The 70,880-nt window shown below is 47.2% G+C and overlaps 4 protein-coding genes and 2 pseudogenes across 4 annotated transcripts; 4 read left to right on the top strand and 2 right to left on the bottom strand.

The window, feature by feature from the left end:
• Nucleotides 1-1,174: 1,174 nt before the first annotated feature.
• LOC117847986 (cytochrome P450 71A1-like) lies at nucleotides 1,175-3,286 on the top strand. Its single transcript, XM_072292296.1, has 2 exons — nucleotides 1,175-2,178; nucleotides 2,267-3,286. Exons 1-2 carry the CDS (start codon nucleotides 1,744-1,746, stop codon nucleotides 2,873-2,875), a joined length of 1,044 nt encoding a protein of 347 aa, XP_072148397.1. The 5' UTR covers nucleotides 1,175-1,743; the 3' UTR covers nucleotides 2,876-3,286.
• Nucleotides 3,287-12,109: 8,823 nt separating this feature from the next.
• On the top strand, nucleotides 12,110-14,054 carry LOC117846992 (cytochrome P450 71A1). The gene is made up of 2 exons (XM_034728126.2): nucleotides 12,110-13,129; nucleotides 13,215-14,054. The coding sequence occupies exons 1-2, from the start codon at nucleotides 12,209-12,211 to the stop codon at nucleotides 13,821-13,823; spliced, it is 1,530 nt and encodes a 509-aa protein (XP_034584017.1). The 5' UTR covers nucleotides 12,110-12,208; the 3' UTR covers nucleotides 13,824-14,054.
• A 12,214-nt stretch (nucleotides 14,055-26,268) lies between these two features.
• LOC117850893 (cytochrome P450 71A1-like) lies at nucleotides 26,269-36,952 on the top strand (annotated as a pseudogene).
• Nucleotides 36,953-41,377: 4,425 nt separating this feature from the next.
• Nucleotides 41,378-47,123, top strand: LOC117849553 (auxin response factor 14). Its single transcript, XM_034731133.2, has 10 exons — nucleotides 41,378-41,975; nucleotides 42,071-42,127; nucleotides 43,290-43,472; nucleotides 43,569-43,653; nucleotides 44,247-44,337; nucleotides 44,419-44,583; nucleotides 45,028-45,144; nucleotides 45,218-45,293; nucleotides 45,815-45,977; nucleotides 46,067-47,123. Exons 1-10 carry the CDS (start codon nucleotides 41,739-41,741, stop codon nucleotides 46,924-46,926), a joined length of 2,034 nt encoding a protein of 677 aa, XP_034587024.1. The 5' UTR covers nucleotides 41,378-41,738; the 3' UTR covers nucleotides 46,927-47,123.
• Nucleotides 47,124-47,955: 832 nt separating this feature from the next.
• Nucleotides 47,956-53,235, bottom strand: LOC117849554 (O-methyltransferase ZRP4). Its single transcript, XM_034731134.2, has 2 exons — nucleotides 52,424-53,235; nucleotides 47,956-48,434 (listed from the first exon to the last, which is right to left on the bottom strand). The coding sequence occupies exons 1-2, from the start codon at nucleotides 53,198-53,200 to the stop codon at nucleotides 48,132-48,134; spliced, it is 1,080 nt and encodes a 359-aa protein (XP_034587025.1). The 5' UTR covers nucleotides 53,201-53,235; the 3' UTR covers nucleotides 47,956-48,131.
• A 10,916-nt stretch (nucleotides 53,236-64,151) lies between these two features.
• LOC117850546 (O-methyltransferase ZRP4-like) lies at nucleotides 64,152-65,363 on the bottom strand (annotated as a pseudogene).
• Between the last annotated feature and the right edge of the window lie 5,517 nt (nucleotides 65,364-70,880).

The raw sequence follows: 70,880 nt of genomic DNA, 5'->3' as shown, positions 1-70,880 counted from the left end.
ATGTGGCCACGCCGCCTCCTCTTTCTTGTTCACAATGTCTGGAACCATCCTTCCTCCGTGCGTCGCAGTCTGTGCTGCCATGCTGTCGCCATCCTTTGGATTAGGTCTTAGCGTCCATTGGCGAGTCCTGCCTCTGCATTTGTGGCCATGAATCGATAGCAGCGAGATTCACGTGCCTTTAACGGTTCAGTTGCGTAGTTCCATGGTGTGACTAGTGAGTCAGTGAGTGTACGGCTGTACGCTGGAAAAGTTATGCGAGTCGTCTCATGGCTCCCTCAGCTCCACTCGAACCTAGCCCTCTTCCTCCTCTTCGTGGCTTCATGTTTCCTCGTTGCTAGACGCCTTCGGCCCGGCCGCAACAATGGTGGCCGAGCGTTGCCGCGAAGACTACGGGAAGCAGGTGGTTTGCCGTGTGCCCAGGGCACACGGCAAAGCCAAAAAAACTCACGGCAAAGAAAGCTACAACAAAATTTCTTTGCCGAGTGTTTTATGTCGAACACTCGGCAAAGCTTTTTAAAAAAAAATAAAAAAACACTGCAACCACCGCCACCACGCTGCCGCCGCCACCACCATTCACATGCCCGCCGCCGCAGAGCCTCCTCCCCTCGACCCGCTGCCGCCGAGCCCCCTCCTCGAGCACACGCCGCCGAGCCCGAATCTGGCTGTCGCCGGAGCACCCTCCCCTCGAGCCGCCGCCGTCGGAGCCCCCTCCCTCGAGGCGCCTCGCCTGGCCACCGGATCTCGCCCGCCGGTGGGGAGAGGGAGGGGTTGGCAGGAGGAGGGGAGGGAGGAGGAAGAAGGAGGCCGCCAAGCTCCGGCCGGATCTGGCCGCCGCCGACCCCCCTCCTCGAGCCACCGCCGCCGGAGCCTCCTCCCTCAAGGCGCCTTGCCCGGCCACCGGATCTCGCCCGCCGGTAGGGAGAGGGAGGGGGAGGGACCTCGCCCGGCCGTCAGATCTCGCTCGCCGGTGGGGAGAGAGAGGCGCGGTGGGAGAAGGAGGGGAGGGAGGAGGGAGGAGGAGGCCGCCTAGCTCCGGTCGGATCTGGCCGCTGAGGAGGGGAGGGGGCGGCATCCCGCGTGAGGAGGGGAGGGGGTGCGAGAGGGAGCTTAGGAGGGGAGGGGCCGGGAGGAGGGAGGGGCGTGTGGGTGGGTGGGGGGTTGGGCCGCGTGCGTTTATGGCCGGGTGGGGCGCGTGCGTGAGTAAAAAAAGAGGTTTGCCGAGTGCAACAAGAAAACACTCGTCAAACTCCCCCTTTGCCGAGTATTTTTTTTGCCGAGTGTTTTTGGATCGGCACTTGGCAAAGAGATTGTTTACCGAGTGTTAAAAAAAACACTCAGCAAAAAAAACACTCGGCAAATTTGAGGTTTTCGGCAGTGTTCGCCTCCAGGGTTGCCCATCATCGGCAACATGCACCAGCTCGGCCAGGGACACCACCACCGGAAACTGCAGGCGCTCGCACAACGGCACGGTGATATCTTCCTCCTCCAGCTAGGTGCCGTGCCCACCCTTGTGGTTTCCTCGGCCTCCATGCCGAGGAGGTGCTCAAGAACCATGACCACATCTTCTGTGGCCGTCCGCAGCAGCACACGGCCCGAGGCATCCTTTATGACTGCAGGGATGTCGCCTTCAGCCCCTACGGTGAGCGGTGGCGCCAGCTTCGCCGCATCGCCGTCGTGCACCTTCTCAGCGTGAAGCGGGTGGACTCCTTGCGTGTGCTCAGGAAGGAGGAGGTCACATCGTTGATGGCCCGGATCCTCACGGCGAGTTCCCAAGAGGACGACCGGGGCAAACTCCAAGTGATCAACCTGAGCGGGCTCATCGTGAGCTTAACCTATACTGTCATCTCAAAGGCGGTAATCGGGAACAAGCTTGGTGGCATGGATCCTGAGATTTTCCGTGCGATGATGAAGGAGGTCACTGATCTGCTCGAAACCATTGCAGTGAGTGACGTGTTCCCGCGACTCTGGTGGGTGGACTGGGTGATGGGGCTCGAGGCAAGAATAAAGAGGACGGCGGGGAAGCTTGACAACATTCTTGAGAGAGCACTCCAGGAGCATGAGAAGGGGTCCAGAAATGAAGGTGAGGCTGGTGACCTTCTAGACGATTTACTTTCAGTGGTCAAGGAGGGCGGTGAGGGAATTAACCTGGACATAATTGATGTCAAGGGACTCATCTTGGTAAGTCATAAAGATTAAGGCCCAATTTGTACGAACACGCTAGCGTTGTTGTGTATACAGTCTACTTATATAGGTTTCTTCTTTGCAGGATCTTTTTATAGCAGGAATCGATACTACTTCCAAGGCGATAGAGTGGGCAATGGCCTATCTAATCAAGTACCCAAGAGAAATGGCCAAAGTGCAAGCCGAGGTGAGGCAAATTGCAGGGGCACAAGGAGTCCTAGAGGAGCAGCTGTTGAGAATGAGCAGACTGCAGGCAGCCCTGAAAGAAGCCATGCGGTTACATCCACCAGCGCCGCTGCTTGTCCCACATGAAACCATCCAGGACACCAAACTCCACGGGTACGACATCCCTGCCAAGACTCGGATTTTCATCAACGCATGGGCAATTGGCAGGGACAAGGAATCTTGGGAAAACGCCGAGGAGTTCCAGCCAGAGAGGTTCTTGCACACTGCCATCGACTACAATGGCAGAGACTTTCGGTTCATGCCATTCAGCGCTGGGAGGAGGGGATGCCCCGGCATTGAATTTGCAACGCGCCTCGCGGAGCTTGCACTGGCCAATCAGCTATATCATTTTGATTGGGAGCTGCCGGAGGGCCAGGATGTCGAGTTGTTTAAGGTCGTGGAGTCTAGTGGCCTGTCTCCTGCTCTGAAGTATGCCTTGACCCTTGTCGCAAAACCCCTGCAAGCATGAACCTTGCAGACTTACATATGTTAGTGGAGTGCTTGTGTTGATAATACTTCGTCGAAATTATAGGTCGTTTTAGCTTTTCTAGGTTCATAGGTATTATTATGATAGTTTTTCTAGGTTCATAGGTATTATTATGCATCATAATAATACCTATGAACCTAGAAAAACCAAAACGATCTATAATTTGGAACGGATGGAGAATTATACGGTGATGCATAATAATACCTATGAATCTAAAAAAGTCAAAACGACCTATAATTTGAAACGGAGGGAGTATTATACAATGATGCTTTCAACATGGCGAACCAATTCTGTCATTCTGTTGGCAGGCCCCAGCCGTCTGTTCGTCTGCTGACCTGTCGTATGTCTTGTGACATTATGCACCTCCTGTTTATCCATGTTTCATTTTACTTTTGAACGGTTCAGATGTGTATTGTGCGAATGAGCTGGTGTTTCAGTGTTCTTGGTCAGTTGTGGTCCATTTTCTATCAGCTAGAGAATAGACGGCTCGTAGACTACTAGAGAACTCGGTATCAATACCGGTTCGTAGACTGCATATCTTCCGAAACTGCATCCAGGATTAATCCGTCGAGATAAAAGGAGGGATTTTTTATCACGGGTTCCTCAACCAGGATATAAAATCCTCCTTTAGTCCCGGTTTGTAAAACCAACCGGCACTAACGGGGCTGCCACGTCAGGCGGAGGACAGACTCCTTTAGTCCCGGTTGGTGTTACAAACCGGGACTAAAGTTCGCCTCTTTAGTCACGGTTTGTAAAACAAACCGGGACTAAATTGCATGCGTACAGCGCCATGCAGGCGCCTGCATGGCGCCTATAATTTCGTGCATATCTCACGTACCCCTTTAGTTTACCTTTAGTAGTTGAGAACTTTTTTTTAATAATGAAATCAATCAAACTAGTATTTAAATGAATCAAACAAATATTTATACAAATACTATACAATTCTTAGGGTACTATATATAATTAGCGTACGTATTATATATATATACAAACTAAATCAAACTATATATATATATCTACGATGATCTTCTCGTCGAGGTGCTGGGAGCGTCTAATTTTCATCCATCGTAATGAAAGTCTCCTTGTGGATTTACCACCTCGTCGACCAGGAATCCAATGAGACCTTCACATATTGCCGCTACTCTTTCCTTCTTCAAGAGTCCTAATTGAATATTCCACATCTGTAATTTGGATACATATATATGAATTTTACACGAACAATTGTAGAAAATAAATAACTATTAATAGTTTTATTTTACATACTTTAAATTCATGCTCCGTGTTCTTGATGATCTTGGGTCCCAATAAATTATGCATGTGCTCACAGACATAGTAGCCACATAGATTATCATTCCCAGGTTCCTGTCTTAAGCACTGTAGTGGGAAAAATAATTAAGTTATTAAATATTCGTGCTATAGAATGTACAAAATGTGCAGACTTCATACATACCGGGAAGTCTGTTCTCCATGTAAGTTTTTCTTTGAATTGACCTGATCTGTCTGCCCTGATGAATTCTCTCCATGCTCTGCGAATTAAAATATTGAATGATATAGTGTTATGTGAAAATTTAGGAAATAAAATTTTGTATAGAAATAGAGGTCCAGAATTATTACATGTCTAGCGTGTGTTGCACGTCTTGGTACTTCTTCGGATCTCTCCTCAACGAATCGAAGACAGTGACATGACTTCGATCAATGTTAATAATAATGAGGATCCAGTGGGAGCTGCATACGTAAATGTTCTTATATATTAGAGGTAACTAACATTAATCAGGTAAGGAAAAAGGAAACGAATATAGATGGTATAGACACACTTACTTACTTGAAGTTATATGGAAGTAGTATGTGATTCTTTAATTTTTATCTGTATAAGGAATTGTATACTGCCAGCAACGTTTTGTCTGGAAAATCTCATATCTGGGCTTGGTTCACTATGGATGGATCCATGAAGCCAATATGGAGGTACGCTTCATGTCGGCACGTCCAAATTAGCATCCTACATAAAAATGAAAAACGAAGTTAATTAGTACGGCGACGCATGCACAAAAAAATGATATGAGCCAAAATTTACATGTACATATAAACGGACACTTATAGAGTCCAGGCGCTCATCAGGGAGACGTCTAGGGCAGCATCATGGTACACTTCGTATATATCCTTGAATCGTAGCTACAGGACTGCCTCGCCTTTGCCGTGGAAATCTATCGATTTTATCTTAAGGTCCAACATCTCCCTCTCGTCGGTAGACAACTTCATGTACCATTGATGGAATTCGTACATTTTTGTTGATAGCTTCTTTAGCGAATCAGGGCTAACCATAGGCTTGCCTAGCTCAAAGGTCCATTTTGGTTCACTTGGCGCTGTAGCTGGCAGCTCGACTTTTTTCCTTTTTTTTCTTCTCATCAACCTTTACTAATGCCCGTTCATAGTTCGATAGTAGTGGTTGACTCTTCTTGGCTTGTTCTTGCATCTCAATGAATTTATATAATTCTCTTCGATCTACTGGAGATGGCTCCATCTCCCTTGCTTTTCTTAATTCCCTCTGTTCCCTCAACCACTCACTAGCTTGCACTTGGATTTCAATCCAGCGTTCCTCATGAGTCATTGCCTCCCAGCGTTCCTCAGGAGTCACCTCAGGCTCCTTTGTTTTCTTCTTACGCTGTCTTGGCTTGGGAGGTGGTAGTCGTGACTTCTTAAATGGTGCTCTTAGTCCCGGCGAAGGTGATCGTGGAGGGGTGTTGTTGTCGTCGTCGTCGCTCCAACCACCAGGATGTGGTGGAGATGGAGACCTTGATTGTGGAGCAGGTTGTGGTGGACATGATGGTCTAGATGTTTGAGGAGATGGTCGCTGCTGTGGATTTGCGGAGAGTGGTCTTGAGCTCTGAGGAGGTGCCTCCACGCTGGGGATGATGATGTAGCGTTTGCGCCATAGAATGACCCTGTGAACCACTTCTCCTAGTGTTGTTGACCCGTCGCCTGCTAGGAAGTCGAGCTCTAGACCTTCAAATTGGCTACCAGGGATTCTCTCTACGCCAGCACTAGCATAGCTAGGTGGAATCTCCATGCCATGGCATGTATGATTTGGCAGGATTGGCAAGGCACTCACGTACACCACCTAAATATATAAAAGAAATGAAGTTCTTAAACTTCAAATTGCCAAAGCACTCTCGAGGCTCCGGTGCATAAATATTATGTATATATACATACCTTAATGCTAAGGTTGCCGATCAGTGTATGCAGCTCACATGTGGTGCGTTGTGTGATGGCATCCACAAGGAATAGTTGCTCTTCCACGGGTAATCCTGGCATATGTGGCTCAGGGAGCCCTGTGGACGCACAGCTGCTCCCGAGGTGTTGAGAAGGGCTGGCAACTATGTCAGCCATTCGACTATCGCCTCCCTCCTGCATTCTTACTTCTACAGATTGCAGTTTGGATTCTATCGTGCGCCACCACCTCTCATTCTCTTGCTCCTTTATTCAGTTCTAGCTTGTGTACAAGTCCAAGTCACCTCAGAATGCGAACTTCCACGGAACAAGCCCGAACCCTTGGGTACGTCCTGGGTGTTCGGGATTCCCGAGGGCCATTGTGAGCTCATCATTCTCTCGGCACACCGTCAATGTCCCATCCTTAACATCTTTAATAATCTTGTCAAGCTTTGTGGCCGCTTCACGTAATAGGTCATCGAAGACCAGCGTCCCATCATCTGGGTTTATCTCACCTCCATGAGCATAACACCAATTTTTCGATCGTTCAGGCCAATCAATTGTTCCTGGTACCATAACCCGCTCAATCAGGTCTTTTTCCATCTGATTCCATTTGGAAATTGCTTTGGCGTAGCCACCTCGCCCTAGCTTATGATGGTACTCCTTCCCCCCAGCATTGCCTGTGTTCTGAGCGACCTTGTTCTTACTATCTTCGGTGCTCTTGTATTGTACAAATGCCTCCCAGTGGTCCTTACACTGTGGATACACAGTAAAATTTGGAGTTCGACCCTTCTTAATGTAGGTGGTATCCAACATCTTCTTAAATGTCTGGAATTGTGTGGCCATCTTCTTTAGTGTCCACGCTTTCACATCATTTTCAATATATCCGTTGGGAAATGTGAAATGTTTCTTAACTTATGTTCGTTTCTGTATCCTGGAGCGTGTATGGATTAGTCATTTTGCCCTTCCATTCCCTTATGCTGATGGGCATGTTCTCCCTTACGATTGCCCCGATCTGACTCACGTACTGTGTTGCCATTTTTTCGGGAGCAACCAGCTTGCCCTCTTCTGTGACTTCTGTGATGATAGCCTTTTTTGTTCCAGTCTTCACCTTGGAAGGACCTCGAGGCTTCGGACGACGGTTCGTCAATCCAGAGGGCTAACAGTTCAAGATTCATTAATTAATTAGTACATAGTAATAATGAATAAGATCATATATTATATAGAGAGAGGGTTAAAATATGATCTATACCTCGTAGGAACCTTCTGCCACGGTAATGTTTTGCTGGGGCTCGGGCTCTTCATTGCCATCGGTAGACAGGTTGAGAATGTCTGCCTGGCTACCCTCTTCATCAGTGTAAGCTACGGGAAGGTTGGAACTACTATCACCAGCAATAATCCGCTCCATCAGATACCTTCTGGCCTCGTCGTCTGCCATCGATCTCAACTACTTTGTACATGAAATCATATATAGAACAACCATGAAAAAAAATTCATTTCAACATTTTTTTTGAAATATACAAAATGCACTACATTTTTGAAATATACAAAATGTAATATACAAAATATACTATACAAAATGTAATATACAAAATGTAATAATGTACTATGCAAAATGTAATATACAAAATGTACTAAATTTCAACTAATTTCTAAGCATTTCAACAAAAATTTGTAAACATTTGTACCAAAGTTATATTAATTTCTAAGCATTAATTAGAAGTATACAACTATATTCCACAAACAATTGCAATGATCCAAACGGGGCCTAAATGTATACAAATTTTATTTTGTATGTAATCTACCAAATTTCACAAATTAATTCGAGGGACGGCCGGAGTTGGAGGGGGGCGCGACGGCGATGAGGACGCACGGCGACAACTGGGGAGGCGGCCGGCCGGCTGGCGATGGGGACGGCGGTCATGGCAACGGGGACGGCTATGACGACGGGGAGGAGGTGGCGCCATCACGCGATGAGGGGCACGAGCGGAGGTCGCCGCGATGGGGATGGACGTGCCGGCGGTGGCGACGGGAACGGAGGAGGAGGCCGGCGATGATTGCGGGCAAAGATGATGGCAGCGGCGACGGACACGGAGGAGGCCGGCGAATAGGATGGGCCGGCGGCAGCGACGGGGAGCGGTGATGGCGGAGGCCGGCGACGGGCGGCACGAGGACGAAGAGTGAAAATTTCGCTAAGTGTTGGGCGCAAGGGGGTGTAGAAGACGCTAAAACTTTCATACAGAACCCCCTTTTTATCCCGATTTGTAATTAAAACTGGGATTAAAGAACATTTAACCCCGGTTTCTAATACAAACCAAGATAAAAAAAAGGGGGGGCCTTTTATCTCGGTTTATGATCACCTGTGATAAAAGGCTCCCCCTTTATCTCGGTTTATTATCAATCGGGATAAATGGGTACTTCTAGGCAGTAACCGAAAAGTTCCCTTTTATACTGGTTCTACTTTATAACCGGGATAAATGGGGGCCTTCTCCTATTTTTCATCTCCCGACTGGTTTTTAAAAATTTATTCGATTTATGTTTTCAAATCCGAGAAGCAAAAAATAAGAAATTTACATATTTCAAACATGCAAAAATATATTAAATTAGCAAGTTTATGTACAATAAGTTTTAACTAGTCATAAATTCTATACTATTTCTTTTTGCTTCTATTTGGAAATTTATTCTATTTATGTTTTCACTGGATTTCAGGAGGCGAAAAATAAGAAATCTACATATTTCAAACATGCAAAAATATATTAAATTAGCAAGTTTATGTACAATAAGTTTTAACTAGTCATAAATTCTATACTATTTCTTTTTGCTTCTATTTGGAAATTTATTCTATTTATGTTTTCACTAGATTTCAGGAGGCGAAAAATAAGAAATCTACATATTTCAAACATGCAATAATATATTAAATTAGCAAGTTTGTGTACAATAAGTTTTAACTAGTCATAAATTCTATACTATTTCTTTTTGCTTCTATTTGGAAATTTGTTCTATTTATGTTATCACTGGATTTCAGGAAGCGAAAAATAAGAAATCTACATATTTCAAACATGCAATAATATATTAAATTAGCAAGTTTGTGTACAATAAGTTTTAACTAGTCATAAATTCTATACTATTTCTTTTTGCTTCTATTTGGAAATTTATTCTCGCCGGTTCGAACTTGTAGGCATCCGATCTCGCCGGGTTTCGCTGGATTTCATGAAGAAAAAATTAAAACTTTACATATTTCAAACATGCAAAAATATATTTAATTAGCAATTATATTTGCAATAAGTTTGAATGACTCATTAATTCTACACTAGTTATATTACCTTCTTAAATAATTATTTTACTGCATCACTATCATCTATCATTAATCCCAGAGGGCAAACAATCATTAGTGCCTTATCGAACACACCATTTTTGGCCTTCCATTACATAAATTCTAGTGTGGTACCTAATTTTTTATGGCCTCCTTGGCAATCTGGGTATAGCAATTTCCTGTAATCATCTATCATGCGTTGCGACTTTGATGCTTCCTTCTGAGTTTCGCAATCTCTGTGTGCATCCCTAAGCATCTGACCGTGGTCATGAGTATGGCCATCTTCTACAAACTCATCTTCATCAGCCTCACCCATTATAGTATCTGCAAAAGCTTGGCCTATAGCGCAGTGCGGAATGTTATCATCATCATCCTGCTCTTCACCGTCTTCCATTACTACCCCTCTTTCGCCGTGACGGGTCCAAACCAAATAGTTAGGCGTGAAACCGTATCTAAACAAGTGGCTGTGAATGGTCCCCCAGGAAGCCTTTGAATAGCACTTCTGGTTACTGCATTGGGCGCACGGATTACAATAAAACTATCCATCACAATGCTAAAATTTTAGATAGAAATACACAAATTAAAATTTCGGAAGCAAACAACATGATACACTACGACAAACTCAAATATTGCTGAAAGTTTACATAGAAATATACAAATTTAAACTTGAGAGCAACAACAACATGATACACTACGCAAACCATCCACTAAGTACTATTTAGAAGGACTTCAAGCATCCTTGGGAAGCGAAGATGAAGGTTTCGCTGACGCAGCCTAATCATGTGGTTTATTTGTACCTCCTGCAATGGTAGTACTAATAAGTGGACCTAAAACACCCGGGATTGGTGGTGGAGCATAACGACCACTAAAAGGAGGTTCCTGACCCGCTGCAACAGCATCTTCATGACATCTTTACAAATAACGAAGCATTGCTTTCTCCCACGCATTCATTTTCTTCGGTTTATCGTGAGCGCCAACTATGGTTTTCCCCTTACCGCGAGAGGAACGATGATCTCCCCCACCATCGCCACTACATCAAGCATCAGAGGCCATCTCTATGTACCACAAATTATTTAGCTCATATTTAATTTACAAATAACTAAACTATTAAAAAAATTAATATTTCCCACATAATTTACTTATTCTAAAAATGGCTAATTCCATACCTCTATCTGAAAAGTACTAAAGTATGAAATTACACCTACAATTTATATGGCTAATTTATAAATATTAAAAACACATTTACTCTAATTTTTTCCTAATACATAAAATTGAAATAATCTCAATTCTACCTCACATTTACTGTCCATTCTCCCTCACATTCAAACTATCCATCACATTGTAGCTCAGAAACATGTATAAATACAAATCCTCTACATGCTTAACAACAAAACAAACTTATTTTTCTCCCTCTCTAAAGTATAAAACAAAGCTTAACAACAATAAATGAATGGAGCATGAAGTGGCTAACCTTCACAACACTTTGGATGGGTGAAATCCCCACAGAAATGAGGAACAAAAATTCCAGCAGCACCTCCCCTAGGCTTGCTTCGGCGCCATGAGAGGATGAGCTTCTCTGTCTTTGTGGAGTGGAGTGGCTCGGGCTAGAGGAGTGAAGGAGGAATAAAGGGTAGTTGTAGATAAGATTTTATCCCGGTTGCTAAATCCAACTGGGACAAAAGATTAGATCTTTCATCCCGATTGGTGGTTACCCCCGGTTGGTAACTCCAACCGGGATAAAATCTCCAACCTTTTATCCCGGTTGGAATTACCAACCGGGAGTAAACCAGTTATCCCGGTTGGTAACTCCAACCGGAACAAAAGGTTGGATCTTTTGTCCCAGTTGGTGGCTCCAACCGGGGGTAAAGGGTGGCGCCGTCGGTGCCCGAAAACTAGCCGTTTTAACCGAGACTAAAGGGTGGCCTATAGTCCCGGTTGCAAAAAAAGAACCGAGAGTAAAGGTGCGCCCCATTCCAGCCTACCGTGGCGCACCCCCTTTTCTCCCGAGCCAAAATTAAACCGAGACTAAAGGGGGTGGGATCTAAAGTCAGTTCTCTAGTAGTGGTATTATAGGGGCTGTTTCATCCATCAACTCAAAACACTCTAGATGGTATGCAACTCTTAGGAACAACAAAATGAAATTGTCTATCGTGATTGGCCTAGTTAACTTTATGTTTCCGATCAGAGGAAGTAGCTAACTTCTCTCACGAGAATTATCCGCATTACTAATAGCTAACATAATAGATTACATAACATCTTCACTGAGCATATCGTGCTCTGAAAAATTAATTAGGATCCATAAGCTGTAGGGTATCATATATGGGCTGCGTCTATGCATATTGGGAGACTATCAGTAGCCGGCTTATATTATTAGTCGTCACGTTCTGCCAACCACATAACTTCGGCACTGATGGAGATATATCAGGCATCCGATCACAAGGAATTCCCTCACCGACAACGCAACCCAACCAAGATGACCAAACTATATCTTACGCCACATATGGGCCAACCATTTTGGCTGCCAACACGTCCCGACCTGCGCAAGGCCATACGAATCGTGACTCAGATGTGAGATGAACAAAGAAGGCCGGGAGCATGTGGCCTGCACTTACCAAGTTATCATGACCCCGTGGCTCACGGTGCCTCGCGCTGTCGCCATCGTCCTTGGATTCAATATTATCTCGAGCATTGGCATTACTCGATAGCAGCATGCCATTCGTTCCACACTCACCATAGCTGCTCAGTATAAGCCCCGTTCCCTGGTTGCGACCGTACGCTAGAAAAGTTCTGCTACTCTCATGGCTCTGCCTCAGCTCGACTCCAGCCTAGCCCTCTTCCTGCTTTTCGTGGCTTCATGTTACATCATTGTTAGACGCCTTCGATCAGGCCGCAGCAATGGCGACCCAGTACTGCCGCCTTCGCCTCCGGGGCTGCCAATCATCGGCAACATGCACCAGCTTGGTCGGGGACACCACCACCGGAAGCTGCAGGCGCTTGCGCAGCAGCACGGCGAGATCTTTCTCCTCTGGCTAGGCTCCGTGCCTGCTCTCGTGGTCTCCTCGGCCTCCATGGCCGAGGAGGTGCTCAAGAACCAGGACCACGTCTTCTGCGGCCGTCCGCAGCAGCACACGGCCCGAGGCATCCTTTATGACTGCAGGGATGTCGGCTTCAGCCCCTACGGCGAGCGGTGGCGCCAGCTTCGCCGCATCGCCGTCGTGCACCTCCTCAGCGTGAAGCGGGTGGACTCCATGCGTGTGCTCCGGGAGGAGGAGGTCGCATCGTTGGTGGCTCGGATCAGCGCGGCAGGGGCCTTGGAGGGTGACAGGGGCAAACTCCGAGCGGTCAACATGAGCGAGCTCATCGTAAGCTTAACCTATACTGTCATCTCAAAGGCAGCCTTCGGGAACAAGCTCGGTGGCATGGATCCCGGGAGTTTCCGTGCAATGATGAAGGAGGTCACTGGTCTGCTTGAAATGATCGCGGTGAGCGACATGTTCCCTCGACTACGGTGGGTGGACTGGGCGATGGGGCTCGACGCAAGGATAAAGAGAACGGCAAGCAAGCTTGATGACGTTCTCGAGAGAACACTCCAGGAGCATGAGAAGAAGCCCAAAAATGATGATGAGGCTGCTGACCTCCTTGACGACTTGCTCTCCGTGGTCAAGGAGGGCGGTGAGAGGCTTAACCTGGATAGGATTGATGTAAAGGGGCTCATCTTGGTAAGATCTCAGGATCAAGGCCTAAATTGTAAACACACGCTAGTGTTGTTCTGTGTACTGATATAAGCTAAGTTTCTTGTTGCAGGACCTTTTTATAGGAGGTATCGATACAACATCCAAGGCGATAGAGTGGGCAATGGTCTATCTAATCAAGAACCCAAGAGAAATGGCCAAAGTGCAAGCCGAGGTGAGGCAAATTGCAGGGGCACAAGGAGTGCTAGAGGAGCAGCTGTTGAGAATGAGCAGACTGCAGGCAGCCCTGAAAGAAGCCATGCGGTTACATCCACCAGTGCCACTGCTTATCCCCCGTGAAACAATCCAGGACACTAAGCTCCACGGGTACGACATCCCTGCCAAGACTCGGGTCATCATCAACGCATGGGCAATTGGAAGGGACAAGGAATCTTGGGAGAACCCTGAGCAGTTCCTGCCAGACAGGTTCATGCACACGTCCATCGACTATAATGGCAAGGACTTTCGGTTCGTACCATTCAGCGCTGGGAGGAGGGGATGCCCTGGCATTGCATTCGCAACGCGCCTTGCAGAGCTTGCACTGGCTAATTTGCTGTACCATTTTGATTGGGAGCTACCGGAGGGCCAGAATGTCGAGTCATTCGAGGTCATGGAGTCTAGTGGCATATCTCCTGTTCTGAAGTATCCCTTGACCCTTGTCGCAAATCCCCTGCAAGCATGAACCTTACAGACTTCCATATGTAAGTACTTTGTCAGAAAAATGAGTACCCCTGTTTGCACCGACCCTTGTCGCGATACCTCTGCAAGCAGGAACCTTGAAAACTTGCATGGGTACTTTGTCAGAAAAATGAGGGGAGAGGCCACTTGAGTACTTGTCAATCTATATACACCGACATACTCTACATATATGTATGATCTATTGATCCAGAATGTGGAACCATCAATTTATCCACGTTAAACTTAGATTAGAAGATGAACAAGCGAACAAAGTACAACCATATATCGATAACAAACTAATATGCAGAATGTCAAGAAATTAATAATGCGACAATTAGACTGAATATGGCACCTTTTATTTTTACGCTGGACTGAAATGGTACCTGATTAAGTGAATTTGCTTGTGTGGCAGCTTTCAGGTGGCTCTAAGCACTAAAATTCAGCAATTACATGAACTTTTAGTGTACAAACTGAAGCCGGTCAAAATCATAATCATGACAAGGTATCCCAGTACCCTTACCATCACAGAACTGTTCCCACTAACTATGAACTGTCCACCAACACTGAAAAAAAAATAGAACCTATAAGCTTCAATAGTGAGTAGAAATTATAAGCACAAAAAGCTTTTCAGTTCATATCTCTGATTTTAAATTTTTAACGTGCAAACAGATAGTAGTTAAAATGACTGAGTCACTGAGATAAAGCAGTGCTACATAGCATGGATTTATTTTTGCCTGAAAGATTTCTGTGGTCACAGATTAGCAGACCTTTGAAAAACGATCTTACACAAAAAAAAAAATCTGATGTAAACACACTGACTTCGGCAACGCTAGAGATTCCCTCGCCAGCAAGGCTTCAACTCAAACCAGATGGCCAAATATCTTGTCATGCCACACATGAGCCAATCATTTTGCTAGCACAACCTGGGAAATCCACACGGATCGTGATTCTTCAGTGAACAAAAATAAGTACCTCACTGTAACACCTAAAATTCCATCACAATGCAATGTAAGCAACTCGGTCTAACTTTCTCTCTAAGGACTAAATAAAGCATTTTAATAAATTACGGTCTTAAATAAATAAAGAGCACTTGAAATAATTTTAGAAGCAATAAGTGCTTGGTAGAGTTTTTCTCTTTTCTCTTTTATTTTGGCTTTTGTTTGAATGCTTACTTTTGATTTTCAAAAGAATTTGAATTTGATTTTGAGAACTTCAACTCTATTTTAAATTCACAAAACCCTCCACCTCTCTTTCCTCTCCTTGGACCGAAATCCTTCCTCTCTCTCTTTCAGCACGCAAGGTATTTTTTCTCCCTTCCTTTCTTCCAGCCGCATGGGCCATCTACCCCGCCGGCCCATCTTCTTTTTTCCCCCTTTTCTCCTTGCGCCGGCCCAGCTCCCCTTCATTTTCCTCTTTGGGCCGCCACCTCTCCTCTCCTTTCCTTCCCACCAGTCGGCCCAAACTGGCCCAACCGGCCTGCCACTCCCTTCATCTTCCTCCAGGCGCCTGAAGCACCAGAAGCCAAGCGCACGCATGGTGCCGCCCGTGCGCCGCTGGGACCCCCAGCCCCCTCGCCTCCCGGCGTCCCTCGGCCTCCCGAGCCCCTCCACGACCTCGCGTCGTCTCCCCTCCCCCACTCCCGGCCTCAAACTGCCGCCCCCTCTTTTCCTCTCCCCGGAAACGGCCGCACAAAGCTTCAAGGCCATTAATGGCCGGCCGGCTCTTGATCTCTCCCGGGAGCCCCTTCCGCTCCTCCCTGGGGCCAATAAAGGTTGCCATCGACCTCGCCCGGAGTTCCTCTTTCCGTTTTGCTACTCACCCGCTTCTCTCTCGCACCGCCGCACCGCCGCCCAAGCCACGCCACAGCCCGAAACTTCCTGTATGCCGCCGCCCGTTCTGTCGCCGGCGAAGTTCCTATTCTTTCTCCGATGAGAGCCCTCTCCTTCCTTCCCTCCTTCTCTCTTCCCCTCTCCCCCACCGGGGCGCCGCCGCCCGAGCGCCAGCGACGCCCCCCCTTTCCCGTCGGCCATGCCCAGGTGCATGCCTGTTTCTGGAGAAAGAAAGAAGAAGATAAGACGTTTTGCAATCTAGTCCCTGAACTCTCTGTTATTCCTTTTACTTAATTCTTGTGTCTTGTAAATCTTCCAGAGAAGCCCCTGAAGTTCCTGTATTTCTTTCATTTTAACCCGAGCCATGTCATCTTGTAGATCTAACCCTATGTTTCTCTGTTTTTGCATGTACTGTTCAGTATATCTTTTTAAAATTCCTTGCTAGCCCCTGAAGTATATAGTTAATTCTGTTTTAGCCCCTGAAACTTGTTTATCTCATATCTTCATCGTTTTAAATCTGATTTCAGCGATTCTCGCGCTCACGCGATCGTCTCTGCATGAACGTTAGTTTTAGAAGTTTGTTGTAAGCCTTTGCATATGTTTATTGTACTGTTTTAATCATTCTTTGTTTGTTTGCCTTGTGTGATCGTGTAGACGATGTGACGTTCGCGGAGGAGCAAGTCCAAGAGCAGCCACCGTTCGAAGAAGAGTACTCCCAATTTGCTGAGGAAGGCAAGTGGCCTTCTCCCCTTGCATGTTCTTTTTGTCCCAATAATATCATGATTAAACACTTTATTTATTTCTTGTATGTGCATAAATTTGACGGGAATGCCTATTAAGGACTTACCTAGTTTTAATCCTTATTCCTTGAAAACATGTTTAATCATGTTGGGTAGACTTGCTAGTCGCTTAATTTGGGTTGATAATGTCTTAATAATGAGAAGAGTGTTAATCATGTTTTATTTATGTTGCTATACATGTTTAATTGCAAGAACACTTGTTTTAACCGGAACATGGAGAACCACCCAAGAAAACAGTACAACCACAACATCACATGGCTCTGATCTTAGCCGAATAATTAGGCATGTGGTTAGCTGGTGGCTTTACCGAAAGGGCAAGGAGGGGGAAGGTGTTGGGTGCACGATCTGGAGCAGTAGCCTTCGCTAAGGTGTTGTCTCATTAACGGGTTGTGGTCCGCATCGCTACTGAAACTCTAGCGGGCTACCAGTTACCTGCGTGTCTTTGTAAAGGCTTCGTAGTGGACCCCCCCAGCCATTCACCAAAGGAAGTGTTTAAGGGCTTTGCAAACCCGGGCGACACAGGGGACCACGAGTTGTGGGTAAAGTGTACAACCTCTGCAGAGTGAAAACTGATATATCAGCCGTGCTCACGGTTAAGAGCGGCTTGGACCCTCACATGAAAAAAAAATGAACTTAAAGATGAGAATAAACCGTGTTACCTTTACCTTTGGGTTAATGTTAATGTTATATGCCTAATTGGGTTGGTATAAACTTACACTTAGTAATTAGATGCTGCTAATAAAATTTGACCAACTAAAATGCTAATCGCTTAAAGCCTTGAGCCATTCCTTGTGAGCCTTGCATGTATCCCCCGCTTGCTGAGTACCAACCATAAGTGTACTCACCCTTCCCCAAACGCTATTCAGAAGCTTGCGACGACGTGGAGTTCTTCGATGACTTCAAGGAGTTCTAGGCAGGTGTTCACTAGTCAAGCCTGTGGAGAAGCTGCGCTATGTGTGTGCATTTTATTCTGAGTATCTGTTCTTTCTTTTGTCAGATGGCCAGGATCAGGCTGACCGCTCGCAAAAGCACTGCAGGATACCAGGCTCGCATTGCCCCTGCTCAGCCAGCTACTCCGGTTCAGCCTGTGGAGGAGATTAAAGAGGATCCGGAGGAGATTTACTTCTATGTTGAGATGGAAGATGGCAGCGTCATGGAGGTCGACTCGGGTGGGAATCTGGTGATCCCAACAGCATCACCAGCTGCCCCAGCTTCAGATGCTCCTGCACCAGCTGTTTCTGCATCAGACGCTTCAGCACCAGCTGATCTTGCTCCAGCACCTGCTGCCGATGGTGGAGACCCGGACGACTCAGGGGATGATAGCGATGGTGAAGAAGATGATGATGAAGACGATGAAGATTACAACGATGACAGCAGCGACAACGACAATGCCAACAGATAGGGTGACAACAATGGTGGAGATGAAGATGGTGGACAGCAGAATGTGACACCAGCTTGTGACTACCAGACTTCGGATGGTGAGCCTGGATACTTTCCCACATTGCTCCGGGAAGCACTAGAGACTCTTGGAAACACCGTGAAGCCCCTCTACGTCACTCATCGTATCACCCACGCCACCATGGATGACTACTACTCCACTCAGGTCCACATCAGGGAACGGTTGGCGACTTCGAGAGGCTCGAGGACCTACATGGTGCACGACTCCACTACGCCTCACGCCACCTACGCCGCAGCCGTCAGCGACGCTGCCAGGAGAGCTCTGTCAGCCCTCTGCTTCACTCACCGCGAGGAGTTGAGCACCACCGTCTATCGACACCTTCCTCGCCGAGTCAGTGGTACTGAGAACACAGCTGTACCGTTGGGAGAAGCCAGAGAGGACCGCATCAACATCCTTGCTCGAGTCACCGCTGCTCTCAACACCGACCTCGACGGAGCTACAGCGGAGCTTGCCAAGACACATGAGGAGCTGTAGGACACTCATGCCAGGATCGCACAGCTTGAGGCACAGCTTGCAGGATAGGAGCCACCTGAGGAGGCAGCCGAGCTCTACTACCCCACTGTTTCACCACCCCGCAAGAGGCTTCACTATGGCACGTCTGGTTCTGTCACCGGTCTTCTAGACTAGGTCTTTTCCTTTTTATAGGATGCCTACCAGTGCCTTTCGATAGAACCGTTCCTGTGAGGACGTGCGATGTAATAATGTTTGTTGGTTGAAAACATGCTTGATTTGGGTCTTTGTAATGTCTGGGATGTTTTTGTGGAGTGATGGCCACAACTGCATCAATTAATAAAATAAAGTTAATAGCTTTGGGACTCAATCTTGGTTCGTTGTTCCTTTTATCTACCTTATCAAATCATCATTCTTATACAAGATTTATTCCTCTAACACTCAGATGGTAAACACCAGGTCAGGAGGAGGACAAGATATTCCAAGTACGAGGCGTGCTCATGTGGTTAACCAACAGAATCAAGCACCACCCCCACCGCCTTCAACAATGGAACCATTTTTGGCTGCCCAGATGCAACTGCTCCAAAACCTCACTGCAGCTGTTCAGAATCTACAAGCTCAACAGAATCAGCAACCACCCCAAGCACCTCAGGCACCAAGGGACAAACACAGGGAATTCATGAGTCACCACCCCCCTACCTACTCACACTCGATGGATCCGTTGGATGCTGATGACTGGCTGAAGGTCATTAACAAGAAGTTGGATATTACTTAGTGCAACGACCGTGAGAAGGTCTTGTACACTGCAGGACGTTTAGAAGGAGCCGCAGCTGACTGGTGGGATGCTTACACTACTTCCCACGCCAATGCCAATGCAATTACTTGGGAAGAGTTCAGAAATAGTTTTCGCACACACCACATTCCAGCTGGTGTGATGAAGCTCAAGCAGAAGGAGTTTCTAGCTTTAAAGCAAGGCAATATGACAGTTAGCGAGTATCGGGACAAGTTCACACAGCTGTCTCGTTACGCGCCCAACGAGGTGGACACAGATGAGAAGAGACAGGAACATTTCCTGGATGGTCTGATAGGGCCACTCAATTATCAGCTGCAGAGTCACACATTTCCTAACTTCCAAACTTTGTTGGACAAAGCCATTGGTTTGGAAAGCAAACGTAAAGAGCTCGGGGAACAAAAGAGGAAATTTCAGTCTCAACGCCAATCTAGTAGCAACACCCGTCCCCACTTCAACTCACCGCAGGGATCCCAGTTCCGCCCAGGAGGACAGGGTGGGAGTTATCAATAGAATCAGCAGATTCAACGCACAGCTCAACCACCGCAACGTTTCAATCAACAGGCCCAGCGCAACTCAAATTCTCAGCACAACTAGGCCAACAATGCCACAGGAACACCAGCGCGCACTAATCAAGTAACTCCAGTTTGACCCAATGGGTGCTTCAAGTGTGGTGAGGTGGGACACTATGCCAACGCCTGTCCCAAGAACAACATGCAGATCCCTCAGAAGACTAATGGTCAGAAGTCACAGCAGCAGTCGCAAGCACGCAATGGAAATCAAAACTCTCAGGGCAACAAGGGCCAGCAAAACTTCATGCGTGGTAGGGTGAACCACGTGACAGCTGAGACGGCCCAGGAAGCTCCAAATGTTGTTTTCGGTATGTTCCTCATCAATTCTGAACCTGCATCAGTTTTATTTGACTCTGAAGCAACTCATTCCTTTATAACTGATCAATTCGTGGTAAAGCATAATATACCTAAGCATTCTATGAAGAAAACCTTGCTAGTTAGTTCACCAGGAGGTGATATGGAAACTAGGCAAATATGCCCACGAGTCAATCTGAAAATCATGGGAATAGATTTCCTAGCTAACCTAGTGGTTCTAAAGTACAATGGTGTTGATGTAATTCTTGGAATGGACTGGTTAAAAGGATGTGATGGAATTATTCTGTGTGCTAAGAGGTCAGTGCTGTTAACTAGCCCTCAAAGAGATAGAATTGAGTTTACATCCACCGCCCTGTCAGAAGACAAGTGTTTAGTGAATCAAATAAAGGGAAAGCCCTTGGAAGATATCAAGGTTGCAAGTGAATAACCCGACGTCTTTCCTGAAGATTTACCAGGTATGCCACCTGACCGAGATATTGAGTTCTCTATTGATCTTTTACCCGGCACATCACCTATATCAAAAAGACCTTATAGAATGGATGTTAAAGACTTGGTTGAGTTAAAGAAACAAATAGAAGAATTAGAAAGTAAAGGGTATATCTGACCTAGCTCTTCGTCTTGGGGAGCACCCGTACTTTTTGTTGATAAAAAGGATGGCACCAGAAGAATGTGCGTGGATTATAGAGCTCTTAATGATGTGACCATTAAGAATAAGTATCCACTCCCTAGGATTGAAGATCTGTTTGATCAGATGAGAGGTGCAAAAGTCTTTTCCAAAATTGATTTGCGATCAGGTTATCACCAGTTGAAAATACGAGCAGAGGATATTCCCAAGACAGCGTTTACATCCAGATACGGCTTATATGAGTATACTGTGATGTCATTTGGATTGACAAATGCCCCAGCATACTTCATGTACTTGATGAACAAGGTGTTTATGGAGTACCTAGACAACTTTGTGGTAGTATTCATCGATGATATCTTGGTATTTTCTCGAAATGAAGAAGAGCATGAAGAGCACTTAAGATTAGTGTTACAGAAGCTTCGGGAGAATCAACTGTATACCAAGTTGAGTAAGTGTGAGTTTTGGTTGAAGGAAGTTTCCTTTCTTGGACATGTTATCACCGACGGAGGAATCACGGTAGACCCAAGCAAAGTTCAAGATGTGCTGAATTGGAATCCACCCAAGAATGTGTCCGAAATCAGGAGTTTTCTTGGATTAGCAGGTTATTACCGCAGATTTATTGAAGGATTCTCAAAGATTGTCAAACCTCTCACTTCATTGTTGGAAAAGGGAAAAGAGTTTAAATGGGATGACAAGTGCCAAGCTAGTTTTGAAGAACTGAAGGAGAAATTGACTACAGCTCCTGTACTGATAATGCCGGATATACACAAAGGCTTCGATGTTTATTGTGATGCTTCACGTCTAGGACTTGGATGTGTATTGATGCAAGAAGGTAGAGTAGTGGCTTATGCCTCAAGACAATTGAGAAAACACGAGCAAAATTATCCGACTCATGACTTGGAATTAGCTGCCGTTGTGCATGCATTAAAGATTTGGAGACATTACATGATCGGGAACAAGTGTCAGATCTTCACCGACCACAAAAGCCTAAAGTACATATTCACTTAGAGAGATCTTAATCTAAGGCAGCGCAGATGGTTAGAGTTGATCAAGGACTATGACTTGGATATTTAGTATCATCCCGGCAAAGCAAATGTCATAGCAGACGCTTTAAGTCGAAAAGGTCAAGCTAATATGACTATAGCTCGGTTGATGTCTCAAGAGTTATGTTGGGAAATGGAGCGACTCAACTTAGGAATCGTTGCCCATACTGAAGCTATAACCATGGAAACTGAGCCTACACTGGAACAAGAGATAAGAAAAGGGCAATTGACAGATGCTAAAATTAAGGAAATCAAAACTCTAATTGGGTTAGGAAAAGCCCCAAACTTCACTGAAGATGATCAAGGAACTATTTGGTTCAGAAAAAGGATCTGTGTACCGGAGATCCACCATCTTCATGAACGCATATTGAAGGAAGCCCACGATTCAACTTATTCCATACACCCTGGTAGCACTAAGATGTATCAGGATTTGAAGGAGAAATATTGGTGGTATGGTTTAAAAAGGGATGTGGCAACCCACGTTGCTTTGTGTGATGTATGTCAGAGAGTAAAAGCAGAGCACCAAAAACCAGCAGGTTTACTTCAACCACTAAAGGTACCAGAGTGGAAATGGGAAGAGATCGGAATGGATTTCATTGTTGGGTTACCTCGCACTCGCGATGGTTATGATTCCATATGGGTTGTTGTGGACAGATTGACTAAAGTTGCTCATTTCATACCCGTTAAAACAACCTATAATGGAGCTAAGTTAGCGGAGTTGTATGTGTCAAGGATTGTATGTTTACATGGTGTTCCGAAGAAAATAGTATCTGACGAGGTACTCAATTCACATCATGTTTCTGGTAGAAGCTGCATGAATCAATGGATACAAAGCTTAATTTCAGTTCCGCATATCATCCGCAAACAGATGGTCAAACTAAGAGAATCAATCAAATCTTAGAGGATATGTTAAGAGCTTGTGCTTTAAAGCATGGAGATAGTTGGGATAATAGTTTGCCGTATGCAGAATTCTCTTATAACAATAGTTATCAAGCCAGTCTTAAGATGGCGCCGTTCGAAGCGTTATACAGAAGAAAGTGTAGAACGCCATTATACTGGAGTCAGATAGGAGAAAGTTAGGTTTTTGGACCAAAAATTCTTAAAGAAGTTGAAAGACAAGTTCAAATAATTCGAGATAATCTCAAGACTGCACAGTCGCGACAAAAGAGTTATGCTGACACTCGGAGAAGGGAACTAACATTTGAAGTCGGAGATTATGTGTATCTTAAGGTATCACCTATGAGAGGTCTTCGACGATTCAAGGTTAAAGGGAAACTATCACCCCAATACATTGGTTTGTTTCAAATTCTGGAAAGAAAAGGAGAAGTGGCATATCAGTTAGATCTACCTGCTCAATTATCGGATGTTCATGATGTGTTTCATGTTTCTCAGTTAAAGAAGTGTCTTAGAGTACCCGAAGAATAGCTACCACTGGAGGACCTTAATGCGAAGGATGATTTGACCTACTCGGAGTATCCTGTCAAGATATTGGAAACATCTCAGAGAGTCACTCGGAGTAAAGTAATCAAAATGTGCAAAGTACAATGGAGTCACCACTCCAAAGATGAAGCCACCTGGGAAAGAGACGATGAGCTTATTGAAGAGTTTCCTCAGTTGTTTTCCAATCTCTCCGAATCTCGAGGACGAGATTCTCTTTAAGGGGGTAGGATTTGTAACACCCAAAATTCCATCACAATGCAATGTAAGCAACTCAGTCTAGCTCTCTCTCTAAGGACTAAATAAAGCATTTTAATAAATTACGGTCCTAAATAATTAAAGAGCACTTGAAATAATTTTAGAAGCAATAAGTGCTTGGTAGAGTTTTTCTCTTTTCTCTTCTATTTTTGCTTTTGTTTGAATGCTTGCTTTTGATTTTCAAAATAATTTGAATTTGATTTTGAAAACTTCAACTCTATTTTAAATTCACAAAACCCTCCACCTCTCTTTCCTCTCCTTGGGCCGAAATCCTTCCTCTCTCTCTTTCAGCCCGCAAGGCATTTTTTCCCCTCCTTTCTTCCAGCCGCATGGGCCATCTACCCCGCCGGCCCATCTTCTTTTTTTTCCCCTTTTCTCCTTGCGCCGGCCCAGCTCCCCTTCCTTTTCCTCTTTGGGCCGCCACCTCCCCTCTCTTTTCCTTCCCACCAGCTGGCCCAAACTGGCCCAACCAGCCTGCCACCCCCTTCATCTTCCTCCAGGCGCCTGAAGCACCAGAAGCCAGGCGCACGCACGGTGCCGCCCGTGCGCCGCCGGCCCCAACGGCCCCCTCACCACCCGGCGTCCCTCAGCCTCCGGAGCCCCTCCACGACCTCGCGTCGTCTCCCCTCCCCCACTCCCGGCCTCAAACTGCCGCCCCCTCTTTTCCTCTCCCCGGAAATAGCCGCACAAAGCTTCAAGGCCATTAATGGCCGGCCGGCTCTTGATCTCTCCCGGGAGCCCCTTCCGCTCCTCCCCGGGGCCTATAAAGATCGCCATCGACCTCGCCCGGAGTTTCTCTTTCTGTTTTGCTACTCACCTGCTTCTCTTTCGCACTGCCGCGCCGCTGCCCAAGCCACGCCGCCGCCCGAGACTTCCTGTACACCGCCACCCGTTCTATCGCCGGCGAAGTTCCTATTCTTTCTTCGGTGAGAGCCCTCTCCTTCCTTCCCTTCTTCTCTCTTCCCCTCTCCCCCACTGGGGCGCCGCCGCTCGCGCGCCGGCGAGCTCGCCGCCGACCAGCCCCCCCCCCCTTTCCCGTCGGCCATGCCCAGGCGCATGCCTGTTTCTGGAGAAAGAAAGAAGAAGATAAGATGTTTTGCGATCTAGTCCTTGAACTCTCTGTTATTCCTTTTACTTAATTCTTGTGGCTTGTAAATCTTCCAAAGAAGCCCCTGAAGTTCTTGTATTTCTTTCATTGTAACCCGAGCCATGTCATCTTCTAGATCTAACCCTATGTTTCTCTGTTTTCACATGTACTGTTCAGTATATCTTTTTAAAATTCCTTGCTCGCCCCAGAAGTATATAGTTAATTCTATTTTAGCCCCTGAAACTTGTTTATCTCATATCTTCATCGTTTTAAATCCGATTTCAGCGATTCTCACGCTCACGCGATCGTCTCTGCATGAACATTAGTTTTAGGAGTTTGTTGTAAGCCTTTGCATATGTTTGTTGTACTATTTTAATCATTCTTTGTTTGTTTGCCTTGTGTGATCGTGTAGACGACGTGACGTTCGCGGAGGAGCAAGTCCAAGAGCAGCCACCGTTCAAAGAAGAGTACTGCCAGTTTGCCGAGGAAGGCAAGTGGCCTTCTCCCCTTGCATGTTCTTTTTGTCCCAATAATATCGTGATTAAATACTTTATTTATTTCTTGTATGTGCATAAATTTGAGGGGAATACCTATTAAGGACTTACCTAGTTTTAATCCTTATTCCTTGAAAACATGTTTAATCATGTTGGGTAGACTTGCTAGTCGCTTAATTTGGGTTGATAATGTCTTAATAATGAGAAGAGTGTTAATCATGTTTTATTTATGTTGCTATACATGTTTAATTGCAAGAACACTTGTTTTAACCGGAACATGGAAAACCACCCAAGAAAACAGTACAACCACAACATCACATGGCTCTGATCTTAGCCGAATAATTAGGCATGTGGTTAGCTGGTGGCTTTACCGAAAGGGCAAGGAGGGGGAAGGTGTTGGGTGCACGATCCGGAGCAGTAGCCTTCGCTAAGGTGCTGTCTCATTAATGGGTTGTGGTCCGCATCGCTACTGAAACTCTAGCAGGCTACCAGTTACCTGCGTGTCTTTGTAAAGGCTTCGTAGTGGACCCCCCAGCCATTCACCAAAGGAAGTGTTTAAGGGCTTTGCAAACCCGGGCGACACAGGGGACCACGAGTTGTGGGTAAAGTGTACAACCTCTGCAGAGTGAAAACTGATATATCAGCCGTGCTCACGGTTAAGAGCGGCTTGGACCCTCACATGAAAAAAAATGAACTTAAAGATGAGAATAAACCGTGTTACCTTTACCTTTGGGTTAATGTTAATGTTATATGCCTAATTGGGTTGGTATAAACTTACACTTAGTAATTAGGTGCTGGTAAGAAAATTTGACCAACTAAAATGCTAATCGCTTAAAGCCTTGAGCCATTCCTTGTGAGCCTTGCATGTATCCCCCGCTTGCTGAGTACCAACCATAAGTGTACTCACCCTTGCCCAAATGCTGTTCAGAAGCTTGCGACGACGTGGAGTTCTTCGACGACTTCGAGGAGTTCTAGGCAGGTGTTCACCAGTTAAGCTTGTGGAGAAGCTGCGCTGTGTGTGTGCATTTAAGTTATCAGTGAACGATTAAAGACCTTCGTATCTATCACGCTGAGTGTAATTAAGTTCATAGTTTATGTATGTTTTTTAGCACTGTCTTTGATGTATTCACTGATGACGTCAATATATGTGTGAGAATAGATCCTGGCATACATATGCGATGCATTCGGTTTTGTTCAGAAACCGGGTGGGACACTCACAATACGCTGTGCTCCCTCCGGCCGGGAGAATGTGGCCGCGCCTCCTATCTCCATGACTCCCTGGGCGCCCTGCTGTCTCCATCCTTGGACTGAACCCACGATCGGGCATTGTCATTCATTATTCTGAGGACTGACTCGCCATTTTGGACCCTGAACCTGTACATGTTGTGGCCATGAATCTAGCAGGAGTATAATGACGTACAGTCCTCACGCAACCTAGCAGTTTGGTTCCATAACAACAGTTCGTGGTTGCTGGTGTATGCCAGAGTGTCACACGCTCGCAAAGCTCTGCTACTTATGGCTTCCATTCAGCTCGACTCCAATCTAGTCCTCTCCCTCCTCTTTGTGCTTTCATGTTTTGCCATCGTTACAAGCCCAAACTTATGATAAGTTGTCTAGCTATACTTGTCTAGCTATATATACTGACATACTCTATATATATTATGATAAGTTGATCTTGAAGGTGGAACCAGCAATTTATTCACATTATCATTTGATTAGGACACCAACGAGTATGTTCCGAACAAAGAACAACCATTGAAGGAAATGATGAATATATGACAGATAACAAACTAGCATGCAGCATGTCAAGCAATTAATAAATGCAAAAAGGAGACTGAATATGGTACCTCATTAAGTGAACTTGTGTGCATCCCTTTCTCAGGTGGCTTGAAGCACTAAGTATAACAAGCGATTAAATGAATTCTTAGTATACAAACTGAAGCCGCTCAAAATCACCTTTTATAATCATGGTGAGGTATTCCACTACAACACTAACATAAGAAAAATGTTCCTACTAATTATAGGTTGTCCATCAGCTGAAAAAAAAAAGAACTAGGCTTCAATAGTGATTGAAAATTACAAGCACAAGGAAATGTTCAGTTGGCATCTCAGATTTTAAATTTTGAAGTGTGCGTCGAGAAGTTAAAAATGACTAAGGTAAAGCAGGGCTAAATAGCTTTGATTTCTTTTCGCCTGAAAGGTTTCCAGTGGTCACAGGTAAGGGGACCTTTAAAAGATTATTCACACAATCACTATTGCCTACCCAAATCTGCAATTCGTGTGAGAAAATGCAAATTACTGATACATATAATAAGTCATCTTTCGCAGGCTCCCTGCTCCAATGCCGTACCACTACCATCAGGAAACAGTTTTCATACATTTAGACTGACACTAATATATGTTGGAATTGCTGGTATTGTCCTTAGAAAATAAGACAGCACAAGTCACTTTTAATCCAGAATGGCCTGATGCACGACATAGAAATGCACCAGTGGCATTATTGTTTACCCACCTTATCCACCCTTTGCACAACCAGTTCATGATGCATGCCCAAAACCAACTGAGATTTGATACTCCTCTGAATCAACTAGCAGCCTTAACGTACAACCAATTTGCTACATCCACCACGAAACACACGGTACCATCACGCGAAAAAGCAAGAAACACGAGCGTATTCACTCTTTATAATTACTAAAACCAAGTTCTATCATGAGTTCATGACCTATTACAACCACAGTGATGCGAAACAACGGCACCAGATTTTAGAAATGGCAAGGTTTATGTGATCACAATCGATCCCCATGCAGGCTACTGAGTTAGCCAATAATTAAGTTTATTATGACATAAACCTAAACCAATGATTTGCAAAGAGAAACTACAAGCAGTATATATTAAGCTTTAGGTTTAGTAATCACGCGAAGATTCTCAACCGAAACAATCCTTGGTTTCTCACTCTCAAGTCTCAACTTTACATCTGCGCGTGGATCTCATCGTCCCAGTGTCCCTCTCCTTATCTCCTCACAAGAGCGCCATACTCTTTTTGTTGCATGCGCGCGCGTATCTCGCAGCGCCGTGGACATGGCTCCCGTTCATCTCGACCCTAACCTGCTTCTCTCCGCCGTTTTCGTGGTTTCCTGCTTCGTGATCATCAGAAGCCTCTGGTCAGGCCGCAAAGACGACGGCCGGGTACTGCCGCCTTCCCCTCCGCCGCTGCTCATCATCGGCAACCTCCACCAGCTCGGCCGGAACCACTACCACCGGAGGCTGCAGGCGCTGGCGCGGTGCCACAGCCCTCTCTTTCTCCTCCGGCTCGGCTCCGTGCCTACCCTCGTGGTCTCCTCAGCCCCCGTGGCCGAGGAGGTGCTCAAGACCGAGGACCACGTCTTCTGCGACCGCCCGCTTCAGCACACGACACGTGGCTCCTCTACGACTGCCGTGACGTCGCCTTCAGCCGCTACGGCGAGCGGTGGCGCCAGCTGCGCCGCATCGCCGTCGTGCACCTGCTCAGTGCGAAGCGGGTCGACTCCTTCCGCGCGCTCCGGGAAGAGGAGATCGCGTCCTTCATGGAGCGGATCCGTGCCGCGGGCGGCGCCCATGAGGACGACAACGGTGGAAGAAAGCGCCGAGCTGGGGTCAACGTGAGCGAGCTACTCGTCAGCTTAACCTACACTGTCATCTCCAAGGCGGCGTTCGGGAACAAGCTCGGCGGGATGGAACCCGGGGCGGTCCGCACGATGACGAGGGAGACCAACGAGCTGCTCGAGACGATCGCGGTGAGCAACGTTAGTAGCTGAACTCTTACTCTCATTAAGAGGATGGTACTAGAAGTTGGGAAATTAATTTTCTAGTTTACTTCTCACATAATGCCATGATCAACCTGAGGAGTTAAGGATACATATATATAGGCTGGTGGGTAGTCAAACATATGCTAAGATGCTAGTCTAAGATGCTAAAGCATAAAGCTAAAAAGCTAGTCTAAGATGCTAGTCTAAGATGCTAAGGCATAAAGCTGAAAAGTTAGTCTAAAACGCTAGTCTAAGATGCTAAAGCATAAAGCTAAAAAATCTGCACAAATCTACCCTAGACTTATTCCATCATTCTCCCCCTAAGTCTTGTGCATCGTCTTGTGGGAAAGTTGGACCATGCCGGTCTTGAAGCAAAGCTCAAGGAACTTGATCCTCCCAAGGAGCTTGGTGAGTAGGTCCGCAAGCTGATCCTTGGTATTGATGTAGCTCTCCTTGATGCTCCCTTCCTTCAAGCAGCCTCGGATGAAGTGGTACCTCACCCGGATGTGCTTACTCCGTTCATGGAAAATAGAGTTCTTTACCAGGGTCAGAGCGGACTTGCTGTCCACCCTGAGCTCCACTACTCTAGTGTCTCTGCAAACAATCGAGCGAGCCAGAGCGCCTGAGTCGAAGTGGTGGAGGCCGCTATGTACTCGGCCTCGCAACTGGATAGGGCCACCACCTGCTGTTTGACCGACTGCCAGCTAACGAGGCACTTGCCGAGGAAGAAGAGAATCCGCTCATGCTCTTGCTAGTGTTGATGTCGCCAGCATGGTTGCTATCGTTGTACCCAACGAAGTGTGCCGCTCGGGGACACCTCGGGTAGAAGAGACCGTGGTCGAGAGTCCCCGCAACATAGCGGATGATCCTCTTCACGGCCTGCTGGTGCTCTGTCGTCGGTCGCTGCATGAACCGACTAACGTAGCCGACGGAGAATGCCAAGTCCGGCCGTGTGTGGGCGAGGTAGCGAAGGCTCCCCACAAGATGCCGGTACTACGTAGCGTCCACCTCCACCTCCTCCATCGTGCTATCGCGGCTCAGCTTCAGCCTCTCCTCCATCGGAGTGAGAGCTGGGTTGTAGTCGGTGAGCCCAGCTAACTCTACGACACGCTTGGCATAGGTGGTCTGTCGAAGCGTGATCCCTAGGTAGAAGTAGAGAGGCCCCAGGTCACTCATCTAGAAGGTAGCCTTCATCTCTTCCTTGAACACCGCCACCTCCGCATCCTTGGTGCCGGTGATCACCAAGTTGTCGACGTAGACACCCACTAGCAGGGCATTTCCTCCATTGCCCCACCGGTAGATGGCCACCTCGTGCGGGCTTTGCTCAAAGCCCATCCCTTTGAGCGTGGAATCCAACTTGGCATTCCACGCCCTCGATGCCTGCCGCAAGCCATAGAGGGCTTTGCGCAAGCGTAGCACCTTGCCCTCCTTGCCAGGGATCGCAAAACCTAGCGGCTGGTGCACGTAGACCTCCTCCTTCAAGTCGTCGTTAAGAAACGCCGACTTGACGTCCATGTGATGAACACGCCAGCCTTCTTGGGCAGCCAGCGCAAGGAGGAGTCGCATACTCCATCCTTGCCACGGGGGCGAAGGCATCATCGAAGTCGATCCCCTCCTGCTGCATGAACCCGCGTGCCACCAAACGAGCCTTGTGCTTGACGATGGCACCGGCTTCATCCCCCTTCAGCTTGAACACCCACTTAAGGGTGATCGCGCGGTGACCACGAGGGAGGTCAGCAAGCTCCCAGGTGTGGTTCTGTTAAACCGCGTCCATCTCCAACTGCATCGCGGCGTGCCATGCCGTGTGTCTCTCGACCTCTGCGAAAGACCGGAGCTCGCTATCGTCGCACGCAAGGTGCAACTGTACCTCCAAGTCGTGAGGCACCGGTCCCGGCACCGGCTGGTCGCTGAGGAGATCCCCCATCATACAGTACCGCAACGGCTCACCATCATGGTACGCATCAATGCGCTCCTCGTCGTGAGAGAGCGGAGTAGCGAACTCCACCGGGCTGTGCTTGACATGAGCTGGTGTTGGAGTAGACGTGCCTGGAGAGGTGGCTGTCGGTGTTGGAGTATGTGGCGTCGCCGACTGTGGTGGTGTCGGCGAGAAACTCGTCGCAGCCAGAGTCGTGGCTGAAGAGCGTGGTGCTGCTGGACTAGCAGGCACCAAAGTCGGTGGAGGTTCGGGGACTGGGGTAGGCACGCTTGGTGAAGAAGAGCTGCCTACTCCCCCAGTTCCCTCGAAGTGGACGTACTCGATAGCGAAGTCGTCGTACGTCGGAGTCGAGCCGTCGTCCACTGCCTTGTCCCAAGCCCATCCTCGCCCTTCGTCGAACACAACATCGTGTGCCATGCACACACGCTGTGTCTCCGGGTCGAGAATGCGGTAGGCCTTCGAGCCCTCCGCGTAGCTGATGAGCACTCCCGGAGTGCTCCTGTCGTGGAGCTTGCCGATGTGGCCAAGCTCCTTGGCGAACGTGAGGCAGTCGAAGACCTGCAGGTGGGAGACCACTGGCTTGCGCCCATGCCAAGCCTCGTACGGTGTCCTACCGTCGAGCGCCTTGGTAGGCGAGCGGTTGAGGATGTAGACAGCCGTCACCACCGCCTCTCCCGAGAAGATAGCCGGCATCCCCCTCTACTTGAGGAGGGCCCGAGCCATCCACACAACCGTCTGGTTGCGCCGCTTGACAACGCCATTCTGCTGCGGGTTGTACGACATGGAGTAGTGGCGATGAATGCCCTCATCAGTGCAGTACAACACGAATTTAGCCACTGTGAATTCACCGCCATGGTCAGTGCGCAGCATGCGTAGCTTGCGGCCGCCCTCCGCCTCCACAGCAGCCTGCGCGCACCTGATGGCGTCCGCAGCCTCTTTCTTGCTGCCGTGGACCATCACCCACATGTAGCGGGAGAGGTCGTCGACAAGCAGTAGGAAGTAGTGTCGTCCTCCTAGTGTGGCTGGTGTCACCGGGCCACACAAGTCCCCGTGTACGAGCTCGAGCCGCTCCTTGGCTCGGAAGCTCGCCTTCTAGGGAAAGGGGAGCCGCCTCTGCTTTGTTAACGCACAGACATCGCAGAAACTACTCCACGTGGTCAAGGCATGGCAGGCCTCGCACCATCTTCTTGGCACTGAGCCGCTTCAGGGCCTCGAAGTGAAGGTGCCTGAAGCGCTCGTGCCACTGCCACGCCTCATCGTCCCGACGAGCAACGAGGCAGAGGGGTTGTGCCACCTGCACTTTAAGGACGTAGAGTCGATTTGCACCTCTGGTTACCTTGGCAAGGTGACGATGGCGATCCCAAATCCTCATGACTCCGTCCTTGACCTCCACGCGCGAACCATTCTCATCCAGCTGTCCCAAGCTAATAATAGAGTTCCTTAACGCGGGGATGTAGTAGACTCCGACAAGCAGCCTGTGCTCTCCAAACTCGACGGAGAAGATGATGGAGCCAACGCCCTTGATCTCCACGCCGGAGGCGTCCCCAAACTTGACGGAGCCTCGGACGCCGGTCATGTGATGGGTGGCACCGGTGTCGAGGCACCACCCATTAGTCTTGTCATTGCTAGCGCCGTTGCCGAGGAAGGCGTGTGCCCTCGGCTTGTCAAGGTGGAGGAGAGCTGCTGCGGCCGATGCCGCTGGAGGTGGCTCGATGCTTGCATGTGTGCCAGGAGCAGAGTCGGCTCCTCCTCCGCCTATGCGACATGAGCCTGGCCGCATCTTGGCTATCGACAGTCCTTGGCCCAATGGCCGGTGCCACAGTTGCGGCACGCGTCATCTCATGTCGGCTTGCGCTTGCTAACGGCGCCGCCCTGGGTGCCTCCGCGGGCGTCACCCTCTGCACGTCCTCGCGCCCCAGCCTGGGCGTCTCCGCGCGCCTTGCGTGGCTTACCGCGCTTGTGGCTGCCAGACGAGAAAGAAGGCTTCCCCTTCTCCCTATCACCCTAGCAGGCCTCCCACTGCTCCTGACTGAGATGGAGCTTCCCACCAATAGTGATAGGCCCCGAGAGAGGTTGTGGCTCATCACTGTCGACGACCTTGAGGCGACCTATCGCTTCCTCGATCGTCATCGTGGAGAGGTCCAGCAGAGACTCAATCGAGCGAGCGATCTGCTTGTATTTTTTGGGGACGCAGCGGAAGAGCTTCTCGGCAGCTCTCTCCTCATCGTACATGTCGTCGCCATACTACACCATCTTCTACGGCAGAGTGTTGAGACAGAGAGCAAAGTCATCAACGTCCTCACTTGGCTTGAAGGACAGGTTCTCCCACTCCTTGCGAAGTGCCTGCAGTGTGGGCTTGCGGGCGCGGTCACTGCCGATGCGAGTCGCAGCGATGGCATCCCAGGCCTCCTTGGCAGTCTGCTTCTTGGAAAGCGAGAACTGCATCTTGGGCGGGACTGCAGCGATGAGGGCATCCAGCGCCCGTCGATCCTCATCGTAGTCGACGTCGCCGTACCAGACTACCTCCTACATGTGCCGCACCTGGAGCCTCACCCTCATCACCGCGGCCCACTCGACGTAGTTGGTCTTGGTGAGGGTAGGCCACCCACCACTGGGGCCGACGTCCCTAACAACAGCCTGGACCCTGTGGTGACCATGGCGCCGGTCTGGGGAGGGAGAGCCGCGTTGCCTGTAAAAGCCGCACTCTCCGTCGACCCGCTGCCGCGCCGCCGGTCGAACTCCATCTCCACCTCCAGCTGGGCAGCCCTCTCCCGCAAACGCTGGACCTCTAACGCGGGGTCGATGCGCGGGTCGCACCTGGGGTCGCGGTCGCCACGTCCGCCAGGAGCGCGGCCGTCGCACGCGCCCCTGCCAGGAGCGCCATCGGCACGTCCACGCCCGTCTGGGCTGCCGCCGCCGCGCCCGCAGTGCTATGCGGCTGCCCACTGCGCCGCCCGCTCTCGTGCCGCCTCCCTCGCCAGCTCGAGCTCTTCGTCGGTGCTGCCATCGGCAGAGATAGAGCTGTCGATGCTACAGCCGCGTAGAGCCTCGAGCTCCGCTGCCGCTATCGCTGCTTCTGCTTCAGCCCTTACTGCTGCCAACTCCGCCGCCGCCAGCCTCGATACCCTTGCCGCCGTCATAGCGGTCTTTGCCGCCGCTCGCTCGCGATCCTCTGCCACGGCGAGCTCAGCCTCCTGCCGACGCCGCGCGCTCGAGGCGATCGAGTGATGAGACTGTCCTACGGACATAGTGCGCCACCGGGGGGCTGCTGCGTGGGGAAGAGGCTACTTCTGACGAGCTGCTGCTCGTCTGCGCGAGGAAGAGGAATGGGCAGGGACAGCCAGTGTTCCTGCTGCCGGCTGAGGACGAAGGGTGGCTGGGGAAGGATGTGAGCAGGAGATGTTTAAGCTACAGGATAGTACAGCTCTGATACCAGTTGTTAGTAGTTGAACTCTTACTCTCATTGAAAGGATGGCACTTGGAGTTGGAAAATTTTCTAGTTTATTTCTCACACAATGCCATGACCAACCTGAGGGGTTGAGGATACATATATATAGGCTGGTGGGTGTTGGGAGGAAATATTAACGACCTCCTTATGCCCCTTAAAACAACAATCATGGAGGCCCAGGCCCACCTGCGGTAATGATGATCACCGCCGACCCGGTATGGGCAAGGAGCATCCCACTCTATCTCGCCCGACCCAGGGCCCCGGGGTCGGACGCGCTCGACCCCTTGATGGCGAAACTCCGCCTCGCCCGACCCACGGCCCCAGGGTCGGGAGCGTCCGACCCCTTGCCGCAAGACTCTGCCTCACCCGACCCCGGACGTAGGGGGTCGGACTCATTCAGGCCCACAAGACAAGTATCCGCCTCGGGCGCAGACCAGCAGACGAGGACGCGGATCTCATGGGCCCCCCACCGATCTCGCCATAAATGCTCCGCGGCTCTGGCGCGCAGAAAGGCGCCCGCGCCCCTCGACGTGACTCGCCACAAGTACCCCGGCGGAACACTGTAGCCACGACCGCACAGGCTACAGTGGCCGCGGCGCCCGCTGATTCGCCATAGGGCACCCATTACATGCGTCGACCGGCACAGGAGGGAGCGCTGCCCGTTCTCGTGCTCGACCTATCCGGCGACAGGGATGCGACGTCCGTGTTCCACGGGCCGCAAGCAGGACAACAGGGGTCAGCCATCTCCCCCAACGTGCACGGTTGCCACGGCCGAACACCATCATCATGCCCGGCAGCGACAGTCACCCGGAGGATCGTCGACAGGACCCGGCGACAGCCGCCCTCATCCGATGGCCGCGCTGATAGGAGCCGAAGTCCGGAGCAGGAGGTGGCAGCCCGGGAACTTGGTCCTTCTCCTTGTATTTTACTTACCTAGCTTATCTCTTTTACTTCTCCTGACAACTGGCTCACCTGTAACCCCGGTACCCACCTTGCGCTATAAAAGGAGAACCAAGGACCCCGAGATAGGAGGACTCTCAAGCCAACAGAACCCACACACTCACCTCGCGAGCATCAGTGCACACCCAAGAGACTTGGGATCAGCTCCCTCTCTTGCCTGTTTGTAACCCCTACTACAGACCCTGCGTGAGTAACACGAGCAGCTACTCATACTGGACGTAGGACTTTCCTTGCCCGAACCAGTCTAACCCCGTGTCCTCTCACGCCACCATCCGAAGCCTTACGCGCATAAAAGAAATTTAGTAGCCGTAGTCTTGATCCGCTAATCCTGACAATGACAGCGGGTAGCCAAGCATATGTTAAGATGCTAGTCTAAGATGCTAAAGTATAAAATTGAAAACCTAGTCTAAGATGCTAGTCTAAGATGCCAAGGCATAAAGCTAGCTAGTCTAAGACGCTAGTCTAAGATGCTAGTCTAAGGTGCTAAAGCATAAGGTGGTGTTTGGATATCCCGTGCTAAAGTTTAGCACCTGTCACATCAGGTGTTTGGATGCTAATTAGGAGTATTAAATATAGACTAATTACAAAACTAATTACATAGATGGAGTTTAATTCGCGAGATGAATCTATTAAGCCTAATTAGTCCATGATTTGACAATGTGGTGCTACAGTAACCATTTGCTAATGATGGATTAATTAGGCTTAATAGATTCGTCTCGCGAATTAGTATAGGGATTCTGCAATTAGTTTTGTAATTAACTCATGTTTAGTCCTTCTAATTAGCATCCGAATATCCGATGTGACACTACTAAAGTTTAGCACATAGTATCCAAACACCCTGAAGCTGAAAAATCTGCACAAATGTGCACTAGACTTATTCCATCAAGCGACGTGTTCCCGCGACTGGGCGATGGGGCTCGACGCTAGAATAAAGAGGACGTCGAGCTTGCTCGACGCCGTTCTCGAGGGAGCGCTCTAGGAGCACGAGAAGGGCGGCGGCGGAAACGACGGGGAGGCCGATGACCTCCTCGACGACTTGCTCTCGGCTGTGAAGGAGGGCGGCGCCGGGTTAAACCTGGACAGGACTGATGTCAAGGGACTCGTCATGGTAATAAGCCATACAGTTTCTGTTGACCTTGACTGTCTTCAAGCTGTTACATGCTTATTTGGATGCGTACGCAGGCAGTTCGGCAGCGGTCGCAAACACACCTCAATACAAATTTCTTGATGCAGGACTTCTTCCTAGCAGGCGCCGATACAACTTCCAAGACGATGGAGTGGACGATGGCCGAGCTAGTGAAGAACCCAAACGAGATGGACAGAGTGCAAGCCGAGGTGAGGCAGGTTGCGGGACAGCACGGAAGAGTTACAGAGGATCGACTGAGCGCCATGGCACGACTACAGGCCGCCATGAAAGAAGCTCTGCGGCTACACCCACCAGTGCCAATGCTCGTCCCCCGCGAGGTACTCCACGACACCAAGCTCCGCGGCTACGACATCCCGGCCAGGACCCGGGTCCTCGTCAACGCGTGGGCGATCGGCAGAGACGAATAGTGCTGGGAGGACGCCGACGCGTTCCGGCCAGAGAGGTTTGCGCAGAGCGCCATTGACTACAGCGGCAGGGACTTCCGGTTCATTCCGTTCGACGCTGGGAGGAGAGGGTGCCCCGGCATTGGCTTCGGGACGCGCCTCGCGGAGCTCGCGCTGGCCAACATGCTGTACCATTTTGACTGGGAGTTGCCGGATGGCCAGGACGTCGACTCGTTCGAAGTCGTGGAGTCGAGTGGCTTCTCCGCTGGTCTTAAGTGCCCCTTGACCCTTGTCGCAAAACCCTTGCAAGCATGAATTATGAGACGATGTTTTTTTTGTATATTTGTCTGTCAGGTAATAAGGTGGAAGACCACCTGTAGTATGGTATACAGGTATATAGCTCCTCCAAAAATAAAAGTTATATATCCAGGATTCTAGGGTTGGAAAAACCAACGATTTATGGATTGATGCCACAATTTCTGAATATATACAATTATTATGTAAGAATTCATATATCAAATTGAAGGTTTGGTCATCTAAAAAATGCATGAGAAAGAACAATTGATGGCAGTTGCCGTTGCGGTTGCGGAGCAGCATACACATATTTCTCGGCGATGCGGACTATGATATTAACCCATTTAAAATCCAATGGCCAGCTATAAGCTATAGATCAGTTTTCATGGGCCTTGGCACATGGAACCCATGGACCTTAACCGTTTGCTTGATGGGTTCCATGGACGCTGACAAGACAAACAGCTAGGTGCTCAAGAATTCAAAAAAAAAAAAAAGTAAACTAGGTGCTCAAAAAATCACCAGGAGAAAGAGTGGAAGTCGTGGCTAGTAGGCCGAAGCCCTATATTTATTCAGCAAACAACCAAAGCAGTAAAGGAAAAATCGAACCGTCCCGGAATTCAGATAAAAGTTTTGCTGGTGCGGTAACTTTTGTCTTTTGACCGCTTCAAAAGAAAAACTTTTATCTCTCCAGACCAAATATGTTGTCCCACTTGACCCGGCTCCAAAGCAACTGAAAGGGCTACAGATGCCTGCCTACAAAGCCAGAATTTGGAGACGGACTATGGTTTTCCATAACGACTGCACGCATGAGCTCACGGGAAGATTTTGTGTAGGAATGTAGCCAGCAGCCAGGCCAAGTGCCAACACAGTCTCAAAGATTGCCGTGGTGCAAGTGCAATCAAAGACTGTGAGCATCGGTCGCACATCGGCGTGCACAGGACACAATTACACACAATGTCATCCGCATTTCCGCACGGACCAAGACCGTCACGGCTGCTGCGTTGCTGTTGCTGGTACGTAACGTACCACGAGCAGTGGAGCACGACTGCACGAGCATTGGCCAAAACGACCAGCCCTGGTTGCACCAGGAGCCCCCGACGAACCGAGCTCGCCGGGGCTCGCGACGGGCAGGCCTGAGGCCCCACAACCCAAAAGCCACCGCACCGACCGGTGCTGCTGCTCTGTTCCAGCGTCACATCACTGAAGCGACCACAGTACCGGTCACGGTCGCCGAGATAGGAGCGCTGTTGCATTCAGGTCGACAGGAGGCAGGAGCGGCAGCAGCCGGCCGATCCGCCAGCGGCCCAAGTAAAAAGCAGTCCCGTCCGTTACCACTCTCGTATCACGGGCGGGCCACGCCACGTGAAGCGCGCAGCCGGGGCAGGGAGGGACAAGCGCGGCAGAGGCCAGAGGCCAGAGCTGAGCCGAGCAAAGACGCTGGAAAAGCAGAGCTGTGTCCTGTGTGGCTGTGCGAGCTGCGAGGGGGGCGGGCGACACCGTCCCCCGTGAAAGCCGCGCGACCCCCCCCCCCCCCCCCCCCCCCCCCCCCCCCCCGCCCCCCGCACTGCAGCATGCTGCCGCGTCGCGTCATGTCGTCTGACGCGACCGACGCGCCCCACCAGGAAAGGAGAACCGAGCAGAAGTCTGGACTCTGGAGCCTCGCCGCCGCACGGCAAAGGCCTTTTTTTTTTTAATTTTCTCCGCTCGGGACTGAAGGGCGGTTGAAGGCAGTGAAACGAAACGAAAGCAAAAGGGGTAGCGGAAAAGACGGGGGGCAATGAATGGGCCGAGCCGCTGCTGGCCGTGCCGTGGCGCGGACCGACGGACCGCGCGCGCGGCCGGCCAGGACCACCAGCCACCACACCACCAGCGGCTGCTGTGCTGACGGAAGCCATAAAGTGATGCTGTGCCCGTGAGAGATGGAGTGGGTGGGTGGCTGCCGGTTTTCCATGGCCTCGCGCGTCGGGCCGCGCTGTGCAACGGTGGCGGCGCAGCAGGCTGGCGCTTCCCGCGGTCGGGGTTGCCACCGTGCCCCGGACGGGACGCCGGTGCAGCGGTCGGCTTGACCGCTTGACTAGTCTACCGGGCGTCCAAGCCGTCCAGGCCCCACGTTGCTGTTTCGGTTAACACTTTTCGCTGTATGGGAAAAGGAGGGGGAAATCCAGTAGCGCAAGTGTGCGACTCGGCTGTATCCCCGGGGCCGGGCTCCCCTGCTCCCTCGCCAACGACCTGTCACGCTTCGCAGCACCAGCACCGGCGGCGGCGGCAGGTGGGCGCGACGACCTGTCGCCGGATCCATGCGGCATCAAGGTCGCCGCAACGTCCTTTTTCCCGTGTTCTTGATTCGTTTTCCAGCGAGGAAAATGGATCGCCATTTCGAGCTGACGGCGTAAATCTACGAGTCCAAGTACGATTCAGCGTCCACCTGGCCACCTCTAAAACAGAGTTACATTAGCTTACAATTTACAATGTAGAGGCATGTGTCCAAGAACGTGTTCTCGATTCATTTTCTAGTGAGTAAAATGGATCACCATTTCGACCTCGACAGCATAAAGCGACGATTCTTCTTCCACCTGGCCACCTCTGTGAGGCAAAAACATATTATCCCCCAATCTACAATGTAACGAGATTTCTGCTACGTCGTTGATGAAACATATTATCCCCCAATTTACAATGTAACGAGATTTCTGCTACGTCGTTGATAAAAAGTATTATCCTCATTCCGGAGATCCAAGGGAGGTGCTATATTTTCTATGGTTGTCTGTTTTTTTTAAAAAAAATTATAGGCAATAAAGCGACGAATATAAGTCGTCCAATCTTAATTGAGTGATCTAGTAATCATCTTGCTACTTCCGTTCCATCATGCCTCCTTACCATCCGCCAATATCGCTCCCATCGAAGTTTTCCAAGTTTATATGTCCTACACTCGAACACCCCCAGCTGATATTCCCTCGTTAACCATCATTTCTAAAATCTATTTTCCCTTCTTAATTCTAGAGCTATGATTTGAAAACCCTAGTCACGGCTTTTCTATGAAGGAATTTTTATATGCCGAGCTATGATTCAACGAACTAACATCTAGCAAACTAATATTTAGTGTTAAATTCTTTGTGGTTATAATCACTCGTATCTCAAAATGGTATATACACATACACTATAATCTTTTAATCCTATTTCTACTTATCTCTCAAAACTATCTACTCCCAATAATCTTAAACCCATGTGCAATAACTGATAAAATATTTTTAGATAAATCTGAACAAAGGAGAGCGAAATTTATATTATTCCTAGAAAAATGAGAATACAGGACAATTAACATATATTTTGTTCCCATCAAGATAGAGTGATGGTTTGAAAAAGGAAATGCTACTAATTTTCTTCCAAAACCATCACCCCCGTTTTGTTCGTTGAATTAAGCAGAAATATATCTATTATGAAATATAATTGAGTTTCACATGTTTATCGAATAACATGTCTTTTATCAAAATTCCGTTGTATGGCTTTGCTTGCGTTGCCTCCTTGATCCTATCGATGCCGAGATTGTGGTTCCACCACTGCTTAATATGCTGTCCGTCGGGAATCTTTGGAAGATTTCAAGTATATCAAGATTAGGTGTGATGAGCAAATTGAGCATAGCTCAGCTGGTAAGGTTTCTTGTGGTGGAACCTATCCATCGTCCTCGATTCGGCATTGAATTTAGTATTTTCATGAATTTATTCTATAATTTAATCGGCACTATTTTCCAGTGATAGGTTATGTGGTTGCGTGCGTGTGTTTATAGGGTCGAATGTATATGAGCGTCTGCATCTGTGGTTCGAAAAAAAGATTAGGTGTGACGAAGCAATTGCCGTTTCAGAGTAAAACCACATACTATTCGGTAGCATGCTTGGGCAGTTAACACCACTGCATCGCACGTCTGCGTTCACCTGGACAAGGATAACTAATGGATTCCCTCGTCAAAGCAAGCCTACCCGATTGTGATAAAATAAAAAGGGTCCGAATCTGCCGGTAAAACAAACGAAAAACCTCCTTTACCTTTCCGGAGCGCGACGCTGCCGGGACCGTGCTCGCGAAAGAAGCGAGCAACGCGCACACAAGGCGAAAAGCACCAAACAACAATCGCAATCGAGCGAGCGCGGACGAGGAAAAAGCCACCTTTCCCTCGATAACTGGTCCCGCCGGCGTCCGAGCCGGCGAGAGCAGGAGACATACGGGAACGGTGGCCGCCCGGCCCTGCCCTGTGCGGGAACAGTCTCGGCCCGGCTCGCCACGGCAACAACGGACGCGCGGCGCCCGAGGAGAGGAACCCCACCAAAACCACCACCCGAAAGCCAGCGCCCGCCCGCCCGGCGCCCCGGCCGGGTGCCCCTGCCCCTGCCCGGCTGCCCCCACCGCGGCAACGCCCGGCCCGTCGCCATCCGCCACGCTCCCACCATAAAGTCGCCACGGCCAGTGCCCGTGCAGCCGCAGCGAGAGCGTGGCGGCCGGGGCGGGAACGAGCAGGAACCGCGGCCCGCACGCATCGAAGACGCCGCTGCTGCTGCGGTGGTGGGCTCTGGCGCTGGCGCAGGGGCGTGGGGGACGGGACTGTCGCTGGCTGGCGCAGCCCCGCCCCGGGAGCGGCGCCTGCGGGGGGACAAGCGCATTAATGCCACTGCCGCCTCCGCCGATTTAACTGCCCGCTCCCTTTTCCGCCCTCACCTATCCGGCGCCCGCCCGCCCGCCTCGAAGGTTGCTGCCTGCCATCAACGTGCCGCGCGCGCGGATAAGGCCGACGACGCCGACCGAGCCGAGAGAGAGGAGGCAGATGGGGATCGATCTCAACGCCGTGGAGGAGGACGAGCTGGCGGGGCCGGCGGTGTGCGGGGAGCTGTGGCACGCGTGCGCGGGGGCGGGGGTGGCGCTGCCGCGGCGGGGCGGCGCCGTCGTGTACCTGCCGCAGGCGCACCTCGCGGCGGCGGGCGACGGCGGGGAGGTGCCGGCCAGTGCCGCGGCGCGCGTCCCGCCGCACGTCGCGTGCCGCGTCGTCGACGTCGAGCTATGCGTGAGTTGCTCCGCTGCGTTCGTTCTGGGCTTCTGGCCGCCGTCTGGTGATCTGGCTTTTGTTTCTGACGCCCGGTGCGGTGCGTGAGCGTGCAGGCGGATGCGGCGACGGACGAGGTGTACGCGCGGCTCGCGCTGGTGGCAGAGGGCAAAGTGAGTGCCGCTTCCAACTCTAGTTGATGCTTCATGCTTGGGGTGCTTCTAGAGTTCTAGTTGTAGGCAATTCCTGGGGAAAAAAAGTACTTGGCAGTTAATAGTTGCTCGCGGCGGGGGACGCAGTGTTCCCAGTCAAAAAGGGTCTTAACGATTTGTACTGGGGATGATGGTGATGGTGTCTGTTCCATTTAGGCTTTGCATTTTGTCTGAGGGCTGAGCTTGATATCACTAGCGTTTTTGGTAATCAAGTGTTGGGTACCTCCCATCTAGTATGATTATCGTCACCATTGATCAAGATGGGTTTAGGAGTTGCTCGGAATGATTCGGCTTGGAGGAGTTTAAGAATACCTTTTGGATCAGTTAGTGCACCAAATCAACTGTAGTACATAATCATTGTTTGGTTACTCCTTTTTCGTATTTTCCTTATCATTATTTGTTTAAAACCTTGGATACATATGCTTGATATCAGTTAATAACAAATCAATAATTGATACCTAATAATATACTGCCACTGATCGATATCAGGGAGTGCCGCGTCCATCGCAGCATCACTTGTAGGGAATTAGTTGCTTGTGGTGGGTTCTCGGTGTTCTTATGCAAAGGGTTTGATAATGGTGGTGGTGTGTTAGTGTCTGTTCCATTTACACTTTCGAATGGAAATGTTGGGGACCTTCTCAGATTTCATGATTTTTTTCTTAACTATTGATTAAAATGGGCTTTGGAGTTGCTCGGAATGATTCACTTGGAGGAATGAAGGGTACAAGCTTGAGACCGATTAGTACAACATTATTGTTTATTTTGTTAGAGGCTATAGAAGCAGAACTATAGTAACTAGTCATTGCTTATTTAGTCGTTTGCCTTGTCAGTAATTGGTTATAACTTTGGAGACATAACTTGATATCAACTAGTAACAAAATATTGCTTAGTTACTAGTTTCTTCTCATTTTTTTCTTATTGGTACTTCGCTATAACTTTGGAGGCATACTGCTCCTTCCTTGGTAGTACTACTAGTTGCTGATTGTGATACTAGGAGTTGATCATAGCTTATTTAGGATTCTCATTGTAATGGCCAATGGACAATGCTGGGACCTTACACTATAGTTGAACACAAGAAGGAAAAGACTCACAGGTCTCTGAAAACATTGTTTATTGGACCCAGATGTTTGGCCGAAACAACCATGATCGTGAAACTGAAGTGAATTGTGAGATGGAGGATGGTGATGGAGGAAAGAAGCTACGAACGTCACACATGTTCTGCAAGACACTCACAGCTTCTGATACAAGCACACATGGAGGATTCTCTGTTCCTCGGCGTGCTGCTGAGGACTGTTTTCCACCATTGGTGATACACATGGAGACTTGCTTTAATTTGCTCCTGAATTCCAGATTAGGTTGAATTGCTGCTCTAACCAGTTCATGTTTCTTCTATTCCTTCTAGGACTACGAGCAGCTTAGGCCTTCCCAAGAGCTCATTGCCAAGGACTTACATGGCATGAAATGGAGGTTCCGGCATATCTATAGAGGTATCAACACATGAGCTAATTATTTGGAGTGACTTGCAGGTCTAGTTTCCATCGGATTTAAAATTGATAATGTAACATGTATATAGTGGATACTTCTTCATGTTTCACATGGAAAAGGAATGCGCATACACACCCATCAATGTCATGTGCTTGGTAAATGGTATAGGTGTGAAATTAAGGGATGAAATTGGTCAGTATTAGTTGTGAGTTTGTTAATTGTTGGATCGGGAAGTGTTCATATGACTCAGTTTCTAAAGCAAGAGTTTATTTTGATGCGGTAAGAATTTGATTGGTAGATTGGTCCATTTGCACCGTCAGAGTCTTTCCTGTTTGCTTTGGAAAAAACTAATCGTTGTGGCCATAAAGAAAGAAACACAATTTCGAAAGAGTACCAATAAGTTACTGTCAATAGTATCGGGGAACCTGTTAATGACTCGTGCAAAAATTTTCTGCCTGTCATTGTCCGTGCAAATACTAAGTTTCATACTCATTCCACCTGCTCTTATTATCTGTGGATGCTTGTCAGAACTTGGGACTAACAATCGAAAAGGCCCAAAGGGTTAGATTAGAGCTAAAGATTCTTTCTCAATCAGGTCAACCACGTAGGCATCTTCTGACAACTGGATGGAGTTCATTTATCAATAAGAAGAAATTAGTCTCAGGGGATGCGGTCTTGTTTCTTAGGTAAGCATGTTGGCAATGTGCTAAACTTAACTACTCAGTAGTTTTCCACCTTTCATAAGTGTTCGTTCTTTTCACAAACAGAGGTAATGATGGCGAGCTAAGATTGGGTGTAAGGAGAGCAGTTCCATTGAAAAATGAGCTTCTTCTTGAAGCAGTCAACAGTACCAATTCAAAGCTACGTACACTGTCTGCCGTGGCCAGTTCCTTGGAGAACAGAAGTATATTTCACATATGTTTCAATCCAAGGTCTGTTTACTGTGCACAATATGTTCATTAGATTCTAGTTAATCACTGTAAAGTAGAGGGCATATTCTAGCTAATCACTCTTTGCAAGTACATGGTCCTTCAATCTCACTAATCATTTTTGACTTTCTCACATTCATTTTCTTTGTTGCTCACTGAGTTCTGTTTATACTATTGCTAATAATTTATACATGAAGAAGTATATTGGTTAAGCCAGTTATACATGGTCTTTAAAATTTGGACTTCTGCACATCCAAGGTCATCTGGTGATGTCTGACATGAATTGGATTATATGTTGTATGCTTATTGTGGCATCGCATGTGTGTCTGCACTTCTTATCTCATGCACATTTGTAAAGCACATGTAACTCCTAAAAGCAATGTGTACTTTGGGTATTTGCATAGTTGGAGTAACTTAATTAATGTCAGGTGCTTCTTCCTTAAACAGGACTGGTGCGTCAGAATTCATTGTGTCATATGGAAAATTCTTGAAGGGCTTGAACTATCCCTTTTCGACTGGGATGAGGTTTAAAGTTGGTTTTGAGAACGAAGATGCTAACCAGAGGTCTACACTCTTCAACTTTGGAAATCATTTTTCCATATACAACAGTCTCTTGAATTGTCTTCTGTGTTTGTAGGTCTCATGGATTGATCTCAGGTATTAGTGAAGTTGATCCCATACGCTGGCCTGGATCAAAATGGAGATGTCTCCTGGTATGCATTTTAGATGGGTCCTGTTTATTTTTTCTAGTGAAAGAGTTGTACTCAGTTTTTCCTCTACGTTTCTGCTTGTTGTGGTTTACTGGCTCTACCTGCCAAGCTCTATTAACCCTCTGAACTCAATCTAATTAGCTTGCAATGTTAGTTTACAACTGATACCTGCTAAGTTCTATTAACCTGAATTTGATCTGATTAGCTTGCAATGAACCTCAACAAGTTGGTAAACTTTGGTCCTGGACTTCTGATTCCTGGGGTGGAATTTTAGATCATCGTTAAGGTTGAACCTAAGCTGCCAAGCTGGCTATATACTTAAAGGAGAGAGTGGTTTCTTATCACATATCTTGTCCATAGCTATGGTGAGCTGAAGGTGTAAAGAGTTTTTGTACTTTCCTACACAGTATAAACAGAGATGGATGAGTATTTAAAGAATTCCTTATTTAGAGCTAATCTATAGCATGTTGGTCCTCGGCCTTCTTCATCAAACTGAAATGGTCATCTATTTGCATGATTCACAGGTTAAATGGGATGATGATACTAAGTGCAACCACAGGAACAGAGTATCTCCATGGGATATCGAGGGCATTAGCAGCTCAATTTCAATGACTAATTGTCTTTCATCTGTTTCGAAGCGAACAAAATTGTGCTTCCCTCAAGGTGATTTGGATGCACCAATTCTAGGTAGGTTCCACAACATGAAACTGATGCAAGTTCATAACAGAAAGTTTCCTTTAGCCATGTCCATTTAACCGTTTTCATGAAATATGTAGATGGAAATGGTCATCCGGACTCCATGGAAACTGAATGTTTCCACCGGGTCTTGCAAGGTCAAGAATTGGTGCGCACCAGGACTCATGGTGTTGCATGGTCTCATTCATCAGATACCCCAAAATGCCAAGGCTCTTGTGAAAGGAGATTCTCTGCTGATGTGTGGAACTGCAAGATGAATGATGCAATGAGTGGGTTCCGGCACGGAAATGCCAATGGGTTTGCTTACCAGCCCCTAGGCTTCAGTGAATCTGTCAGATTCTCAGAGGTCTTGCAAGGTCAAGAAATGTCTCAGGCGGTTCCTTCCTTCCTTGGAGCTGCTTTAGATGCTCGCGTACAGAATGGCAGAATTGGCTCGTTCGATTACGTGCATAGATCAACTGTTAGTCAAGGCTATCCTCTCCAGCAATTTAATCTGCCAGCAACAGAAGTGCATTCACCCTCATCTGTTCTTATGGTTAATCAAACCACGGCACTACAACCTGAGTTAGAAGGTATGACCAACCGTGAAGAAGCAAATGGCAGCCGATACGCGCCCATTGCAGTGCGGAGAGAAGCTGAAAGGTGGCCATCTACACAGCAGCCAAGGGCAAGTGGAAATGGAAGCGAGGTTTTCAACACAACTGGAGCCTCAGCTCCAGCAACTGCTGCTAAGCCCGTCGACAGGGGAGTCGGGAGAAGCAGCTGCAGGCTTTTCGGATTCTCCTTGACGGACAAGATCCTGGGAGCAGAGGAGGATGGTGTGAAGGAAGGGAACTACGAAGCGGATCATCAAACCCCACGGGCGCTGGACTTGTTTGGGCACAGCCAATCTGCACCCAGTGCTCTGCATGCTCTCTGCGCAGCTCCCTTGGGAATCTGATGCTGCTTCAGTGTTAGCGGTTAGATTCATGTAATCCTTGAGCCATTTCCGTTGCCTGTGAAAGTTTGGACCATGTGGTTCGTCGAATGAAAACCACATCAAACATCATGTCCAACGTAGGCTACTGTATGCTGATGCATCGTCTCTTAAAATTAGTGACTGCTATTTCCTGCAAAAGCAAGGGTATTTGTTCCCTAGTTTTCGTTGTGGTATACCGTAATACCGACGAAATTGATATGGAATCTGAAGTCCATAACTTGCAGGAAACTAGGAAAGCACCAAGCTATGTCGTCTTCTCGCAGAGCAAAAGAGATCTCCATATGGAGTCCAAGCCAAGATGGAGTCCGCTGCTGCTGGTAGCACGTGGTTTGTCATGGCAGAGTACCACTGGCAGGTGAATGGAACAAAAATGAAAGTGAAACGCGTGCGATGACGCACAGGATCTCACAGTTGCTGCCACGCATCGATCGTGATCAGAGGTTTGGTTGGAATTGGATCCACCACATTTAAACATACGCGGGTATACATTCAGCGGGCACAATGCTGGATTACCATTACCACCGCATCGCAGCAGCAGGCTGACTTGGGCTCTTCAAACCCACACAATCCATGCTAATATGACCGTCTCCTCACGAGTCACGATCATTGATCTGGCATCTAAAACCGGCGACATCGATCGTTGATCACGTTAAACATCGCAGGAGAAGGTGATCGATCGGCGCACGATGGAGCACCGTCGCATAGATTGAGCTCGTTCGATAGTACCGTACAAATAGCGCGCCTCACCGAGACGGTGCCTATAGATAGACACAACAAAAGCAATAAACCCACATAGAAATGGCAACATTGAATAGTTAGCAGAGGTGGTTGTATTTTTGCCTGCCAGTGATCCAACATTGAATTTGCGTCCTGTATTTAGTTAGTGATGGACTGATGGGCGACAATCTGAATCAACGGTTCTGTCCAGTCTTTTTCTTGGGTGTGCGTGTGTTTCTTTTTTAAGACAAAAAAAAAATGCCTAGGAACGTGTTAAGGGCAAGTTCTACTTGGAAGAATACATTGAGCAGTACAATAGGGATTCTGATTTCTTTTTCCCAAGCACACCAATTTATTAACGAAATACCACCACGATAAATCAGCAAATTTATTCAGAAATTACAAACCCACACAATCCAGGCCAATCTAACCATATGCTCACGAGACGTTTACGGGTAGACCTCGATGATTGATCTGGCACCTAGCACAGGCGATATCTTGTAGTCGGTGAATCCTGCTTTAAGAAAGATGTTTTTCCACTCCTGCTCTTCTCGCTCGATGCCATTTACAAGCATGATATATAGATCGAAGAGGGCCTGCGTTTCTCTTTGCTTTGAGTTTGATGAGGAGCCTTGTTCAACCACAATATCTATGATTATCACCTTTCCTCCTTCCTCTCTTGGAGGAATAGCTCTCCTGCAATTCTTCAGTATCCTAACACAGTCCTCGTCGCCCCAGTCATGCAAAACCCACTAAAACATAGAAAAAAAAAGTAAGTGATAAGTGGAGAAAATTGTAAACCAAATAGGACGCCTCCTATTCGCCCCAATCAAACGGGGTTGCCGAAAGAAAGAATCGCACTTTGACTGACTTGGTGAACGCCATGTTAGACACCAGTGGATTATCTAAGGCATGGTGGGGGAGGCTGTATTGACTTCATATCATGTCCTGAATAAAGTACCCATAAAGAATAAGGAGAAAACTCCCTATGAAGACTGGATTGGAAGAAAACCATCACTTTCATACTTACGCACTTGGGGTTGCTTGGCCAAAGTTAGTGTGCCAATCAACAAGAAACGTAAGTTGGGACCTAAAACTGTGGATTGTGTCTTTTTGGGATATGCTCATCATAGTATAGCCTATAGATTTTTAGTGGTTAAATCAGAGGTACCTGATGTTCATGTTAATACCTTGATGGAGTCTCGTGATGTTACTTTCTTTGAGAATATATTTCCTATGAAACAATTGCATAGTATGTCTAGACTATCTTCTGATATGATTGCTGAGACAACTCCTGAACCTATTGTGCTTTCTGATCATGCTGAACAAACACTTGAGCCAGTTCATGAGGAGGTTAACAGTGAAGCTCCTAAGAGGAGCAAGAGACAAAGAACTGCAAAGTCCTTTGGTGATGATTTCACTGTCTATCTTGTAGATGATACTCCTAAGACTATTTCAGAGGTATTTGCATCTCCAGATGCAGATGATTAGAAAGAAGCTATCCATAGTGAGATGGACTCTATTCTTTCTAATGGAACTTGGGAGGTTGTTGATCGACCGTATGGTTGTAAACCTATGGGTTGCAAGTGGGTGTTCAAAAAGAAGCTTAGGCCTGATGGTACTATTGATAAGTACAAGGCTCGACTTGTGGCTAAGGGTTATACCCAGAAAGAAGGCGAAGATTTCTTTGACACTTACTCACCTATTGCGAGATTGACCAGTATTCGAGTATTACTTTCCCTTGCTGCCTCACATGGTCTTCTCGTCCATCAGATGGATGTTAAGATAGCTTTCCTTAATGGAGAGTTGGATGAGGAAATTTATATGAATCAGCCTGATGGGTTTGTAATAAAGGGTCAAGAGAACAAGGTGTGTAAATTGCTGAAATCTTTGTATGGCCTGAAACAAGCACCTAAGTAGTGGCATGAGAAATTTGATACTACACTCATATCAGCAGGCTTTTCTGTCAATGAGTCTGATAGATATGTGTACTACCACCATGGTGGGGGTGAGGGAGTTATATTGTGCTTGTATGTCATGACATACTGATCTTTGGTACAAATCTTGACGTGATTAAAGAGGTCAAGTCATTTCTGTGCCAAAATTTCGACATGAAAGATCTGGGAGAGGCTGATGTAATTCTGAATATCAAGTTGATCAAAGGAGAGAATGGGATTACTCTCACACAATCTCATTATGTGGAAAAGGTCTTGAGCCAGTTTGGCTTCAAGGACAGTAAGCCTTCTCCCACACCTTATGATCCGAGCTTGATACTTCGGAAAAACAAGAGAATTGGTAGAGACCAATTAAGATACTCTCAGATTATTGGATCACTTATGTATTTAGTCAGTGCTACTAGGCCTGACATCTCATATGCTGTTTGCAAACTGAGCCGGTTTACCTCTAATCTGGGAGATGATCATTGGCGTGCGCTTGAGCGAGTCATGCGCTATTTAGTTGGTACTATGGATTACGGAATTCACTACTCTGGGTATCCTGCGGTACTGGAAGGCTATAGTGATTCAAATTGGATATCTGATGCTGATGAACTGTATGCCACAAGTGGATACGTCTTCACTCTTGGTGATGGTGCTGTTTCATGGAGGTCATCCAAACAGACTATCTTAACGAGGTCTACCATGGAAGCAGAACTTGCAGCATTAGATACAGCCACAGTTGAGGCTGATTGGATACGTGAACTCTTGATGGACTTGCCTATTGTCGAGAAACCTATACCGGCAATACTTATGAATTGTGACAATCAAACAGTGATAGTCAAAGTGAACAATTCTAAGGACAATATGAAGTTATCAAGACATGTTAAGAGACGGTCTGAAATCTGTCAGGAAAATGAGAAACTCCGGAGTAATATCAGTGGATTACATCTCAACTGATAAGAACTTGGCAGATCAGTTCACTAAGGGGCTGTCACGTAATGTAATAGACAGTGCATCAAAGGAGATGGGTATGAGACCCATATGAGCTACACCATGATGGTAACCCAACCTATGTGATCAGAAATCCCGTGAAGTAGGATCTGGGAAGAACAAGCCATTGCATAGCATGAGAGTATCCTACTAACCCACTCGAGAAATGATGCAACACTCTCAAACCACTGCATGGCAGGTTGGCTACTGCCTTAATATATTTTGTTGGCTTTAATTAGCAAAGATGTTGCCCTGCAGAACATCTTGGAAAAATATACCTATATGAGCCCGACTGTTGTAAGGTCGCAGTCTGTGAGACTTGGGTGATCTCTATTAAGCTCATGAAGAGACCAGGAGGTACGACCTATATGCCCCACCCACGGGGTAGGCTACAGGCAGCCAGGTACTAGTCCCCTAAGAATTTGGAAGATATCTCGAGAAAAGGTTTTAGCACCGGTCTCTCATATAGACTTTGAGTGAAACTTGTCCGCACAAAACTTGCAATTCAAGGCTTAGTCCATTGTTCAAGTTGTGGATGAATGTAGCTAGAAGCTCTAGGCGAGAGTTCAACTTAACAGTCCTCGCTGAAACACTAGTATATAAACAACAGTGAGAAACAGGCAAAATCTCTGATGGGCGTTTGAGATCTGGTGGGGGGGTTGTTGAAATAATGGGCCTAGCCCATAATAATTTAAGAATTTCAAATAAATCTCAAAGGCCCATGTGGGCAAGAGGTGGAGTGGTGCAAGTCTTTAGTCCCACATTGCTAGTGGAGGGGAGGGATGACTAACTTAAATATGGAAGTTGTCTCCACTCCTCCAAGCTATGTGTGTGGGGAGAGAAGGAGAGCTCCACACGCGCGCGCTCGCTCGCCTCGCCTCGCCTCGCCGGGCCGGGCCGGGCCGGGGTGAAGGGCGCGGGCGCGTGGCACCTGCGTGAATGGTCCGCCGAAATCCGGCCCCTCACCTTACGGGGGCGCGGCTTCCTTTTGCTGTTTTATTTTTTGGTTACTTGGTCTTTAAGTCAGCGAGATATTTTTTGGTTACTTGGTCTTTAAGTCAGCGAGATACATGGAATCTTAACCGGTTTCGATCATGATCGCGACATGAGAATCGTGGGCTCTCCTATATATGCGACCTACCGGCCTCTACCAAAAACAGATCTATTCGAGCTAGGGTTTTTGCCTCCTCTCGCTGTTGCGCCGCCACCGTAGTCTACTCCATCCTGATTGTCGGCGTGCACCGACGATTGGGAGAGCAGGTCTCCGGAACCGTCATCTTCAGCGATCCTGCGACGGGAGAGGGCGAATAAGGTTTTTGGGAAGCGCTCTGCGCGACTGCTCGATCGCTTCCTCTGCTTCGTCAAGTTCGTCGTCGACTCCTTCACCACGGCTCGTTTACCTCTTCGTCACTCGGGCGTCACTCGCCGTCGCGAACAACGTCAGGCTGCTGATCGTCGTCGCCTGCTGTACCCGGTAGTTGTCCAGGAGCCGGTCTTCATCAAGAAAGAAACGTACGATCTCTTATCTCAAATTATATCTTCCATACTAGCTATTATGATCTGTTGCAGTCTGATAGCACTGGATAATATGGTAGAATGTGTGATTCTATTTGCAATGATAGACTTATCTAGATCTTGCGTAGACATGTCTAGTTTAATCTGCTATCTGTTCATCGTATTAATGATTTATTTCTGGATTAAATTAAAACTAAAAGTGCTTATATATCTACATATATTGGTGCATAGAAACGATCACATTTTGGAATGGATGGAGTATTAAACTAGAGGTCTGCTATTGTCATTGAAGAACATACCTTGAAGAACATAGCATTCGCCGGTGGGACGCTCTCAAACATGTCGCCGGCGATATACTGCACGCCGGTGCCACTAGGAGCCTTGGCGACGACGTGGTCCAGATCGAGCACGCTGCACTTCACACCGGGGAACGCCTTGGCGATGGCCTGCGCCGCCGCCCCAAGACCCCCGCCGACGTCCACCAGGGAGCTTATCCCCTGAAAGGCACCCGCGCACTCCTTGAAGGCGATGTCCATGATGAAGTGGCTGTCGGAGACCATCCCGTCGTTGACGAGCGCGTCGAAGGCCGCGTCGCGGTCGGCGTGCTCCCACAAGGTCTGGCCGTGCGTGTGCTCGAAGACGCACGACTCCGGTCGCAGCTCCTTCTGGAACCACGCGCCGAGCTCGAGGAACGGGGACACGAAGGATGGATGGAGTATCATGGCGGTGATAGGAGCAAGGTTGTTCTGCGAGCCGACGAGGAGGCGGGACACCGGCGTGAGCGCGTACTTGGGCTCGCCGCTGCCGGAGGGATTCTGGGCGCTGAGGACACCCGTGGCCCCGAGCACGCGCATGAGGCGGCGGAGGCAGGGGATCTTGGACGGGTGGAGCTTGACCGTCGCGACAATCTGGGCGAGGGTGGCGGCGCCGCCGTGGCTGTGGATGGCGTCGGCGATGCGGAGGTCCAGCGCGGATTTGAGCGCCATGGACTTGATGTAGGCGAAGGTGCTGTTCCAGAGCTCGACCTGAGCGTCGAGCAAAGCTTGGTTAGCGCTGCTCGTGGTGGTGAGCGCCATGTACACTGCTCCTGCTGTTTTAGTTTCTGGTGAGTGGACGATGGATGCACAGATCAATCACGTTAGGCTGTTTATATAGACGCGCCTTTGGATCAACCAAGATAACGTTTGGTTTACTGTTTTGTAACGTAAATAGGTTACAGAAGGTAAGAGATTACGTTACATGTGTTTGTTTCAGCATGGCCTGTAATCCATTACCCCGTAATCAGATTACAGCCCATTCAAAAATGTTACCGCTGCACAACCGCTGTAAACGGATCACAGCCAGGTTCTTGCAACTTGCCTTCCTCTTCAACTATAGCTCTGGTATTTGTTTGCGTTTACAGTGTTGAACCAAACAAAATTAGAGATTTGATCCATCCATTACCGTTAGCGTTGTATTTCGTTTCCGTTTTCGTTTACGTTTGCAGTCCATAACCAAACACTATCCAAGTCTTTTTCTACGTCCGGGCAGAGGTGGGTTCAATTAAGTGAGCATGTGATGTCTATTAATTTCAGGGGAAACAATGACAACTGGTAAGGAATCGGGCTCGTAATCTAAGAGGGTGAGAGATGAATTAGGCAATTTTAAAATCCTTAGCCTATGTATTACATTATTTGTTTCAAAACATACTACCTAAATGTACAATTTATAGTTGATCTAGTGAATCTTCCTACCAAAACAAGTTTTGCAACTTAGAGCCGATCCTATCAAGATTCTACTCTAGTAAGTAAAGCACTCAAGTTGCAAGTATGAAATGCGGAAACGTAGAGGAGTGGGTTAGGAAGGATGCAAACTAGGGTAGGTAGGCAAATACCACCCTTAGTCCACGTTGGAGCTCCACCGAGGATATGCTCCCAATCACCAAGTCTCTCCCGGTCAAGGTCTTGGACTCGCCACGAAAACTCGTGCCAAGCCGGATGAGAAACTTGCTGTCGTCCATACAACTATGGGTCCACCAGAAGGTTTGGATAGTCCTAGATACATGGTTGTACACCGAGATGTGTCAGACATGGAGACTATGGTGCAAGATGGCGTGGTCTACGTGGAGGATAAGAACTAGTTGAGGATTAGGAAACTACTCGTAGCAATTAGAGTATGACTCACTAGTCGAATTCGACTAGTATTCTTATAAACAACCGACCTGCAATCTTCCCCGGCAATATAAGGTGAGGTAGGGACGCTGTCTAAATCGTGTGTTCGAGTTCATCTTAGAGTTCCTGATCTCGGTAAGCCCCACACACTAAACACTACCTCGGGTACCCCCTCGATAGGTTGTCGGGTCTAAACACCGACACGAAGCGCTTCTGCACGGGCTTGTCGCTACACAACTCTCCAAAAATTCGTGACTTGACTAATAAGGCCGACCCGTAATGTTAAACGAGCTAGTAATTTTAATGTAACCTCAATTTAGTGAACATGTGATGTCCAATAATTTCTGAGGAAAAAGGACGCAAGTATGTGAAAATTCAGGACCTGACTAATATTTTCTCTGTCCAAAACTGTATAAGGCTTATATATAGTACAGAAACTAGTCTATCAACCTGTATTCTAAAATGTATAATTGTTAGAAATTTATAGAAAAATTTGGATCACAGTTTGTGGTATTTTTATTGACAAATCTAGGTAATCAATATGTAACAAAATGTTATTTTTAATAACAACGGAGGTAGGTAATTTAGGTACAAATTAGACGGTTAGTTTAGACTATTTTTCATAAAAAAAGGTGGGATGATTTAGGTTTAATTTCAGTACTATTGATCCACTTATCTTATTAGTGATTAATTACCATTAGTCAGCGACGAATCTATAATAACATCAAGTTTGTGTCACAAAATTATGTTTTAGTAGATGAATTATTGGTCAAAGGTCCTAACTAAACGAAACAAGCTTTGTAATTTGAAAAAGGAGAACCGTTTCTTTAGGTAGAGGTGGGTAGTACTACAGACTGCCTGCTGTTGCTTTTCTCTAGCTACCCACTGAAAATCAATAACGTAAATAAGAGTGCTATTTTTAAACGAGTACATAAGAGTACATCACATGTTTTTCTCTAGCCACCTACCACTGAGGAATCAAATAACGTCAATTAATCTAAAGAATAACGTTGCAATCGCATGCTACTCATGCTAAATTGAATACGTTTATTTAGGCCCCATTTGGTGGGGTGCTGGCCGGCTCCGGCTCCCTGGACAAGGGCCACTGTGCTAGTGTGCTATCAGAGGAGTCACAATTTGTGGCTTCACCGGCTCCTCCTTATTTTCTGAGGGGTAGGGAGAGGAGAGAGAAAATAAGTTTTGATAAATAGTAGACGAACAGTACCACGTTAGACGGAGCCGGAGCCAGGAGAAGTCACACCAAACCCTTGTTGTTCACTTGCCATCGGTTGGCAGCTCACAGATCGATCGATGTCAGATGTTGGCCTAGTGCAGGGAAGCATATTGGGAGTTAAAGAATTGAAGACATGTCTGATTCATGCATGTGACCTTGTCAATATAATCAAATAATTCACCCACTCAATCATCTGGATATGAAAATGATTTTCTTTCAAAAGAATACCTGCTTCTGCACATCGCACTGGCAGCAGTAGCTAGTGCCGAGAGCAACAGGTCGAGTGACAACGAGACACTACAAGCTCGCTGCGGGCGGCCCGCTAGAGTCCGTGAAGAGCAGAGCGACGTGGGTTATCATTTCCATTTGCCTGTGTAAGGAGATAGGGGGCAAGATGGTCCTTTTACGTGGCCAAATATGTGAAATGAAAATTTGGTAGACTAAAAAAGACCAAAATGGTAGGAGAATCAAACTACCAATGTTGTTTATAGCAATTTGGCGAATCCAATCTTTGGGATGGCAAAGTGGCGAAGCCACATGTTTGAATGGGCAAATTGGCAAAAAGCTCCCTCCGAACACCTCGTGTACCTTTCACTAGCTGAAAAGGGGTCTCGCGCGCGTCGGACAAAGAGAAATTTGGAGAACGTGCTCGTGCCTTGAGCTAAACGTGCGAGGCATGCCTGCATAAAGATACACATGATCGGTCGTACGCGATCGAATCGTCATATATATATATATATATATAGATAGATAGATAGATAGATATAGATAGACACACACCCTCCATCCTGAAATATAAGACATTCAAGGATTCAAAATTTATCCCCAAAAGGCGTCCTAAGAGTTTTTGGTAAGTACTCACTACTGGAAAATTCAGCATTCGTCCCGAGACTCAGTATCGGTTGTGTTATTGCCCGATAATGTGAGCATTAGTATCAGGTTTAACGGCTAAGTCCCCGAGGAGCCCCTCGTGACCCGTTTAGTACCGGGTAGAGGTTTTGTTGGAATCAGAGGCATTTTACGGTTCATTTTAATCCGAAATATAGAATAAAACATGACAATTAAGATAAAGGAAACAGGAACATGATCCATCATTGTATTTGCAGTGAGCATAAAGCATGCAGTAGGTACTATGAAATATAAGAATTGAACGACAAAGTTCAATAGGAAATACCCAGAGGCGAGAACGGTTCCGGAGGAACCGATTGCGCCGTTACTCGACATTGCTAGTCAAGCCTGTTCGATGTAGCCGTTCAGGAGTTGACGCAGTGCAGAACTGAAGCAGTGCAGATGCGTCACTAGGAAGTAGTCGTAGACGAACAGTGAGCAGTCGCGTAGACGCGCTCCCCAAAAACTTGATCACCCGTCTACTCCTCGGGTGCAGAGTCTCTGGTGAAGGGCGCAGCTTCGGAGGCCTGCTCTTCCATCGAAGTCTGTGCACACAGATCGTCGGAATGGAGATGACAGAAGCGTAGCACAGCAGTCGACAAAAGCTCTGGTGGTTAGTGTTTCGCGCACGAAAGAATGAGAGGCAGCCTCACTCTTATAGGCAGCAGAAGACCTTTGAACGTCCAGGTTAATGCAACAGTTTGTGGTAACTGCTAGCCATTAGCAGTCATCAGTTATTTGATTAATTAAGTAATTGGGCCTGCCCAATTATTCTAACAATCCCCACCAAATTCCAAGGCTCATTTGGGAATTTGTTCCACTGTTGTTGAATATACCAGAATTTCGATGGAGACCTGAATAAGGTTGAACATCCACCTAGAACATAAGCTACATTTGTCCACAACTAAACAATGGACTATGCCTTGAATTGTCAGTTTTGTGCGAACAAGTTTAACTTAAGTTCTTACTGATACTAGGCTGCAAAATGCACCTCCTCTGGTTGAAGTATATAAGTCATACTTCTTGGCCTTTCATGAGTCTATAGAGATTACCCAATCTCATAGACTGTGACTAGCAGTCAAACTCATATAGGTGTGTTCCTCAAAAGATGTTTCTGTAGGTTAACATATTTGCCTAAGCCTCTCGGATCACATTAAGGTGTTTACCAACCTGCCATGCAGAATTAGGAGAGAATGCATCTCCAATAGAGTGGGTTAGTACAATAGTACTCTCCTTCTCAGTTAGTCAAATAGCTTGTTTCACCACTCTAGTTCATGGGATCTCTGATCAAATAGAATAGGTTACCACTATGACTTAACTCTCATGTAGGTCTCATTCCCAACTCCCTCGATGCCTCGTCTATCACATTTCATGAAAGACCTTTAATAAATTGATCTGCCAGATTTTTAGCTATTTGGACATAGTCCAATGCTATCACTCCGGAGTTTCTCATTTTTCTGATAGACTTCAGCCGCCTTTTCACATGTCTAGATGACTTCATATTATCCTTGGAATTGTTCACCTTGGCAATCACTGTTTGATTGTCACAGTTCATTAGAATAACCGGTATTGGTTTCTCAACCACCGGCAAATCTAACAAGAGATCTCGAAGCCATTCAGCCTCAACTGTGGCGGTATCCAATGTTGTGAGTTCTGCTTCCATTGTTGAACTCATTAGGATGGTCTGCTTGCAAGACTTCCAAGAAACAGCGCCACCTCCAAGTGTAAACACATATCCACTTGTGGCTTTTATCTCATCAGCATCTGATATCCAGTTTGAGTCACTATACCCTTCCAGTACCCTAGGATACCCAGCATAGTGAATTCCATAATTCGTTGTGCCTATTAAATAGCGCGTTACTCTCTCAAGAGCATGCCAATGATCATCTCTAGGATTGAGACAAATCTGCTGAGTTTGCTTACAGCAAATGAGATGTCAGGCCTCGTTGCACTAGCTAGGTACATCAGTGAACCAATGATTTGAGAATATCTCAACTAATCCCTTGCGATTCTACGGTTTTTCCGCAATATCACACTGGAATCGTAAGGCGTGGGAGCAGACTTGCAATCACTATAACCAAAGCGACTCAAGATCTTCTCCACATAATGGGATTGCACAAGTGTTATCCCACCATTGCCTTCTCTTAGTAGTTTAATGTTCAAAATTACATCAGCTACTCCCATATCTTTCATCTCAAAACTTTGAGACAAAAACCTTTTAACTTCCTCAATCACATTTAGATTAGTACCAAAGATCAATATGTCATCAACATACAAACACAAGATCACACCTTCTCCCCCACCAAAACGATAGTACACACACTTGTCGGCTTCGTTCACAACAAAGCCGGCTGACGTGAGAGTCTTGTCAAACTTCTCATGCCATTGCTTAGGAGCTTGTTTTAGGCCATACAAAGATTTTAATAACTTGCACACCTTTCCTTCATGACCCTCTATTACATAGCCATTAGGCTGATCCAAATAGATTTCCTCATCCAACTCTCCATTAAGGAAAGCTGTCTTAACATCCATCTGATGGACGAGAAGACCTTGTGAGGCAGCCAAGGATAGTAGTACTCGAATCGTGGTCAATCTGGCAACAGGCGAGTAAGTATCAAAGTAGTCTTCGCCTTTTTTCTGGGTGTAACCCTTAGCCACAAGTCTCGCCTTGTACTTTTCAATAGTACCATCAGGCCTAAGCTTTTTCTTAAACACCCACTTGCATCCTACAGGTTTGCACCCGTATGGACGATCAACAACCTCCCAAGTTCTATTAGACATTATGGAATCCATCTCACTTCTGATTGCTTCCTTCCAATAATCAGCATCAGGAGATCCATAAGCCTCAGCAATGGTTTTTGGAGTGTCATCTACAAGGTACACAATGAAGTCATCACCAAAAGACTTTTTAGTCCTTTGTCTTTTACTCTTTCGAGTCCCTTCATTATCATCCTTCTCATGGTTCTCCTCAATTGGTTGTTCAAAGTGTACTATTATATCATTACATTTAGGGGAATTAACAGATTCATAACTAGAGTTGCTATATGTTTCTTTCATAGGAAAAATGTTCTCAAAGAATGTGGCATCTCTGGACTCCATGATTGTACCAACATGCATGTCCGGTACTCCAGATTTAATTATCAAGAATCTATATCCGATACTATGAAAAGCATAGCCTAGAAAGACACAATCAACCGTTTTTGGTCCGAGCTTGCGCTTCTTAGCAATTGGTACATTAACCTTTGCCAAGCAACCCCATATACGCAAGTATGAGAGTGTTAATCATTTATTTTCCTATTCCTCGAATGGAGTTTTCTCTTTGTTTTTCATAGGAACTCTGTTAAGAGTATGACAAGCAGTCAACATAGCTTCACCCCACCATTCCCAAGAAAGTCCAACAGTCTCTAACATGGCGTTAACCATCTCAGTTAGAGTACGGTTCTTCCTTTCAGCCACTCCATTTGATTCAGGAGAATAAGGTGGTGTTCTTTCATGAATAATGCCATGTTCCTCACAAAACAAATTGAACTCATTTGAAAAATACTCTCCACCTCGATCCGATCGAACGCGTTTTATCTTCCTCTCAAGTTGATTTTCAGCTTCGGCCTTATAGATCTTGAAAAAATTAAACGCCTCATCTTTTGATTTAAGCAAATACACATAGCAGTATCTAGTAGAATCATCTATCAAAGTCATGAAATATCTCTTTCCACCTTTAGTCAACACACCGTTCATTTCGCTCAAGTCCGGATGAATTAATTCTAAAGGTGCCAAATTCCTCGCCTCAGCAGCCTTGTGAGGCTTGCGGGGTTGCTTAGATTGCACACACACTTGGCACTTAAATTTTTTGACTAAAGTGAATTTCGGAATTAAACTCATACTAGCTAGCCGTAACATACAACCGAATTTAACATGACAAAGTCGTGAATGCCAAACATTTGACTCATCGTCACCACACACATGATTCACAACTTTATTACAAGAGTCCGATAAGGATAAACGGAACAAACCATCACAGTCATATCCTTACCAACAAAGGAGCCAAACTTAAAAATAACACACTTGTTCAATTCAAACACCAACTTAAAACCATCCTTACAAAGAAGGGATCTGCTAACAAGATTTTTATTTATTAAGGGGACATGCTGCACGTTCTTCAGCCGCACGGTCTTTCCCGAAGTAAACTTCAGATCGACCGTACCAACACCACGACCAGCAGCACCTGAGCCATACCCCATCAACACGGATCCAGTCCCTATGACCTAGTAAGAAGAAAATAAAGAAATATCAGCACACACATGTATATTAGCTCCTGTGTCAATCCACCAATTTGGTAAATGACAAACTGAAAGAAAAAAAGCATGATTACCATACCCTGATGTTCCCTTGTCAGCATCACTAATAACAACATTAGCAGACTTCTTCTGCCCGTGTTGCTGTCTGTCCTTGCAATCCTTGCAATCCTTGGCCCAATGGTCAGAACCGCCACACACAAAGCACTTTCCCTTGTTGTTCTTCTTTTTCTTAAAGTTGGTATCTGAGTAGACTTGTACTCAACTTTCGCTTTTCCCTTATTCTTGTGGGATTGGAAGTTCCTTTTCTGCACCATATGGGCGCTAGAACCTCCCTCATTGCCACGCGCACGTGAATCCTTTGCTCTCGCCTTTTCTTCAACATCAAGAGTGCCGATAAGACCGGCTACAATGAACTCCTGTCTTGTGTTTCAGAGTAGTAGCAAAGTTCCTCCATGAGGGAGGCAATTTGGCAATGATGACACCGGCCCCAAATTTATTCGGCAGCTCACACTTGACATTGACAAGATCCTTTGCAAGAGCATGTAACTCATGAGCCTGTTCAACTACAGAATGGTCACCGACCATCTTGTAGTCATAGAACTGCTCCATGATGTACAACTCACTTCCTGCATCGGATACTCCAAAATTTGCCTGAAGTGCATCCCACACTGCTTTGCCAGAGGGAAGCTGCATGTATGAATCGATCAAGTTCTCAGCCAGAACACTGATCACAGCCTCTTTGAACAAATTGTCAGCAGACATGTACACACTATCCTCTGCAGAGGTGTGCGGTCCCACAGGACGCACTTTGGTAATGAACCACACCTTCATAGCCGTGAGCCACAACTCGAGTCTACCAACCCATCTCTTGTAATTCGTTCCATCAAATACATTTGGTTTCAATTGTGCAGCAAAGCCAACTACCGAAAAAGCCCTATCAAGTTTTTGGATTATTGGAATTAGAGGCATTTTACGGTTCATTTTAATCCGAAATATAGAATAAAACATGTCAATTAAGATAAAGGAAACAGGAACATGATCCATCATTGTATTTGCAGTGAGCATAAAACATGCAGTAGGTACTATAAAATATAAGAATTGAATGACAAAGTTCAATAGGAAATACCCAGAGGCGGGAACGGTTCCGGAGGAACCGATTGCGCCGTTACTCGACATTGCTAGTCAAGCCTATTCGATGTAGCCATTCAGGAGTTGACGCAGTGCAGAACTGAAGCAGTGCAGATGCGTCACCAGGAAGTAGTCATAGACGAACAGTGAGCAGTCGTGTAGACGCACTCCCCAAAAACTTGATCGCCCTTCTACTCCTCGGGTGCAGAGTCTCTGGTGAAGAGCGCAGCTTCGGAGGCCTGCTCTTCTAGCGAAGTCTGTGCACACAGATCGCCGGAATGGAGATGACAGAAGCGTAGCACAATAGTGGACAAAAGCTCTGGTGGTTAGTGTTTCGCGCACGAAAGAATGAGAGGCAGTCTCACTCTTATAGGCAGCAGAAGACCTTTGAACGTCCAGGTTAATGCAGCAGTTTCTTGTAACTGCCAGCCATTAGCAGTCATCAGTTACTAGTCACTTGAATTCTCAGTTACCAGTTACTAGTCACTAAATGAGTCTTCAGTTACTAGTCATCAACCGTGACAAAAAACTGCAAAACCTGACGCCCAGCCCACACATCACGTCGGCTCGGCACGACTCGGCTCGGCTCAGCACGGCTCGGCGAGCGAGCGAGCGCGGGCGTGTGTTATCCTGTTACCCCTCTATCAACTTCTCAACAGGTGCAGCACACAGCTTCACCATATAAGTTGGTTAGGGACCCTCTCAACTTCCAAGTTGGTTTTAACCTTTTTGTAACTACCACCACTAATGGGCCTGGGATTTATTTGATTAATTAAGTAATTGGGCCTGCCAAATAATTCTAACAGGTTTCACCCGGTATTAAAGGTCACAAATTAGTACCGGTTGAAGCCTCCAACCAGTACTTATGTGCCTGAGGGCCTTTAGTACCGGGTGGAGGTTTTACCCGGTACTAAATCGCAACCTCCCTTCACGCGTCAGCCCTCCTTCTCTCTCTCACCCCACGCTCACCCCCTCCCCACACTTATCCACTCGTCCCCTCATCCTCTCACCCATGCCTCTCTCTCTTCTTCTTCCCGCTGAATCCCCTCTCTCTCCCCAGTTGAATCCCCTCCCTCTCCCCCACACAGATCCCATCGCCGCCCCTCTCCTCCCCCCCTCTGCTCGCCGCTCACCTCTTACATGTGGCAAGGAGCAGCGGCGGGGCAAGGAGCGGCGGAGGCAAGAAGGGAGGGCGCGGCGAGGCGGTGGAGCGTTGGCAGGGCGTGGCGGAGTAAGGAGTGTGTGGATCTTGGAGTAGCGGTCACCTCTCCCTCAGATCCGGTGACGGCGGCAACCGGCGGGCTGAGGAGCGGCGGCGACGGCAACCGATGGCGGTGGTTGAGTAGTGTAAGTACGCCGCCTCCCTCCCTCCCTCCCTCTCTGTCTTCGGTGCGGGACTCAGGTGCTGTGCGGTTGGAGCTCCAACGCTCAGGCGGACGGGCGGTGGGGGCTCCGGCGCTCGAGTGGATGATGGCGGGGTGCGGTTGGGGTTTCGGCGCTCTGGTGGATGACGGCAGGGTGCGGTCGGGGCTACAGTCTGCATATTTATATTTATTTTATTTTTAATATCCTTTTAGTACCGATTATTTGACCAACCCGGTATTATAGGCGCATTCCCCAGCAGTGACTCAATCAACTCAATTAAAAACTTACCTTGTATTACCTTTAGTTAAGGGTATATGAGACATTTGCTCACCTCCTTAATCTATCCTAGAAATTCTAGGATGCCTTGTATTTTAGAACGGGGGAGTATTTCGTCTCGCTTACGAAGGAGACAGACGGGATCGCATAGAGGCATGATGACTACAGAATCGCACAGCAACCACCACTATACCACAACGCGCCATATTATATATGCACGGTGCCTTTACATATATATAGCATCCATAAGCTCATCCGAAAAAAAAAAACGCGCCATATTAACCACGCATACGATTTGGAATACAAGCACACAACCTATATATGGTCGAAGTGGAAGTCTATAGACAGTATGCAGTCACCGCTGGAAACCGAAATTCTCATGCATGCTGAAAAACTGTCAAGGAAGTAAAAGAAACTGTCAATAAAATCATGCCATGTCAGCCAACCGTTAGGCAAATCCTGTCAGGGATAGACTGATGGAGAACTAAAAATTGTCTGTCGGCATGAATTGGTAGAAATAGCGAAAGGTTGCATATAGCAGGATTGACGGGCGTAATGAATTAATAATTACAAGCAATTTGACAAAAGTACAGTGTATGTGGGACTGCAACTTGTTCACACCACACCACGTTTATTTGGGACTGCAACTTGTTCACTGCAGCCAAAAAAAAAACACTTGTTCACCAAACAATTATGGGTAGATCTTAATGATGGATCGAACACCTAGAACGGGTATGATTTTGTAATCACTAAAGCCAGCTTCGAAAATGATCTTCTTCCACTCTTGCTCGTCTCGCTCGGCGCCATTGACAAACATGATGAAGAGATCAAACAGGACCTGAGTCTCTTTGTGCTTAATGTTTGACGACCCGGCTCCAATAACCATATCTAATACTATCACCTTTCCTCCGGCATCTCTGGGTGGTATGGCTTTCCTGCAATTCTTTAGTATCTTGACACAATCAGCATCGCTCCAGTCATGCAAAACCCACTGAAACAGATAAACAAATAAATTTGAAAAAATATAATGTTAGTAACCACAAAAAAGCAACACTATTATTAGCAAAAGCAAAATTTAATCAATATTACTAAACAACACACCTTAAGTAAGATAGCGTTTCCCGGTGGAATGCTCTCAAACATGTCACCAGCAACGTACTTAACATTGGCGCTGGTGGAAGAAGCAGCCTTGGCAACAACGTGGGGGAGATCCAACACGCTGCACGTGACATGCGGGAACGCCTTCGAGATGGACTGGGCTGCGCCACCGAGCCCTCCGGCGACGTCGATCAGGGAGCTCAGCCCCCGGAAGACGTCGCCGCACTCCTTGATGACGATGTCCATGATGAAACTGCTGTCGCAGACCATCCCTTCATTGAAGAGGGCACCAAAGGTCGGGTTGCGGTCGTTCAAGTCCCACGCAGTCTGCCCATGCGTCATCTCGAAGAGAGACGGATCTGAATGCTCGTGTTGTAACCATGTGCCGAGGCCAAGGAAAGGGGACACATAAATCCCATGGAGCACCAGGGACATAAATGGAGTCAGGCTCGGGGTGCCAACCAGCAGTTGAGATGCCGGTGTGACTGTGTGAGCACATAGATGAGCTCGCTGCTGCCATTGGCGTCCGGGTGTTGGACGCTGAAGAAGATGCCGGTGGCTGTGAGTACCCGCATGAGGCGGCGCAGGCAGGGGATCTTGGACGGGTGGAGCGTGACCCTGGAAACTATCTGGGGCAGGGTGGCGGTGCCGCCGTTGCCGTGGATGGCGTCGGCGATGCCAAGGTCCAGCGCGGACTTGAGCGCCATGGACTTGATGTAAGCGAAGGTGGTGTGCCAGAGCTCGACCTGAGCGTCGAGCAAAACTTGGTTTTAGCGCTGCTCGTGGTGGTGAGCGTCATGTACACTGCTCCTGCTGTTTTAGTTTCTGGTGAGTGGATGATGGATGCACATATCAATCACGTTAGGCTGTTTATATAGACGCGCCTTTGGATCAACCAAGTCTTTTTCTACGTCCGGGCAGAGGTGGGTTCAATTAAGTGAGCATGTGATGTCTATTAATTTCAGGGGAAACAAGGATAACTTGTAACAAATCAGGGCTCGTAACCTAAGAGGACAAGAGGTGAATTAGACAATCTTAAAATCCTTAGTCTATGGCTTACAATATTTGCTTCAAAATATAAATTAGATCATGCTATCTAAATGTGCAATCCATGGTTGATATAGTGAACCTTCCCACCCAAAATATTTTTTGCAAACTAGAGCCAATCCTATCAAGATTCTAATCTAATAAGTAAAGCACTCAAGTTGCAAGTATCAAATGCGGAAACGTAGAGGAGTGGGTTAGGAAGGATGCAAACTCGGACATGACGATTTATCATGTGGTATCGGTAGGCAATGCCACTCTTAGTCCATGTTAGAGCTCTACCGAGGACATGCTCCTGGTCACCAAGCCTCTCCCGGTCAAGATCTTAGACTCGCCACGAAGGCTCGTGCCAAGCCGGATGAGAAACTTGCCACTAAGGCAAGGCTCACCACTCCCTCTCTTCTGATCAACTTGACGCCATCTTCACTACGGAGTTTCTCCACCAAGGAAGAGGTCTCCTCATCCCCTATACACGGTCGTCGACACCGCTCTACACCAAGCTGGAGGGTCGAAGACTTGCCTGCGAGCCACCAAGGCTGCAAGGCGCCGGCACACATTGTACAACTGTGTTTCACTTTTTTTGAACCGATCACAAGGCTGCAACACCTTGCACTCTCTCTTCTCTAGGCCTATCCTAGCACAAATCACTCTTCTAAACTTGTGCTAAGCTTTTGATTAATTACTATCGGGGATAGATCCCAGTACCCGCAAGGAAGGAAGAAAACGGACTCCTACTAGAATTCGCCTGTAATCCTACTAGGACTCATACCATATAATCCTACTAGGACTCCTACCTGGTAACCGACTAGTAATCTCGCCCCCTGGAGTATATAAAGGACGGTAGGGGTACCTAGATCGGCAGACCAACAGAGGTCAAGACCTCCTAGAACCACAACAGAGGACCAAATCCTCAGTTACACTCTTGAATGGCTTAAAGAGATAAATTATCAAGATTGTAATGCCTGCAGTGATTAATGAAACTTGTTATTTGCTCTAAAAATCGAAGCGAGACATGGCAACACAAACTTCTCGTGCTTTCGAGTATAGGAAAAAAGTTGAGCGCACGATATTTTCATAATTTCGTGTTTATTAATAGGTCTGATAAATTTTATTTGCAGAAATTTCATATAATAATGAGCCTATTTGATGCGTTAAACTTGTGATAATTATCCTATTTTGTTTACACAAATTTCATATAATGAGTCTATTTCGTATAATGAGGAATTAGAGGCAGTTTTTAGTGAATCATGCCAAAAACAAATTTCAAGGAAAAAATATGTGCCGAAATTCCAACAATATTTCTGAAATTTCATATTTTAGTTACCAAATTATTTTCCTGGCCCGAGCAGACTCACACATACTTATTACATAAATTTCTGTGGGTAGGCCTCGATTATTGATCGGACACCTAGAACAGGTATGATCTTGTAATCGCTAAATCCAGCTTCAAAGATAATATTCTTCCACTCTTGCTCGTCTCGCTCGGCACCATTGATAAACATGATGAAGAGATCGAACAAACTTGCGTCTCCACATGCTTCTGTTCTGACGATGACCCTGCTCCAACCATGATGTCCAATATTATTACCTTTCCTCCTCTTTCTTTAGAGGGTATAGCCTTCTTGCAGTTCTTTAAAATCTTGACACAGTCGGCATCACCCCAGTCATGCATGACCCACTGAAACCAAACGAATGAAAGTGACGAATCACAATACTAAACGAGAACAAAATTATAACTGTTTATGGCACACTGGTGTTGTTAACATGACGTGCTCGTGTGACGGCGTATTCCTGTGTTAACGCACTTTTTGATGACTTAGTTGAAGGATGATTGGATGGTCTATCAAAATTGTTGTTGCTGTAAAGATATCATCACCCCTCAAAAAGAAAAGAGGTAAAGATATCATCAACCAAGATTGCATTCTACAAATGCCTATATATAACACCCCAAGTACCAACCTTTGAGAAGACATCAAAGCTACCAAAGTGCTAGACAATTGGTACTTGATTAATGAGTGATAACTGCTAGTCTAGACCTAGAGAGTGTTTGTAAGTTTTTGTTGTCTCTTGCCTACATCGACCTGCAGTATTTTTCCAGCTTAGCAAACAAGGCTTCCATGGTTTTAGGTTTTTCTCTTGTTAGGTGCGAAGCTATCGAGCCTGGTGTCAGCCCTTTGATGCAGGCTGCTATGGCTACACTTTCATCCACATTTGAAGTTTGTGACTTCAATTCACGAATATTCTGACATAATTGGCTAGGTGTTCTTTGTCTCTTTGGATGTAGTGGAACAAGTCACCCAAGTCTGTGGTTGCACGATGGAAGCCTTGGAAGTTTTGTATTATCTTTGTCTTGAGATCTATCCAACTGTATACTGATTGTGATGGGAGTAGTGAGTACCAATTCAATGCTGCTCCCTCACAGGCTATGATTAGGGACTTGGCTAAGACAACATCATCTCCTCCAGCTAATGCTACTATAGCTTCGTAATTCATGAAGAACTGACAAGGGTCATTTTGTCCATTGAACTTTGGCAGTGAAACTGTCTTGTATGTTGGAGGTCATGGAGCTATTTGCAGGCCTGAGGACAATAGAGAACTTCGGTCAATTGCTACATAGGCGCTTGTCATCACTAGTACGTTGTGCCCAACGAGGTTAGGGTTTGCTTGCGGGATGCTTGCGTCGTTCACGACATGTTGCTGTCTCGAAGGTGTTGGTTCGTGTTTTGTAAGTATTGCAGTTCATCCAATTCTTCTTGCAGTTCTGCCAATTGTTTTTTTTGCTTGGTTCAATTTTGCTATTTTTCGGGCCGCTAGTCGTTGGGCTTCCAGCTCTTGAGCGAATCTTTGTTTTTCTTGTTTTAGGGACTCGAGTTGTTTTAGCACCAAGGCCAATTCTTTTTCTGTTGCTCCTAGTAAATTGTTTCTTGTGCTTATCTCTAGTTGTGTTTGGTTTGTTGCTTCCACCTCGGCTCTTTTTTTTCTCACTTCTTGTTCATAAGTTAGCCTCGACTGTCTTTAACCTCTCTATGGTGTCTGTGTTGTCTTGATCATTGGGAACAAGTCTTTTTTCTTTGACCGCAGGGCTCTCTCTTTTGCCCTCAGCGGCTTCTAACGGTGCGATCTTCTTCTTGTTCGTTTGTGGCATCGTGGGTTGTTTTATGGCTAAGAACACAGTGGGCACCCTGTTGGTCTCAAAGGAATTTGATATCAAACAAATTTATGTAGTAATGAAAATAATGCTTGAAATTGGAAAAAACTGATCTCCCTTTACAATGGGGTAGGGCTCCTATTTTATAGTGACCCATGAGCCACTTTAGATTTTGAAGATATGTTGTACATAAAGGTCATTGGAGGAAACTTGTACAAATTGAACTCTTCCACGTGGTCAGGCTTCTCAAGCCTTCCGCCCTCTAACCTCGGGACTTCGCCTTCACTTTAAGTTGATCATCTAACCTCAGGACTTCACAAGGTCACTAAGGATTGCTTCTATAAAAAAAATGTCACCCTCGAGCGTCCACAAAGAAATGAACCAACAGTAACTTTTGATGCCTATCGTGTCATTTTTTAATTGGTTGCCGCTTCGACTTTGGTTTGAGGTTCGAGGTGTCTATTCGTACCCGTTAACTCCCCTAAAAAAGGTGGGGGTATGGGTTGCTCGAGGCTACCCTCACATTTTGTTGAGAGATTGCCCATTGTTGCTTAGCGCTTTGAGATTCACACTTTCTTGGCTCCTTGCATCAATCTCTTTAACTTCGAAGGTATTATTCTTACCCTTTTCTTTCGTTCCTTTTTACCTGTTGCTCTCTTGCTTGCTGTTTTGATTTACTTTTTTATATGTTGTCCAGCTAGCTTGAATTATGCAAACTGTGAGGTTAATGACTCCTGAAGAGCTAGCAGAGCAAGCGAGGTTGCATGGGGACGCTCCCAAGCAACAAGAGGTCCACGAGGATTCTCAGAATTAGGAGGATCGTGAGGCTTCTCATCTTCTGGAGCTCTCTTCTGATATTGAAAGTGGAGAGGATCTGACAAACGTCGAGGCTGATCCTTCGGAGCTCATGGCCGGCAAGGACACTTTCACACTCTCCACTTTGGCCGTTCGTTGGTTTCCCAAAATACCATAGACTTTTATGTTAGCAAAGGCTATTTTCCCAAGGACGTTGCGAGGGCTGCCGGTGAAGAGCTTGTGCCGAAACCCAATCCTGGCAAGGCTATGATTTTTAGGGATTTTTCACTGCCGGCCTATGCTTTCCATCTGACAAGATGTTGCCTTAGATTCTGGACAGGTATGGGGTTAAGCTTCACCAACTTACGCCTAATGCCTTTGTGATGCTTTCTAAGTTTTATTGGGTCGAGCGCACTTTTGGTGGCGTTGTTGATGTTGATGGTTTTGCGAGGCTCTTCGAGCTTCATATTCAGAAAAAGAGAGTTCACTTTGATGATCGGGAAGAAGCTTTCGAGACTCAATTTGGTTGTTGCACGTTCACGACCTAGAGGAAAAATGAGAGTAAGAAAATTTCTAGGGTCGAGCTCTCTATGGCTCAGAAGAACTAATGGGACGATGATTGGCTTGGTTACTATTTTTACATCATGGTAGACATGTCTGAGGCTTCTGGTTATGGTCAGCCATTTTACCCATTCTTTAGTTCGATGTCTGCTTTGAACATTACATCGGTTCCCACTTTCTTGAGAATGAAGGCTTTCCGGACTTGCGAGGATGTTTTTGTTCTTGCTTGTTCAGCTATTGCCGGGCGGGACTTGGTTGAAGAATTTCTGGCTATGGATATTTGGCCTCTTTCTCATGGGTGGACGCCTAGGGAAATTGTGATGAACACTGTGATGTGGTACCACAAACCGGTTCCTTTTCCTCTCTTTGGTTTGAGCTTGCCGGAGGGGGTGAATGCCGATCTTTTTGTTGATGAGGTTGAGAGGCGCACTGTTGATATTTTGGGGCCCTGTCACGAGAGTGAATATTTGTCGGCTCGTGAGATTGTTACACATGGTGTCCGAGTGAACAGTGTGTTGTCTGAGATGGGAATAGAGGTGGAGCCTCAAGTCAAACCTCGCAAACCCTCGAAGCGGATGCGTGAGGCTGGTGCGACTGGTTGTATTGCTATAGGTGGAAACAGAGGGAAGGGGAAGAAGAAGAAGAAGAAGAAGAAGATTGAAGATTCAAGTTCTTTGCCCATGGTCGAGGCTGCTAAAAAATCTAAGACTCCTGGCCTCGAGGCTCTTAAGAAAAAGAGCTTACTTGGTCAGGGCTCTTCTAGCGATCAACAGT

The sequence above is a fragment of the Setaria viridis genome, chromosome 3, assembly GCF_005286985.2.
Source record: "Setaria viridis chromosome 3, Setaria_viridis_v4.0, whole genome shotgun sequence".
Classification (NCBI taxonomy): Eukaryota; Viridiplantae; Streptophyta; class Magnoliopsida; order Poales; family Poaceae; genus Setaria; species Setaria viridis.
This window is presented reverse-complemented; position numbering and strand designations above follow the sequence as displayed.

What these genes read in the sequence shown, in the direction of transcription:
- LOC117847986 (XM_072292296.1), top strand. Translation starts at nt 1,744, where the DNA reads ATGGCCCGGATCCTCACGGCGAGTTCCCAAGAGGACGACCGGGGCAAA. An exon ending in ATGTCAAGGGACTCATCTTG is followed by an intron (nt 2,179 to 2,266) that starts GTAAGTCATAAA and finishes TCTTCTTTGCAG; the next exon opens with GATCTTTTTATAGCAGGAAT.
- LOC117846992 (XM_034728126.2), top strand. Translation starts at nt 12,209, where the DNA reads ATGGCTCTGCCTCAGCTCGACTCCAGCCTAGCCCTCTTCCTGCTTTTC. An exon ending in ATGTAAAGGGGCTCATCTTG is followed by an intron (nt 13,130 to 13,214) that starts GTAAGATCTCAG and finishes TTCTTGTTGCAG; the next exon opens with GACCTTTTTATAGGAGGTAT.
- LOC117849553 (XM_034731133.2), top strand. Translation starts at nt 41,739, where the DNA reads ATGGGGATCGATCTCAACGCCGTGGAGGAGGACGAGCTGGCGGGGCCG. An exon ending in GTTCCGGCATATCTATAGAG is followed by an intron (nt 43,654 to 44,246) that starts GTATCAACACAT and finishes TTTCTCAATCAG; the next exon opens with GTCAACCACGTAGGCATCTT. An exon ending in TTTGGATGCACCAATTCTAG is followed by an intron (nt 45,978 to 46,066) that starts GTAGGTTCCACA and finishes TGAAATATGTAG; the next exon opens with ATGGAAATGGTCATCCGGAC.
- LOC117849554 (XM_034731134.2), bottom strand. Translation starts at nt 53,200, where the DNA reads ATGGCGCTCACCACCACGAGCAGCGCTAACCAAGCTTTGCTCGACGCT. An exon ending in CGAATGCTATGTTCTTCAAG is followed by an intron (nt 48,435 to 52,423) that starts GTATGTTCTTCA and finishes TCTATGTTTTAG; the next exon opens with TGGGTTTTGCATGACTGGGG.